At 46.6% G+C, this 72,089-nt stretch overlaps 1 protein-coding gene across 1 annotated transcript; it reads left to right on the top strand.

The window, feature by feature from the left end:
- Nucleotides 1-18,955: 18,955 nt before the first annotated feature.
- LOC137345321 (V-set domain containing T-cell activation inhibitor 1-like) lies at nt 18,956-68,718 on the top strand. Its single transcript, XM_068008819.1, has 8 exons — nt 18,956-19,158; nt 23,428-23,505; nt 26,002-26,056; nt 32,593-32,667; nt 37,209-37,535; nt 38,150-38,221; nt 66,049-66,154; nt 68,635-68,718. Exons 2-8 carry the CDS (start codon nt 23,428-23,430, stop codon nt 68,678-68,680), a joined length of 759 nt encoding a protein of 252 aa, XP_067864920.1. The 5' UTR covers nt 18,956-19,158; the 3' UTR covers nt 68,681-68,718.
- Nucleotides 68,719-72,089: the final 3,371 nt, after the last annotated feature.

Here is a 72,089-nt window from a genome sequence, read left to right as displayed (position 1 = left end):
CCACCTACTTCAGCCCTCCCTACCTCTATAACCTCCTCCATCCCCGACAACCTTCCGAGATCTCTGCACTCCTCCAATTCCAGCCTCTTGAACATCCCCCGATACCCATCGCTCCACCATTGGCGGCCCTGCCTTCAGCTGCCTGGGCCCTGAGCTCTGGAAATCCCTCCCTAAACCTCTCCGCCTCTCTCTCTCACTCTCGCTCCTCCATAAAACCTCCCTCTTTCACCAAGCCTTTGCTCTCCGATCCTTAAGATCTCATTAAGTGTTGAATCTTGTTTGATGCAAAGCAGCTTGGGATGTTAACGATGCTATGTAAATACAATAAAATAAATATATAAATACAAGTGATTGTGGGACTCCTCCCATCCCCAAACTGTGGGACTCCTGCCCCTCGCACAACTGATGTACTCTTAATTGATTTTGACAGATGATGCTGGATGATTTCCGAGTGTTTGGAACATCACTCCAATTGTCAGTGAAGAGTTTGACCGAGAATGCGGCTGAGGCGAGTTTCCTGGCCTGGAGAATAATTTTGGGTGGAGACCAACATCTCAAAAAGGCCCCACCAAGCCTGTTCCACCTCTCAGAACCTGGATTATTCTGTCCAAAGGCCCAGTGTGGTCCCGAAAGCCAAACACAGGCACAGCAAGAACCCATGTCCCAGGGCCCACTGTGGTCCCGAGAGCCAAACACAGGCACAGCAAGATCCCATGTTCCAGGGCCCACTGTGTCTCCCAGACCCAAACACAGGCACAGCAAGATTCCATGTCCGAGGGCCCACTGTGACTCCCAGACCCAAACACAGGCACAGCAAGATCCCATGTCCCAGGGCCCAGTGTGGTCCAAATGCAGGGACAGCAAGATCCTAGGCCCAGTGTTGTCCCGAGAGCCAAACACAGGCACAGCAAGATCCCATGTCCCAGGGCCCTGAGTGGTCATGAGAGCCAAACACGGGCACAGCAAGATCCCAGCTCCCTGGGTCCAGTGGGTTCCTGAGATCCAAACACGGGCACAACAAGATCACATTTGCCAGGGCCCAGTGCGTTCCTGAGATCCAAACACAGGCACAGCAAGATCCCAGGTCCCTCCCTCCCAATGTGGTTCTGATCTCCAGACACAGGAAGAGCAAGATTCCGTGCCCCAGGACTCTGTGTGGTCCTGAGATCCAAACACAGGCACAGCAAGATCCCAGCTCCCATGGCACACTGTGGTCCTGAGAGCCAAACACAGGCACAGCAAGATCCCAAGTCCCAGGGCCCACTGTGGCCCTGAGAGCCAAACATGAGCACAGCAAGATCCCAGCTCCCATGGCCCACTGTGTTCCCGAGAGCCAAACACGGGCACAGCAAGATCCCAGCTCCCAGTGTCCAGTGGGTTCCAGAGATCCAAACACGGGCACAGCAAGATCCCAGGTCCCTCCCTCCCAATGTGGACCTGATCTCCACACACAGGCAGAGCAAGATCCCATGTCCCAGGTCTCTGTGTGGTCCTGAGATCTAAACACAGGCACAGCAAGATCCCAGGTCCCTCCCTCCCAATGTGGTCCTGATTTCCACACTCAGGCTCAGCAAGATCCAGTGTCCCATGACTCTGTGTGGTCCTGAGATCCAAACACAGGCACAGCAAGATCCCAGTTCCCAGGGTGGTACTGAGACCAAAACACAGGCACTGCAAGATCCCAGGTCCCTCCCTCCCAATGTGGTCCTGATTTCCACACACATGCTCAGCAAGATCCCGTGTCCCAGGATTCTGTGTGGTCCTGAGATCCAAACACAGGCACAGCAAGATCCCAGGTTCCATGGTGGTATGAGACCCACACACAGCAACAGCATGATCCCAGGGCCCAGTGTGGTCCTGAGACCCAAACGGAGGCAGAGAAAGATCCCAGGGCTCAGTGTGGTCCTGAGACCCAAACGCAGGCACAGAAAGATCCCATGTTCCAGGCCTCAGTGTGGTCCTGAGACCCAAACACAGGCACAGAAAGTTCCCATGTTCCAGGCTACAGTGTGGCCCCGAGACCCAAAAACAGGCACAGCAAGATCCCCGGGCCCAGTATGGTCCTGTGGCCCAAACACAGGCACAGCAAGATCCCATGTCCCAGGCCCCGGTGTGCTACTGAGACCCAAACACAGGCACAGAAATATCCCTGGTCCCTCCCTCCCAGTATGGTCCCGAGACCCAAATACAGGCACAGCAAGATCCCATGTTCCAGGCCACAGTGTGGTCCTGAGACCCAAATACAGGCACAGCAAGATCCCAGCTCCCAGGGCCTACTGTGGCCCTGAGAGCCAACACAAGCACAGCAAGATCCCAGCTCCCATGTCCTGTGGGTTCCTGAGATCCAAACACGGGCACAACAAGATCACATTTCCCAGGGTCAAGTGGGTTCCTGAGATCCAAACACAGGCACAGCAAGATCCCAGGTCCCTCCCTCCCAATGTGGTCCTGATCTCCACACACAGGCAGAGCAAGATCCCATGTCCCAGGGCTCTGTGTGGTCCTGAGATCTAAACACAGGCACAGCAAGATCCCATGTCCCAGGGCCCAGTGTGGTCCAAAATCAGGGACAGCAAGATCCCAAGTCCCAGGGCTCAGTGTGGTCCCGAAAGCCAAACACAGGCACAGCAAGATCCCATGTCCCAGGGCCCTGAGTGGTCCCGAGAGCCAAACACGGGCACAGCAAGATCCCAGCTTCCAGGGTCCAGTGGGTTCCTGAGATCCAAACACGGGCACAACAAGATCACGTTTCCCAGGGCCAAGTGGGTTCCTGAGATCCAAACACAGGCACAGCAAGATCCCAGGTCCCTCCCTCCCAATGTGGTCCTGATCGCCACACACAGGCAGAGCAAGATGCCATGTCCCAGGGCTCTGTGTCGTCCTGAGATCTAAACACAGGCACAGCAAGATCCCAGGTCCCTCCCTCCCAATGTGGTCCTGATTTCCACACACAGGCTCAGCAAGATCCCGTGTCCCAGGACTCTGTGTGGTCCTGAGATCCAAACACAGGCACAGCAAGATCCCAGGTCCCAGGGTGGTATGAGACCCACACACAGCAACAGCATGATCCCAGGGTCCAGTGTGGTCCTGAGACCCGAACGGAGGCAGAGAAAGATCCCAGGGCTCAGTGTGGTCCTGAGACCCAAACGCAGGCACAGAAAGATCCCATGTTCCAGGCCCCAGTGTGGTCCTGAGACACAAACACAGGCACAGAAAGATCCCATGTTCCAATCCACCGTGTGGTCCTGAGACCCAAACAGGCACAGCAAGATTTCCGGGCCCAGTCTGGTCCTGTGACCCAAACACAGGCACAGCAAGATCCCATGTCCCAGGCCCCGGTGTGCTACTGAGACCCAAACACAGGCACAGCAAGATCCCGGGTCCCTCCCTCCCAGAGTAGTTCTGAGACCCACACACAAACACAGCAAGATCTCTTGTCCCTCCCTCCCAGTATGGTCCCGAGACCCAAATACAGGCACAGCAAGATCCCATGTTTCAGGCCACAGTGTGGTCCTGAGACCCAAATACAGGCACAGCAAGATCCCATGTCTCAGGGCCCAGTGCTGTACTGAGACACAAGCACAGGCACAGCAAGATCCCATGTCCCACGGCCCACTGTGCTCCTCAGACCCAAACTCAGGCCCAGGAAAATCCTGGGTCCCTCCCTCCCAGTGTGGCCATTTGACCCACACACAAGCACAGCAAGATCCCAGGTCCCTCCCTCCCAGTGTGATCCCGAGACCCAAATACAGGCACAGCAAGATCCCATGTTATAGGCTCAAGTGTGGTTCTGAGTCCCAAGCACAGGCACAGCAAGATCCCATGTCCCAAGGCCTAGTGTGGTCCTCAGTCCCAAACACAAGCACAGCAAGATCACATATCCTAGGCCCCAATGTGACACTGAGCCCCTCACACAGAGGCACAGCAAGAAACCAGGTCCCTCCCCACAGTGTGTTACTGAGCCCCACACAGGTACAGCAAGATCCCAGGTCCTTCCCCCCAATGTGATACTGAGCCCCACACACAGGCACAGAAAGATCACAGGTCCCAGCAAACCCCTCCCCAGTGTGGTACTGAGCCCCAAACACAGGCACAGAAAGGTCCCAGGTTCCAGACCACTCCAATACGGTACTGAGCTCCAAACACAGGCACAGCAAGATCACACATCTCCCCATTCCCAACACCAAGTGTGGGACTGAGCCCCACGAGAGACACAAGATCCCAGGTTCCCAACCCCCATTGTGGTACTGAGATCCAAACACAGGCACAGCAAGATCCCAGTTCCCAGGGTGGTACTGAGACCAAAACACAAGCACTGCAAGATCCCAGGTCCCTCCCTCCCAATGTGGTCCTGATTTCCACACACATGCTCAGCAAGATCCCGTGTCCCAGGACTCTGTGTGGTCCTGAGATCCAAACACGGGCACAGCAAGATCCCAGGTTCCAGGGTGGTATGAGACCCACACACAGCAACAGCATGATCCCAGGGCCCAGTGTGGTCCTGAGACCCAAACGGAGGCAGAGAAAGATCCCAGGGCTCAGTGTGGTCCTGAGACCCAAACGCAGGCACAGAAAGATCCCATGTTCCAGGCCCCAGTGTGCTATTGAGACCCAAACACAGGCACAGAAGGATCCCATGTTCCAGGCCACAGTGTGGCCCTGAGACCCAAAAACATGCACAGCAATATCCCCGGGCCCAGTATGGTCCTGTGACCCAAACACAGGCACAGCAAGATCCCATGTCCCAGGCCCCGGTGTGCTACTGAGACCCAAACACAGGCACAGCATGATACCGGGTCCCTACCTCCCAGAGTGGTTCTGAGACCCACACACAAACACAGAAAGATCCCTGGTCCCTCCCTCCCAGTATGGTCCCGAGACCCAAATACAGGCACAGCAAGATCCCATGTTTCAGGCCACAGTGTGGTCCTGAGACCCAAATACAGGCACAGCAAGATCCCAGCTCCCAGGGCCCACTGTGGTCCTGAGAGCCAACACGAGCACAGCAAGTTCCCAGCTCCCAGGGTCAAGTGGGTTCCTGAGATCCAAACACGGGCACAACAAGATCACATTTCCCAGGGCCAAGTGGGTTCCTGAGATCCAAACACAGGCACAGCAAGATCCCAGGACCCTCCCTCCCAATGTGGTCCTGATCTCCACACACAGGCAGAGCAAGATCCAATGTCCCAGGGCCCACTGTGACTCCCAGACCCAAACACAGGCACAGCAAGATCCCATGTCCCAGGGCCCAGTGTGGTCAAAACGCAGGGACAGCAAGATCCCAAGTCCCAGGGCCCAGTGTGGTCCCGAGAGCCAAACACAGGCACAGCAAGATCCCATGTCCCAGGGCCCTGAGTGGTCCCGAGAGCCAAACACGGGCACAGCAAGATCCCAGCTCCCAGGATCCAGTGGGTTCCTGAGATCCATACACGGGCACAACAAGATCACGTTTCACAGGGCTAAGTGGGTCCTGAGATCCAAACACAGGCACAGCAAGATCCCAGGTCCCTCCCTCCCAATGTGGTCCTGATCTCCACACACAGGCAGAGCAAGATCCCGTGACCCAGGACTCTGTGTGGTCCTGAGATCCAAACACAGGCACAGCAAGATCCCAGCTTCCAGGGTCCAGTGGGTTCCTGAGATCCAAACACGGGCACAACAAGATCCCATTTCCCAGGGCCCAGTGTGTTCCTGAGATCCAAACACAGGCACAGCAAGATCCCAGGTCCCTCCATCTCAATGTGCTCCTGATCTCCACACACAGGCAGAGCAAGATCCCATGTCCCAGGGCTCTGTGTGGTCCTGAGATCTAAGCACAGGCACAGCAAGGTCCCAGGTCCCTCCCTCCCAATGTGGTCCTGATTTCCACACACAGGCTCAGCAATATCCAGTGTCCCAGGTCTCTGTGTAGTCCTGAGATCCAAACACAGGCACAGCAAGATCCCAGGTCCCTGGGTGGTACTGAGACCAAAACACAGGCACTGCAAGATCCCAGGTCCCTCCCTCCCAATGTGGTCCTGATTTCCACACACAGGCTCAGCAAGATCCCGTGTCCCAGGACTCTGTGTGGTCCTGAGATCCAAACACAGGCACAGCAAGATCCCAGGTCCCAGGGTGGTATGAGACCCACACACAGCAACAGCATGATCCCAGGGTCCAGTGTGGTCCTGAGACCCGAACGGAGGCAGAGAAAGATCCCAGGGCTCAGTGTGGTCCTGAGACCCAAACGCAGGCACAGAAAGATCCCATGTTCCAGGCCCCAGTGTGGTCCTGAGACACAAACACAGGCACAGAAAGATCCCATGTTCCAGGCCACCGTGTGGTCCTGAGACCCAAACACAGGCACAGCAAGATTTCCGGGCACAGTATGGTCCTGAGACCCAAACACAGGCACAGCAAGATCCCATGTCCCAGGCCCCGGTGTGCTACTGAGACCCAAACACAGGCACAGCAAGATCCCGGGTCCCTCCCTCCCAGAGTAGTTCTGAGACCCACACACAAACACAGCAAGATCCCTTGTCCCTCCCTCCCAGTATGGTCCCGAGACCCAAATACAGGCACAGCAAGATCCCATGTTTCAGGCCACAGTGTGGTCCTGAGACCCAAATACAGGCACAGCAAGATCCCATGTCTCAGGGCCCAGTGCTGTACTGAGACACAAGCACAGGCACAGCAAGATCCCATGTCTCAGGGCCCACTGTGCTCCTCAGACCCAAACTCAGGCCCAGGAAAATCCTGGGTCCCTCCCTCCCAGTGTGGCCATTTGACCCACACACAAGCACAGCAAGATCCCAGGTCCCTCCCTCCCAGTGTGATCCCGAGACCCAAATACAGGCACAGCAAGATCCCATGTTATAGGCTCAAGTGTGGTTCTGAGACCCAAGCACAGGCACAGCAAGATCCCATGTCCCAAGGCCTGGTGTGGTCCTCAGTCCCAAACACAAGCACAGCAAGATCACTTATCCTAGGCCTGTGACACTGAGCCCCTCACACAGAGGCACAGCAAGAAACCAGGTCCCTCCCCACAGTGTGTTACTGAGCCCCACACAGGTACAGCAAGATCCCAGGTCCTTCCCCCAATGTGATACTGAGCCCCACATACAGGCACAGAAAGATCACAGGTCCCAGCAAAGCCCTCCCCAGTGTGGTACTGAGCCCCAAACACAGGCACAGAAAGGTCCCAGGTTCCAGACCACTCCAATACGGTACTGAGCTCCAAACACAGGCACAGCAAGATCACACATCTCCCCATTCCCAACACCAAGTGTGGGATGAGCCGCACGGAGAGACACAAGATCCCAGGTTCCCAACCCCCATTGTGGTACTGAGAACCACGCACAAGCACAGTAGGGCCCCAGGTCCCAGCCCCTGGTCGGGGTGGGAGTGTGTATGGGAGGGGTAGGCAGGATATATTGGTCCTCAATACACCTCGGGTTGGATTGTGTTGTGGCTCCTGTGCTGGATGACGGTGCAGAGATCCCTGTTGGTGACATTTGTGAGTGCGGTTGCAATCAGGGCTCAGTCGTGGTGCAGCTTTCCACAGTGCAAAATCCAGTGGACACTCACAGTACAGAGCTGACAGGTGAAGCTGCTCCTGGCCTGGCAAGGAGGAATTATCATTGCGTTCTCTATTCACGGTCATACACTTTCAATTCTATCTCTGTTTAACAGCAGGAGAATGGGATAATTCGCAGCCCGGTTAAAACTGCTGGAGGATACATTGGAGGTGAAAAGAAATCATATTCATTTGCTCGCTCTCTGCCTCACCACCCTCCCCCTCACCCTACCCCCCTCACTCCCACTCTTCTTCTCTCCCTCCCTCTCACTCTGTTGCCCCCTCTCTCTCCCACTCTCCTCTTCTCCCACTCGCTCTCTCTCTCCCTCTCCCTGTCTCACACTTGCTCCTCAGCTCTCCATTTTACCCTCTCACCGACCTTCTCTCCCTCCTTTGCCCTCAATACCCTTTTCCTGTTTCGCCCTCTACTCTTCAGCCTCCTTTCTCTTTCACCCTCGCGCCCTCTCTCTCTCCTGCTTCCTCTCCTTGTCTCTGCCTCTCTACTCTCTCTCTGTCTCACTCTTCATCTCTACTCTCTCCCTCTTTCCTTCTCTTCCTCTGTCTCACTCTCGGTCCTGGTCTCTCCCTCTCTACTCTCTTCCTCTAGCTTTCCTATGTATATGTGCTGGTTTTCTAGAACAGTAAAATTGTATATATAGGAACCAATTAGAGAACGAGCTATTTTAGATCTAGTATTGTGCAAAGAGAAAAGGGTTGATTATTAATCTTGTTGTCAAGGAGCCTTTCGGAAAGAGTGACCATAATATTATAGAATTTTACATTATGTTTGAAAGTGATGTAGTTCAATCCAAAACTAAGGTCTTAGAGTAAATTGGGAAACTACATTAAAAAGGTATTACTGCAGACAGGAAGTGGTTAGCATTTAAAGAATTAATGCATGGCTTTCAACAAATGTACAGTCCTTTGAGGCACAAAAACCCAGCAGGAGAAATGATTCATCCATGACGAACAAGAGAAATTAAAGATAGTATTAAATCAAAGGAAGAAGCTTCTAAAGTTGCCAAAAAAACGTAGTAAGCATGAGGATTGTGAGTGTTTTTGGAATTCAGCAGAGGAGGACCAAGAAACTGAAAAAGAAAGAGAAAATATAATATGAAAGTAAACCAGCGAGGAGCACAGGAACAGACTGAAAAACTTCCATAGGTATGCAAAAAGGGAAAAGATTAGCAAAGACAGCAATGGGCCCATATTCACTTCTGGCAGATGGAGTCCAATGTGGGAAAATGCAAGGTTGTCCATTTTGGCAGGAAGAATAAAAAAGAAGCATATTATGTAAATGGTGAGAGATTGCAGAGCTCTGAGATGCAGAGGGATCTGGGTGTCCTAGTGCATGAATCACAAAAGGTTAATATGCTGGTACAGCACGTAATTAGGAAAGCTAACAGAATGTTTTCGTTTATTGTGAGGGGAATTAAATGCAAAAGTAGGGAGGTTATGCTTCAGCTATCCAGGGCATTAGTGAGACCACATCTGGAGTACTGTGTACAGTACTGGTCTCCTTATTTAAGGAAGGATGTAAATACGTTGGAAGCTGTTCAGAGAAGGTTTACTAGACTAATATCTGGAATGGGCGGTCTGTCTTATGAGGAAAGATTGGACAGACTAGGCTTGTATCTGCTGGAGTTTAGAAGAGTAAGAGGCGATTTGATTGAAATATATAAGATTCTGAGGGGTCTTGACAGGGTGGATGTGGAAAGGATGTTTCCCCTTGTGGGAGAATCTCGAACGAGGTGTCACTGTTTAAAAATAAGGGGTGGTCCATTTAAGATAGGGATGAGGAGAATTTTTCTTCTCTCAGAGGGTTGGGAATCTTTGGAATTCTCTTCCTCAAAAGGCAGTGGAAGCAGAGTCTTTGAATATTTTTAAGGCAGAAGTAGATAGATTCTTGATAAGTAAGGGGGTGAAAGTTTATTGGGGTTGGTGGAAATCCATGTTGACTCTGCCCAATCCTACCATTATGTTCTAAGTATGCAGTTATCACATGCTTTATTACAGATTCTAACATTTTCTCTGTAACTAATATCAGAGTAACAGGTCTGTAGTACCCCACTTTCTCTCTTCCTACTTTCTTAAACAGTGGGGTTACATTTGCTACTTCCAATCTTTAGGAACTTCTCCAATATCTATAGAATTTTGGAAGATGACCACCAATGCATCCACTATCTCTACAGCCACCTCTTTCAACACTCTGGGAATGTAGATCATCAGGTCCAGGGGATTTAATCAACTTTCAAGCCGGTTAATTTCTCCAGTACAACATTTTTACTGATGGCAATTTCTTTCTGTTCCTCATTCTCGCTTGAGCCTTGGTTCTCTAGTACCTCTAGTTTTTTTTGTAAAAGGGAAATCATGTTTGACAATCCTGGTGGAGTTTTTTGAAGCGATAACAAGATGAATAGATCAGGGAGAGCCAATAGATGTGGAAGAGTCTGTCACTCTAGAATTAGCCATTATAGCCACTCCAGGCGCTGCTTCACAAACCACTGACCATCTTCAGGCGCTGACCCATTGTCTCTCGAGACAAGGAGGCCAACGAAGAAGGTATATTTGGATTTTCAGAACATGAACGTTCAAAAGGCGTTTGATACTGTGCCACACAACAGACATGTGAGTAAACTTGATTCTCATGGAATAAAAAGGGACATGGATATGAATTTCGTTGAGTGACAAAAAACAAAGAGTAGTGGTTAATGGATGTTGTTCGGGCTGGAGGAAGGTTTGTAGTGGAGTTCCCCAGGGATCAGTGTTGGGACCCTTGCTTTTCCTAATATATATTAATGACCGAGACCTTGGTGCACAGGGCACAATTTCAAAACTTGCAGTGATATGAAACTTGGAAGCATTGTGAACTGTGAGGAGGATAGTGTAGAATTTCAAAAGTACATAGACAAGTTGGTGAAATGGGCAGGCAGGTGGCAGATGAAGGTCAATACAGAGAAATGTGAAGTGATTCATTTTCGTAGGAAGAACATGGAGAGACAATATAAAATAAAGTGTACAATTCGAAAGGGGTGCAGGAGCAGATGGACCTGGGTATATATGTGCATAAGTCATTAAAGATGGCAGGACCGGTTGAGAGAGTTGAGACAGTATGTTAATAAAGCATACAGTATCCTGGGCTTTATTAATAGGGGCATAGAGTACAAGAGCAAGGAAGTTATGTTGAACTTGTGTAAGACACTCGTTCGACCTCAGCTGGAGAATTGTGTCCCGTTCTGGGCACCGCACTTGTTTTAGTTTTACTCACACTGTCCCAGACGTTAACACTTTCAAATCCTTACCCTACACTCTGTCTCTCTCCCCTTCTCTGTCTCTGTCTGTCTCTCTCTCTCCCTCCCTCTCGTCTCTTTCTCTCATATGGCTGTCTACCTCTCCCTCTCATGTCTCGCTCTCTCCCTCAGGTTTCTCTCTCTCTCTCATGCCTCTCTCTCTCATCTCACTCTCTTTCATGTCTCTCTCTCTCTCTCATGTCTCTCTCTCTCATGTCTCTCTCTCTCTCTTTCATGTCTCTCTCATGTCTCTCATTTCTCTCTCTCACGTTTCTCTCTCTCACGTCTATCTCTCTCTTTCATGTCTCTCTCTCTCTTTCATGTCTCTCTCTCTCATGTCTCTCTCTCTCATCTATCTCTCTCTCTCTCTCTCATGTCTCTCTCTCTCTCATGTCTCTCTCGTTCATGTCTCTCTCTCTCACTTTCATGTCTCTCTCTCTCTCTCTCTCTCTCCCTCTCATGCATCTCGCTCATGTCTCTCTCTCTCTCTCTCTCTCATGTCTCTTTCTCTTCTCTCATGTCTCTTTCTCTCATCTCTCATGTCGCTCTCTCTCTCATGTCTGTCTCTCTCTCTCTCATGTCTCTCTCTCTCTCTCTCTCTCATGTCTCTTTCTCTTCTCTCATGTCTCTTTCTCTCATCTCTCATGTCGCTCTCTCTCTCATGTCTCTCTCTCTCCCTCTCATGTCTCTCTCTCATGTCTCTCTCACTCTCTCATGTCTCTCTCTCTCTCTATCTCAATGTATACTGACCCTAACCAAAATGTATAATAAGCCTAACCCTAATGTACAGTAACCATGAACCCAAATGTACACTAACCCTAATGGATACCAACCCTAACAGTAATGTATACTAACCCTGAACCATAATGTATACTCACCCTGAACCATAATGTATAATTACCCTAACCCTAATGTATACCAACCCTAACCCTAATGTATACTGACCCTAATGTATACCAACCCTGAAACATAATGTATACTGACCTTGAACCCTAATGTATACCAACCCTAACCCTAATGTCTACCGATCCTAAACTTAATGTGTACTATACCCTGAACCCGAATGTATACTGACCCTGAACCCTACTGTATCCTGACCCTGAAGCCGAATGTATACTAACCCTGAACCCTAATGTATACTGACCCTGAACCCTAATGTATACTAAAGCTGAACCATCATGTATATTGACCCTAAGCCTAAAGTACAGTCACCCTAACCCTGATGTATACAAACACTGAACCATAATGTATACTGACCCTAAATCTAATGTATACTGACCCTGAACCCTAATGAATACAAACCCTGAACCATAATGTATACTGACCATAACCTTAAAGTATACTGTCCCTGAACCCCAATGTATATCAAAACTAACCCTAATCTAGACTAACCATAACCCTAATGTATACGATCCCTGAACAAGAATGTGCACTACCCCTAATGTCTACCAACCCTAACCCTAATTACACTAACCCTAACCCTAATCTATACTAACATAGAACATAGAACATCGAACAGTGCAGCACAGTACAGGCCCTTCGGCCCACGATGTCGTGCCGAACCTTTAACCTACTCTCAGCTCAAACTAACTACCTACCCTTTATTCTACTATCATCCATGTACCTATCCAAGAGTCGCTTAAATGCCCTTAATGTATCTACTTCTACTTCCACCCCTGGCAGCGCATTCCACGCACCCACCACTCTCTGTGTAAAGAACCTACCTCTGACATCTCCCCGAAACCTTCCTCCAATCACCTTAAAATTATGCCCCCTGGTGATAGCCCTTTCCACCCTGGGAAAAAGTCTCTGACTATCCACTCTAACTATGCCTCTCATCATCTTGTACCCCTCTATCAAGTCACCTCTCATCCTTCTTCGCTCCAATGAGAAAAGTCCTAGCTCCCTCTATCTTTCTTCGTAGGACATGCCCTCCAGTCCAGGCAGCATCCTGGCAAATCTCCTCTGCACCTTCTCGAAAGCTTCAACATCCTTCCCATAATGAGGCGACCAGAACTGAACACAATATTCCAAGTGTGGTCGAACCAGGGCCTTATAGAGCTGCAGCATAACCTCACGGCTCTTAAGCTCAATCCCCCTGTTAATGAAAGCCAACACACCATACACCTTCTTAACAACCCTATCAACTTGGGTGGCAACTTTGAGCGATCTATGGACATGGACCCCAAGATCACTCTGTTCCTCCACACTACCAAGAATCCTGTCTTTAAGCCTGTATTCCGCATTCTAATTCGACCTTCCAAAATTAATCACTTCACACTTTTTCAGGTTGAACTCCATCTGCCACTTCTCAGCCCAGCTCTGCATCCTGTCAATGTCCCGTTGCAACCTGCAACAGCCTTCCACACTACCACAACTCCAGAAACCTTCATGTCATTGGCAAACTTGCTAACCCAGCCTTCCACTTCCTCATCCAAGAAATTTATAAAAATCATAAAGAGCAGAGGTCCCAGAACAGATCCTTGTGCAACACCACTGGTCACCGAGCTCCATGCTGAATACTTTCCATCTACTACCACCCTCTGTATTCCATGGGCCAGCCAATTTTGTATCCAGACAGCCAACTTTCCCTATATTCCATGCCTCCTTACTTTCTGAATGAGACTACCATGGCGAACCTTATCAAATGCATTGCTAAAATTCATATGCACCACATCCACTGCTCTTCCTTCATCAATGTGTTTTGTAACATCTTCAAAGAATTCAATAAGGCTTGTGAGGCATGACCTGCCCCTCACAAAGCCATGCTGACTGTCTTTAATCAAACCATGTTTTTACAAGTGATCATAAATCCTGTCTCTCAGAATACTCTCCAATAATTTTCCCACTACCGGCGGAAGACTGACTGGTCTATAATTCGCAGGGTTATCCCTATTCCCTTTCTTGAACAAGGGAACAACATTTGCCACCCTCCAATCATCCGGTACTACTCCAGTGGACAGTGAAGGCGCAATGATCATCGCCAAAGGCGCAGCAATCTCTTCCCTCGCTTCCCGTAATATCCTTGGGTATATCCCGTCTGGCCCGGGGACTTATCTGTCCTCATACCATTCAAAATTTCCAGCACATCCTCCCTCTTAACCTCAACCTGTACGAGCATATCAGCCTGTTTCACGCTGTCCTCACAAACGACCAGGTTCCTCTCACTAGTGAATACTGAAGCAAAGTATTCATTTAGGACCTCCACTACCTCCTCCGACTCCAGGCACTAGTTCCCTCCACTAGACCAGATCAGCCATGCCCTCACTCTGGCCATACAGAGTCTGTATGTGTAGATGTGTGTGTGTCTCTCTCTGGCCATCTGAGTCTCTGTGTTTCTGTGTGTGTCTCTCTCACTGCCTATCTGAGTGTCTGTGTGTATGTGGTGTCTCTCTCTCTCTGAGTCTCTGTGTGTATGTGTGTTTCTCTCTCTCTGCCTATCTGAGTCTGTGTGTGTGAATGTCTCTCTTTCTGCCCATCTGAGTCTTTGTGTGGATATGTGTCTGTCTCTCTCTCTGCCTATCTGAGTCTATGTGTGTATGTGTATGTCTCTCTGTCTGCCTATCTGAGTCTCTGTGTGTATGTGTGTGTCTCTCTCTGCCTATCTGAGTCTCTGTGTGTGTGTCTCTCTCTCTCTGCCTATCTGAGTTATTGTTTGTGTGGGTGTCTCTCGCTCTGCCTATCTGACTCTCCGTGTGTATGTGTCTGTCTCTCTCTGTGCCGATCTGAGTCTGTGTGTGTGTGTGTGTGTCTGTCTCTCTCTGCCTATCTGAGTCTCTGTGTGTGTCTATCTCTCTCTCACTGCCTGTCTGAGTCTCTGTGTTTATGTGTGTGTCTGTCTCTCTCTGCCTATCTGAGTCTATGTGTATATTTGTATCTCTCTCTCTCTCTCTGCCTATCTGAGTCTCTGTGTGAATGTGTGTGCGTCTCTCTCCACCTATCTCAGTCTCTGTGTGTATGTGTTTGCCTCTCTCTCTCTACCGATCTGAGTCTCTGTGTGTATTTGTGTCTCTCTCTCTGCCTATCTTACTCTCTGTTTGTTTATGTGTGTGCCTCTCTCTGCCGATCTGAGTCTCTTTGTGTATGTGTGTGTCTTTCTCTGCCTAGCTGAGTTTGTGTGTGTATATGTGTGTGTGTCTCTCTCTGGCCATCTGAGTCTCTGTGTATATGTGTGTGTGTGTCTCTCACTGCCTATCTGAGTCTCTGTGTGTGTTTGTGTCTCTCTCTGCCTATCTGAGTCCCTGTGTGTATATGTGTGTGTGTGTCTCTCTCTGCCTATCTGAGTCTCTGTGTGTGTGTCTCTCTCTCTCTCTCTCTCTGCCGATCTTAGTCTCTGTGAGTATATGTGTGTATGTCTCTCTCTGCCTATCTGAGTCTCTGTGTGTGTTTGTGTCTCTCTCTGCCTATCTGAGTCTCTGTGTTTCTGTTTGTGTGTCTCTCTCTGCTTGTCTGTGTCTCTGTGTGTCTCTCTCTTTCCGCCTATCTGAGTCTCTGTATGTATGTGTGTGTCTCTCTCTCTCTGCCTATCTGAGTCTCTGTGTGTATGTGTGTCTCTCTCTGGCTATCTGAGTTTCTGTGTGTATATGTTTGTCTCCCTCTCTGCTTGTCTGTGTCTCCGTGTGTATGTGTGTGTCTCTCTCTGCCTATCAGAGTCTCTGTGTTTATGTATGTGTGTGTCTCTCTCTCTGCCTATCTGAGTCTCTGTGTGTCTATGTGTGTGTGTCTCTCTCTGCTTTTCTTTGTCTCTTTGTGGATCTGTGTTTGTGTCTCTCTGCTTGTCTCTGTCTGTGTTTATGTGTGTGTGTCTCTCTCTGTTTGTCTCTGTTTGTGTGTATGTGTATGTCTCTCTCTCAGCTTGACTCTGTCTGTGTGTATGTGTATGTCTCTCTCTGCTTGTCTCTGTCTGTGTGTTTTTGTGTGTCCCTGTCTCTGCCTATCAGAGTATTTGTCTATGCATATTTGTATTTGTATTTGTCTCTCTCTCCCTGCCTGTCTGAATCTCTGTGTGTATGTGTGTGTGTGTGTGTCTCTCTCTCTGCCTTTCTGAGTCTCTGTGTGTTTATGTGTGTCTCTCTCTGCCTATCTGAATCTCTGTCTGTATATGTGTGTGTGTGTCTCTCTCTGCCTATCTGAGTCTCTGTGTTTGTGTATGTGCGTCGCTCTCTGCTTATCTCTGTCTGTGTATGTGTGTGTGTCTCTCCCTCTGCTTGTCTCTGTCTGAGTGTATGTGCATCTCTCTCTGCTTGTCTCTGTCTGTGTGTATGTGTGTGTGTCTGTCTTTGCTTGCCTTTGTCTCTGTCTGTCTCTCTGCCTGTCTGTGTCTCTGTGCTTTGTATGTGTGTGTCTCTCTCTTCCTGTCTGTGTCTGTGTGTCTGTCTGTCTCTGTCTTTCTCTGCCTGTCTGTGTCCTCTCTTTCTATGTGTGCATGTTCTTTCCTATCTGCATGTGTGTGTCTTTCTGTGAGTCTGTGTATATCTCACACAGACTCTCGCAGGCACACACTCACAACTCATTCCTTCAAAGGCAGGCACACACACACACACACACACACACACACACACACACACACACACACACACACCTCATTCCCACACAGACACTGTCACACACATTCATTCACATACATATACACACACTCACACTCATTCACCTACACACACACTCAAACTCACACACAACACATTTCCACACATACAGACTCACTCACCCTTATTCACACTTATGCCCACACTCAATCTCACTCACATACACAATTCATTTCCACACACTCAAACTCTCATTTCCTCACATACTCAAACTCACTCACACACTCACAAACACACATCCACTCACACACACCCATTCACACATTTCATTCCCATACAGACAAACACACATATTCACACACATACACTCTCACACTCCACGCACACACACACACACACACAAACACACACACACACTCATTCCCCCACAAACACAGACACTCATACAGACACACAGCCACACTCGCAGACACAGACACACTCATTCACACACCTACACACGTGTATCTGTGAGTGCGTGTTTTTTGTGCGTGTTTGAGGATGTCATGAGGATGTGTGAGGGTGATGTGCATCTGTATGTGTGCTCTATAGAGCTGTGTGTGTGTGTGCATGTCTATGCTTGTGTGAGTGTTGTATCTGCGTGTGTGTATGTGTAATTGTGTGTGAATCTGTGTGTATGCCTGAGTGAGTGTGTGTGTCTGTATGTGTGATTTTTCTGTGCGTGTATGTGTGTGAGGGTGTCTGTGTCTCTGTGCATGTGTGCTCTGTCTGTGTGTGTGTGTGTGTGTGTGTTTGTGTGCAACACAGAAATATAGAAAATAGGCCCTTCGAGCCTGCTCTGCCATTCATTATGATCTTGGCTGATCATCCAACTCAGTAAGCTGTTCCCACTTTCCCCCATATCCCTTGATCCCTTTAGTCCCAAGAGCGATATCTAATTCCTTCTTGAAAACATGCAATGTTTTGGCCTCAACTGCTTTCTGTGGTAGCGAATTCCACAGGCTCACCACTCTCTGGGTGAAGAAATTTCTCCTCATCTCAGTCCTGAAAGTTTTACCCCGTATCCTTAGACTATGACCCCAGGTTCTGGACTCCCCCACCACCGGGAACATCCTTCCTGCATCTACCCTGTCAAGACCTGTTCGAATTTTATAGGTTTCTGTGAGATTCCCCCCTCACTCTTCTGAACGCCAGCGAATATAATCCTAACCGACTCAATTTCTCCTCATACGTCTGTCCCACCATCCCAAGAATCAGTCTGGTAAACCTTCGCTGCACTCCCTCTATAGCAAGAACATCCTTCCTCAGATAAGGAGACCTAAAATTCACACAATATTCCAGGTGTGGCCTCAGCAAAGTCCTGTATAATTAAAGGAAGACATCCCTGCTCCGTGACTCGAATCCTCTCACTATGAAGGCCAAGATACCATTTGCCTTATTTACCCCCTGTTGCAACTGCATGCCTACCTTCAGCGACTGGTGTACGAGAACACCCAGGTATCGCTGCATATTCCCCTCTCTGTTTATAGCCGTTCAGATAATGTTTTTGCTCCCGAAGTGGATAACCTCACATTTATCCACATTAAACTGCACCTGCCATGCATTAGCCCACTCACTCAACTTGTCCAAATAATCCTGAAGTCTCTCTGCATCCTCCTCACAACTCACCCTCCCACCCAGTTTTGTGTGAGAGGGTCTGTGTGTGTGTGTCTGTGTGTGCTCTATGGAGCTGTGTGTGTGTGTGAGTGAGGGTATCTGTGTCCATGTGCATCTGTGTGTGAGAGTGTGTTGAGGGTGTCTGTGTCCGTGTGTGTTTGTGCACTATGGAGCTGTGTGTGTGTGTGTGTGTGTGTGTGTGTGTGTGTGTGTGTGTGTGTGTGTGTGTGTGTGTGTGTGTGTGTGGAGTGATGTGATGGAGCAGGTTGTACAGGGTGTGTCTGTGTCTGTGTGTGAGGGTGTCTGTGTATGTGTGTGTGTGCTCCACAGAGCTCTGTTTGTGTATGTGTGAGGGTGTCTGTGTCTGTGTTTATCTGAGTGTGAGTGTGTCTTGAGGGCGTCTGTGTGTCTGTGACTGTGTGTGTGTGCTCTATGGGAGCTGTGTGTGTGAGTGTGTGAGGATGTTTTGAGGGCATCTGTGTGTCTGTGTGAGGGTGTCTGTGTCTGTATCTGTGTGTGAGGGAGTCTGTGTCTGTGTGCTCCATGGAGCTGTGTGTGCGTGTGTGTGTCTGTGAGAGGGAGTCTGTGTGTGAGTGTGTGAGGGTGTTTTGAGGGTCTCTGTTTCTGTGTCTGTGTGTGCTCTATGGAGCTGTGTGTGTGTGTGTGTGCAGATCTGGAAGTGAGAGCCTCTCCTTTGACAGAGAGCTGCTGCCCTTACCCACAACATACGGACTGCTGACCCACAGCAGTGTTGCCCTCAGTAATGGCAGATCGAGTGAGGCACTCAATGCCACTTTCGCAGGGTGGCATGAGGGGATGGGTAATAAAAACCACTGTGCCCTCGCAGCGGCACCCACATCATGTGCATGAATGAAAATGATGATGTGAAGAGGAGGAAAGTCCCTCCCTCATTCTCTTTCGCAATCATTTCCGCTCAATACCGACAAGATTAACAACCAGGCTGCTGGTAATTATTATCAGAGATATTCCAGCGATTGCCTGAACGGATTGTGCCCCACGAGAGTGAGAAGTGACCCCAAAGTTTGAGGGCAGAGAGAGAGAAGTATTCGCTTGGAGATTGGAACTCCTTCGCAGATCACAGCCCGGGATCTTCCTGCACACCAAATACAAGGTAGGTGCCTGATGCCCTGAGGTGGGTACAGGCTCAGGAAAGGCCCAGGCTGCACGCTTGGCCTAGTCTGAACTGCTCGTGGGAGGGAGAGCAGGAATTTAGCCAGAACTCTTCTCTCCTGTGTCCCGCAATGACACTGATTCCCTTCGCCCTTCATCTCCTCCCCGTGCTCACAGACCCTCCCAGTCCAGCAACACCTCCATTCGAAAATGCTGATCCCAGTCTTCAAATCCCCACATGGCCTGCTCGGCCCATCCCTAACTCTGTGCCCTCCTCCACCGCTACAACCTTCCCTATCTCTGCAACCTCCTCCACCCCTACAAACTTCACTAACTCTGTAACCTCCTCCACCCCGACAACCATCCCTATCTCTGTAACCTCCTCCACCCCTATAACCTTCCCGAACTCTGAAACCTCCTGCACTCCGACAACCGTCCCTAACTCTGCAACCTCCTCCAGCCCGACAACCGTCCCTAACTCTGTAACCTCCACCACCCCGACAACCTTCCCTATCTCTGTAATCGCCTCCAGAACCAACAACACTCCCTATCTCTGTAACCTCCTCCACCCCTGCAACCTTCCCTATCTCTGTAACCTCCTCCACCCCGACATCCCTCGCTATCACTGTAATCTCCTCCAGTCCCTACAACACTCCCTATCTCTGTAACCTCCCCACCCCTACAACCCTCCCTATCTCTTTAACCTCCCCCACCCCTCCAACCCTCCCTATCTCTGTAACCACCTCCAGCTCGTACAACCCTCCCTATCTCTGTCACCTCCTCCACCCCGACAACCCTCGCTCTCACTGCAACCTCCTCCATTCCCTACAACACTCCCTATCTCTGCAACCTCCTCCACCCCTACAACCTTCCCTATCTCTGTAAACGCCTCCAGCCCCTACAACCATCCCTATCTCTGAAACCACCTCCAACCCCTACAACCCTTCCTATCTCTGTATCCTCCTCCACCCAGACAACCCTGGCTCTCTCTGGAACCTCCCCCAGTCCCTACAGCACTCCCTATCTCTGTAACCTCCTCCACCCCTACAACCTCCCTACCTCAGTAAACGCCTCCAGCCCGACAACCCTCGCTATCACAGTAACCTCCTCCACTCCGACAACCCTCCCTTTCTCTGTAACCTACTCCAGTCCCGACAACACTCCCTAACTCTCTAACCTCCTCCACCACCAAGGACTTCCCCAAATCTGTAACCTCCTCCAGCCCTACAACCTTCCCTATCTCTGTAACCTCCTCCAGCCCCTACAACCCTCCCTATCTCTGTAACCTCCTCCAGTCCCTACAGCACTCCCTATCTCTGTAACCTCCACCACCCCTACAGCCTTACCCATCTCTGTAACCTCCTCCACCCCTACAACCTTCCCTATCTCTGTAATCTCCTCCAGCCCCTACAACCCTCCATTTCTCTGTAACCTCCACCAGCCCCGACAGACTTCCCTATCTCTGTAACCTCCAACACCCCTACAGCCTTCCGCATCTCTGCAACCTACTCCACCCCTACACCCTTCCCTATCTCTGTAACGTCCTCCAGCCCCTACAACCCGACCTGTCTCTGTAAACTCCTCCACCCCTACAGCCTTCCCCATCTCTGTAACCTCCTCCACCACTACAACCTTCCCTATCTCTGTGAAAGCCTCCAGCCCCTACAACCATCATTATCTCAGAAACCACCTCCAGCCCCGACAACCCTCCCTATCTCTGTAACCTCCTCCACCCAGACAACCCTGGCTCTCTCGGTAACCTCCTCCAGTCCCTACAGCACTCCCTATCTCTGTAACCTCCTCCACCCCTGCAACCTTCCCTATCTCAGTAAACGCCTCCAGCCGGACAACCCTCGCTGTCACTGGAACCTCCTCCACTCCGACAACCCTCCCTATCTCTGTAACATCCTCCATCACCACAGACTTCCCCATCTCTGTAACCTCCTCCAGCCCCACAACCTTCCCTATCTCTGTAACCTCCTCCAGTCCCCACAGCACTCCCTATCTTTTTAGTTTAGAGATACAGCACTGAAACAGGCCCTTCGGCCCACCGAGTCTGTGCCGACCATCAACCACCCTTTTATACTAATCCTACACTAATCCCATATTTCTACCACATCCCCACCTGTCCCTATATTTCCCTCCCACCTACCTATACTCGGGGCAATTTATAATGGCCAATTAACCTATCAACCTGCAAGTCTTTGGCATGTGGGAGGAAACCAGAGCACCCGGAGGAAACCCACGCAGACACAGGGAGAACTTGCAAACTCCACACAGGCAGTACCCAGAATTGAACCCGGGTTGCTGGAGCAGTGAGGCTGCGGTGCTAACCACTGCGGTACTGTGCCGCCCCGACAAACCTCGCTATCACTCTCACCTCCTCCACCCCGACAACACTCCCTATCTCTGTAACGTCCTCCACCCCGACAACCCTCGCTATCACTGTAACCTCCTCCAGCCCTACAAACTTCCCTATCTCTGTAACCTCCTCCACCCCGACAGCCTTCCCCATCTCTTTAAACTCCACCACCCCTACAACCTTCCCTATCTCTGTAACCTCCTCCAGCCCCTACAACCCTACCTATCTCTGTAAACTCCTCCACCCCTACAGCCTTCCCCATCTCTGTAACCTCCTCCACCCCTACAACCCTCCCGATCTCTGTAACCCCCTCCACCCCGACAAACCTCGCTATCACTCTCACCTCCTCCACCCCAACAACACTCCCTATCTCTGTAACGTCCTCCACCCCGACAACCCTCGCCATCACTGTAACCTCCTCCAGCCCTACAATCTTCCCTATCTCTGTTACCTCCTCCAGCCCCTACAGCCCTCCCAATCTCTGTAACCTCCTCCTTCCCTGCAACCCTCACAATCTCTGTAAACCCCTCCACCGCTACAGCCTTCCACATCTCTGTAACCTCCTCCACCACTACAACCTTCCCTATCTCTGTGAAAGCCTCCAGCCCCTACAACCATCATTATCTCTGAAACCACCTCCAGCCCCGACAACCCTCCCTATCTCTGTCACCTCCTCCACAAAGACAACCCTGGCTCGCTCGGTAACCTCCTCCAGTCCCGACAGCACTCCCTATCTCTGTAACCTCCTCCACCCCTGCAACCCTCACAATCTCTGTAAACTCCTCCACCGCTACAGCCTTCCCCATCTCTGTCACCTCCTCCACCCCTACAACCCTCCCTATCTCTGTAACCTCCTCCAGTTCTACAACCTTCCCTATCTCTGTAACCTCCTCCACCCCTACAACGTTCCCTATCTCTGTAACCAGCTCCACACCCACAACCTTCCCTATCTCTGTCACCTCCTCCACCCCTACAACCTTCCCTATCACTGTAACGTCCACCAACCCGGCACCCTCCCTATGTCTGTAACCTCCTCCAGCCCTCCAGCCTTCCCTATCACTGTCACCACCTACAGCCCCTGCAACCCTCACTATCTCTGTAACCGCCTCCAGCCCCTACAACCCACGCTATCTCTGTAAACTCCTCCACCACTACAACCTTCCCTATCTCTGTAACCTCCTACACCCCTTCAACCTTCCCTATTTCTGTGACCTCCTCCAGCCCCGACAACCTTCCCTATCTCTGTAACCTCCTCCACCCCGAAAACCCTCCCTGTCTTTGTGACCTCCTCCAACCCTACAACCTTCCCTATCTCTGTAACCGCCTTCTGCCCCTACAACCCTTACTATCTCTGTAACCGCGTCCACCCCGACAGCCTTACCTGTCTCTGTGACCTCCTCCACCCCTGCAAACCTCATTATCTCTGTAACCTCCTCCAACCCTGCAACCCACCCTATCTCTGTAACTTCCTCCACCTACTTCAGCTCTCCCTACCTCTATAACCTCCTCCAGCCCCTACAACCTTCCGAGATCTCCGCACTCCTCCAATTCCGGCCTCTTGAACATCCCCCGATTCCCATCGCTCCACCATTAGCGGCCCTGCCTTCATCTGCCTGGGCCCTGAGCTCTGGAACTCCCTCCCTAAACCTCTCTGCCACTCGCTCTCGCTCTCGCTCCTCCATAAAACCTCCCTCTTTCACCAAGCCTTTGCTCGCCTATCATTAAGATCTCCTTAAGTGTCTCAGTGTTGAATCTTGTTTGATGCAAAGCAGCTTGGGATGTTAACGATGCTATGTAAATACAATAAAATAAATATATAAATGCAAGTTATTGTGGACTCCCCCCATCCCCAAACAGTGGGACTCCTGCCCCCCGCCAAACTGATGAACTCTTAATTGATTTTGACAGATGATGCTGGATGATTTCCGAGTGTTTGGAAAAGCTCTCCAATTGTCAGTGAAGATTTCGACCGAGAATGTGGCTGAGGTGAGTTTCCTGGCCAGGAGAATGATTTTGGGTGGGGACCAACATCTCATTGCAGGTAGGCCCCACCAAGCCTGTTCCACCTCTCAGAACCTGGATTATACTGTCCAAAGGCCCAGTATGGTCCCGAAAGCCAAACACAGGCACAGCAAGATCCCATGTCCCAGGGCCCACTGTGGCCCCGAGAGCGAAACACAGGCACTGCATGATCCCATGTTCCAGGGCCCACTGTGTCTCCCAGACCCAAACACAGGCACAGCAAGATCCCATGTCCGAGGGCCCACTGTGTCTCCCAGACCCAAACACAGGCACAGCAAGATCCCATGCCCCAGGGCCCATTGTGGTCCCGAGAACCAAACACAAGCACAGCAAGATCCCATGTCCCAGGGCCCTGAGTGGTCCCGAGAGCCAAACACAGGCACAGCAAGATCCCAGCTCCCAGGGCCCACTGTGGTCCAGAGAGCCAAACACGGGCATGCAAGATCCCAGCTCCCAGGGTCCACTGTGGTCCTAAGAGCCAGACACAGGCACAGCAAGATCCCATGTCCCAGAGCCCACTGTGGTCCAGAGAGCCAAACACAGGCACAGCAAGATCCTGTGTCCCAAGGCCCACTGTGGTCCCGAGAGCCAAACACAGGCAAAGTAAGATCCCAGCTCCCAGGGCCAATGTGATCCAGAGAGCCAAACACAGGCACAGCATGATCCCAGCTCCCAGGGCCCACTGTGGTCTCGAGAGCCAAAAACGGGCACAGCAAGATCCCAGCTCCAAGGGCCCACTTTGGTCCCAAGAGCCAAACACAGGCACAGCAAGATCCCATGACCCAGGGCCCTGAGTGATCCCGAGAGCCAAACACAGGCATAGCAAGATCCCAGCTCCCAGGGCCCACTGTGGTCCCGAGAGCCAAACGCAGGTACAGCAAGATCCCAGCTCCCAGGGTCCACTGTGGTCCCAAGAGCCAAACACAGGCACAGCAAGATCCCAGATCCCAGGGCCCAGTCTGGTCCAAACACAGGCACAGCAAGATCCCATGTCCCTGGGCCAACTGTGGTCCCGAGAGCCAAACACAGGCACTGCAAGATCCCATGTCCCAAGGCCCACTGAGGTCCTGAGAGCCAAACACAGGCACAGTAAGATCCCAGCTCCCAGGGCCAATGTGGTCCAGAGAGCCAAACACAGGCACAGCATGATCCCAGCTCCCAGGGCCCACTGTGGTCTCGCGAGCCAAACACGGGCACAGCAAGATCCCAGCTCCAAGGGCACACTGTGGTACCGAGAGCCAAACACAGGCACAGCAAGATCCCAGATCCCAGGGTCCACTGTGTTCCTGAGATCTAAACACAGGCACAGCAAGATCCCAGCTCCCAGGGCCCAATGTGGTCCCGAGAGCCAAACACAGGCACAGCAAGATCCCAGCTCCCAGGGCCCACTGTGGTCCCATGAGCCAAACACAGGCACAGCAAGATCCCATGTTCCAGGCCCCAGTGTGGTCCTGCGACACACACACAGGCACAGCAACATCCCTGGGCCCAGTATGGTCATGAGACCCAAACACAGGCACAGCAAGATCCCATGTCCCAGGCCCCGGTGTGCTACTGAGACCCAAACATGGGCACAGCAAGACCCCGGGTCCCTCCCTCCCAGAGTGGTTCTGAGACCCACACAGAAGCACAGCAAGATGCCTAGTCCCTCACTCCCAGTATGGTCCTGAGACCCAAATACAGGCACAGCAAGATCCCATGTTCCAGGCCACAGTGTGGTCCTGAGACCCAAACACAGGCACAGCAAGATCCCATGTCTCAGGGCCCAGTGCTGTACTGAGACCTAAGCACAGGCACAGCAAGATCCCATGTCCCAAGGCCCACTGTGCTCCTCAGATCCAAACACAGGCACAGGAAAATCCCGGGTCCCTCCCTCCTAGTGTGGTTCCATGACCCACACACAAGCACAGCAAGATCCCAGGTCCCTCCCTCCCAGTGTGATCCCGAGACACAAACACAGGCACAGCAAGATCCCAGGTTACAGACCACTCCAATATGGTGCTGAGCTCCAAACACAGGCACAGCAAGATCACACATCTCCCCCTTCACGCCCCCCAGTGTGGGACTGAGCCCCACACACAGACACAAGATCCCAGGTTCCCAACCCCCATTGTGGTACTGAGACCCAGGCACAGTAGGATCCCAGGTCCCAGCCCCTGGTGGGGTTGGGAGTGTGTGTGGTGATGGGTAGGCAGGATATATTGGTCCTCAGTACACCTCGGGTTGGATTGGGTTGTAGTTCCTGTGCTGGATGACGGTGCAGAGATCCCTGTTGGTGACATTTGGGAGTGCGGTTGCAATCAGGGCTCAGTCGTGGTGCAGCCTTCCACAGTGCAATATCCAGTGGACACTCGCAGTAAGGAGCTGACAGGTGAAGCTGCTCCTGGCCTGGCAAGGAGGAATTATCATCGTGTTCTCAATTCACGGTCAGAAACTTTCAATTCTGTCTCTGTTTAACAGCAGGAGAATGGGATAATTTGCAGCCCGGAAAAAACTGCTGGTGGATACATTGGAGGTAAAAAGAAATCATATTCACTTGCTCCCTCTCTGCCTCACCACCCTCCCCCTCACCCTACCCCCCTCACTCCCACTCTTCTTCTCTCCCTCCCTCTCACTCTCTCGCCCCCTCTCTCTCTCATCTCCCACTCGCTCTCTCTCTCCCTCTCTCTGGCTCACTCTTCATCTCTGCTCTCTCCCTCTATCCTTCTCTCCCTCTGTCTCACTCTCTCTCTCCTGGTCTCTCCCTCTCTTCTATCTTCCTATAGCTTTCCTATGTATATGTGATGGTTTTCCAGAACAGTAAAATAGTATGTTGAGGAACCAATTGGAGATCGAGCTATTTTAGATCTAGTATTGTGCACAGAGAAAAGGGTTGATTATTAATCTTGTTGTCAAGGAGCCTTTCGGAAAGAGTGACCATAATATTATAGAATTTTACATTATGTTTGAAAGTGATGTAGTTCAATCCAAAACTAGGGTCTGAAAGTAAATTGGGAAACTACATTAAAAAGGTATTACTGTAGACAGGAAGTGGTTAGCATTTAAAGAATTAATACATGGCTTTCAACAAATTTACAGTCCTTTGAGGCACAAAAACCCAGCAGGAGAAATGATTCAACGATGACGAACAAGAGAAATTAAAGATAGTATTAAATCAAAGGAAGAAGCTTCTAAAGTTGCCAAAAAAACATAGTAAGCCTGAGGATTGTGAGTGTTTTGAAATTCAGCAGAGGAGGACCAAGAAACTGATAAAGAAAGAGAACATATAATCTGAACGTAAACTAGCGAGGAGCATAAGAACAGACTGAAAAGCTTCCTAAGGTATGCAAAAAGGGAAAAGATTAACAAAGACAGCAATGGACCCATATTCACTTCTGGCAGATGGAGTATAATGTGGAAAAATGCAAAGTTGTCCATTTTGGCAGGAAGAATAAAAAAAGAAGCATTAATCTAAATGGTGAGAGATTGCAGAACTCTGAGATGCAGAGGGATCTGGGTGTCCTAGTGCATGAATCACAAAAGTTTAGCCTGCTGGTGCAGCACGTAATTAGGAAAGCTAATAGAATATTATCATTTATCGTGAGGGGAATTGAATGCAAAAGTAGGGAGGTTATGCTTCAGCTACACAGGGCATTAGTGAGACCACATCTGGAGTACTGTGTACAGTACTGGTTTCCTTATTTAAGGAGGGATTGAAATGCATTGGAAGCAGTTCAGAGAAGGTTTACTAGACTAATATCTGGAATGGGCGGGCTGTCTTATGAGGAAAGATTGGACAGACTAGGCTTGTATCTGCTGGATTTGAGAAGAGTAAGAGGCGACTTGATTGAAACATATAAGATTCTGAGGGGTCTTGACAGGGTGGATGTGGAAAGGATGTTTCCCCTTGTGGGAGAATCTCGAACGAGGTGTCACTGTTTAAAAATAAGCGGTGGTCCATTTAAGATAGGGATGAGGAGAATTTTTTTTCTCTCAGAGGGTTGGGAATCTTTGGAATTCTCTTCCTCAAAAGGCAGTGGAAGCAGAGTCTTTGAATATTTTTTAAGGCAGAGGTAGATAGATTCTTGATAAGTAAGGGGTGAAAGGTTATTGGGGTTGGTGGAAATCCATGTTGACTCTGCCCAATCCTACCATGATGTTCTAAGTATGCAGTTATCACATGCTTTATTACAGATTCTAACATTTTCTCTGGAACTAATATCAAAGTAACAGGTCTGTCGTACCCCACTTTCTCTCTCCCTACGTTCTTAAATAGTGGGGTTACTATTGCTACTTCCAATCTTTAGGAACTGCTCCAGTATCTGAAGAATTTTGGAAAATGACCACCAATGCATCCACTATCTCTACAGCCACCTATTTCAACACTCTGGGAATGTAGATCATCAGGTCCAGGGGATTTTATCAACTTTCAATCCGATTAATTTCTCCAGTACAACATTTTTACTGATAGTAATTTCTTTCAGTTCCTCATTCTCGCTTGAGCCTTGGTTCTCTAGTATCTCTAGCTTTTTTTGTAAAAGGGAAATTATGTTTGACAAACCTGTTGGAGTTTTTTGAAGGTATAACTAGCAGAATAGATCAGGGGGAGGCAGTAGATGTGGAAGAGTCTGTCACTCTGGAATTAGCCTTTATAACCACTCCAGGCGCTGCTTCACAAACCACTGACCATCTTCAGGCGCTGACCCATTGTCTCTCGAGACAAGGGGGCGAAAGAAGAAGGTATATTTGGATTTTCAGAAGACTTTTGATAAGGTCCCACACAGGAAGTTAGTAAATAAAATTAGAGTGCATGGGATTCGGGGTGATATACTGGTATGGATTGAGAATTGGTTAATGGACAGGAAACAGAGAGTAAGAATAAACGGGTCATTCTCAGGTTGGCAGGCTGTGACTAGTGAGGTACTGCAAGGATCAGTGCTTGGGCCCCAGCTATTCACAATCCATATCAATGAATTGGAGGTGGGGAACAAATGTAATATTTCCAAGTTTGCTGATGACACAAAACTAGTTGGGAATGTGAGTTGTGAGGAGGATGAAATGAGGCTTCAGAGAGATTTCGATAGTCTAAGTGAATTTTTTATCAAATTCATTCATGGGATGTGAGCCTCTCTGGCCAGACCAGCATTTATTGCCCATCCCTAATTGCCCTTCAGAAGGTGGTGGTGGACTGCCTTCTTGAACCGCTGCAGTCAATGAGGGGTAGGTACACCCACAGTGCTGTTAGGAAGGGAGTTCCAGGATTTTGACCAGGAAACATTGAAGGAACGGCGATATAGTTCCAAGTCAGGATGGTGTGTGACTTGGAGGGGAACTTGCAGGTGGTGGTGTTCCCATGTGTCTGTTGCCCTTGTCCTTCTAGTTGGTAGAGGTCACCGGTTTGGAAGGTGATGTCTAAGGAGCCTTGGTGCATTTCTGCAGTGCATCTTGTAGATGGTATACACTGCTGCCACTGTGTGTCAGTGGTGGAGGGAGTGAATGTTTGTAGATGGGGTGCCAATCAAGCGCGCTGCTTTGTCCTGGATGGTCTTGAGCTTCTTGAGTTTTGTTGGAGATGCACCAATCCAGGCAAGTGGAGAGTATTCCATCACACTCCTGACTTGTACCTTGTAGATGGTGGACAGGCTTTGGGGAGTAAGGAGGTGAGTTACTCGCCTCAGGATTCCCATCCTCTGACCTGCTCTTGTAGTCACTGTATTTATATGGCTACTTCACTTCAGTTTCTGGTCAATGGTAGCCCCTTGGATGTTGACAGTGGGGGTTTCAGCGATGGTAATACCATTGAATGTCAAGGGGAGATGGTTAGAGTCTGTCTTGTTGGAGATGGTCATTGCCTGGCACTTGTGTGGCGCGAATGTTACTTGCCACTTATCAGCCCAAGCCTGGATATTGTCCAAGTCTTGCTGCATTTCTGCATGGACTGCTTCAGTATCTGAGGAGTCACGAATGGTGCTGAACATTGTGCAATCATCAGTGACAATCGCCATTTCTGACGTTGTGATTGAAGGAAGGTCAGTGATGAAGCAGCTGAAGATGGTTGGGCCGAGAGTAAGAATAATTAACTGGGGGAAAGCCAAATTCAATGGGGTAAGAATGGAGCTGGGACAAATAAATTGGAATCAATGGTTGGCAGGCAAAACAGTAGCTGAACAATGGGTTACCTTCAAACAAGAGATAGTTCGGCTGCAGTCAAGGTATAGTCCCATTAAGGGGAAAGGTTGGGCAAAGAACTCCAGAGCTCCTTGGATGACAAAAGAGATGGTGTCCTGCAGACCCCCACCTGCCAAGACTGAGGCAAACATTATTTTGACACATGAACATTAAAACTTGAAATTGTGGCTGGGAAGAAAAGTTGACCTTTCACAAGGAATTGCCAAGCCCCTGACTGGAAAGACATTTGCATGCTGGCAGACAGTGTTGCAACAAGGGACCCCAGTCCTTGCTTCCCCATTACAGAGAAGAAGAGCTCAGACCAGTTCAGTCACATGACTAACTCCTGGACTGAAAAGATCTCTCTCCTGTCTGCTCACATTTCTTTCTCACGGAACTGAAGACCCATTGAAGTCACAGGAACCCCAAGAGAGAAAAGTCTCCTACAGTGAACAAGGTTTAAGAAGAATACTGGGCCCCAATGAAAAGCAAGACGACATCCAATCAAGGACCACAGCGAGCTTGAAGCACAGTAAAAACCCCTCTTCAGAGATTGCCTCAAACATTTTTTACATAATTTTTCTTCTCTTTTTTGCCCCTATTTTCATGTGTGTATCGCGTATGCATGCTGGCGTGTGGTGGGGTATGTATCTATAAACAATTCCCATATTAGAGTTTAAGTTTAAGGTTTAATGCATTTCACTTTTCTTCTTTAAACCAAAGAAAGCCTGTTTATGATCATTTCTTTACCTTTTCATTGGAAAGTGGTGAACAAGGATCCACCAAGGGGGCGCTCAAAACACACTGTGTTTGAAATGAAACCCTGTTACAGTCAGACCAGGTGAAGACAGTAAAATACCCCTGGACACCTTTCTCACCTGGTCATAACAATAGAGATTAAGATGAAGAAAAAGCGTGCTTATTGCAGATGCCGGGTCGATAAGACAAAAGAGAACCAGGCTGAATATAGAAGCTTCAGAGGGGAAGTGAAGAAACATATGAGAGAAGCAAAGAGAGAGTATGAGAAGAGACTGGCAGCTAACATAAATGGGAATGCAGAAGTCTTCATAGGCATATTAATAGTAAAAGGGAGGGTGGAATCGATTAGGGACCACAAAGGGGATTTATGCATGGAGGTAGGTATCTGTCTTTATCAAGTAAGAAGATGCAACCCAGGCCACGGTGAAAGAGGAAGTAAGTCAGACACTAGAATAATTTAAAATTGATTAGGAGGAGGTATTGGATAGACTGTGTACTTAAATTTGATTAAGCACCAGGTGAGATGCATCAAGGATGCTGAGGGAAGTGAGAGTGGAAATTGCGGAGGTACTGACCGTAATTTTTCAGTCTTCCTTAGACTCGGGGGTGGAGCCAGAGGACTGGAGAATTGCAAACCTTACACTCTTGTTCAAAAAATGGTGTAAAGATAAGCCCAGCAACTACAGGCCAGTCAGTTTAACTTCAGTGGTGGGGAAGCTTCTGGAAACAACAGTTAGGGACAAAATTAATAGTCACTTGGGTGAATGTGGGTTCATTAAGCAAAGCCAGCAATGGATTTCTTCAGTGAAAGTCATGCTAACTAACTTGCTGGAGTGTTTTGAGGAGGTAACAAAGAGGGTTGATGAGGACGATGCTGTTGATGTGGTGCACATGAACTTTCAAAAGGCGTTTGATACAGTGTCACACAACAGACTTGTGAGTAAACTTGTATCTCATGGAATAAAAAGGACATGGATATGAATTTCGTTGAGTGACAGAAAACAAAGAGTAGTGGTGAATGGATGTTGTTCGGGCTGGAGGAAGGTTTGTAGTGGAGTTCCCCCGGGATCAGTGTTGGGACCCTTGCTTTTTCTGATAAATATTAATGACCTAGACCTTGGTGTACAGGGCACAATTTCAAAACTTGCAGTGATATGAAACTTGGAAGCATTGTGAACTGTGAGGAGGATAGTGTAGAACTTCAAAAGGACATAGACAAGTTGGTGAAATGGGCAGACAGGTGGCAGATGAAGGTCAATACAGAGAAATGTGAGGTGATTCATTTCGGTTGGAAGAACATGGAGAGACAATACAAAATAAAGGGTACAATTCTAAAGGGGTTCAGGAGCAGAGGGACCTGTTTGTATATGTGCATAAGTCATTAAAGTTGGCAGGACAGGTTGAGAGAGCGGTTAATAAAGCATACAGTATTCTGGGCTTTATTAATAGGGGCATAGAGGACAATAGCAAGGAAGTTATGTAGAACTTGTGTTCGACGCTAGTTCGGTCTCAGCTGGAGAATTGTGTCCAGTTCTGGGCGCTGCACTTGAGGAAGGACGTGAGGGCATTGGAGAGAGTACAGAAAAGATTCACGAGAATATTTCCAGGGATGAGGAATTTCGTTTCTGAAGATAATTTTGAGAAGTTAGGGCTGTTTTTCTTGGAGAAGAGAAGGCTGAGAGGTGACTTGATAGAGGTATTCAAAATCATGAGGGGTCAGGACAGAGTAGATAGAGAGAAACTGTGGAAGGATCGAGAACAAGAGGGCACAGATTTAAACTGTTTGGTAAAAGAAGCAATGGCAACACGAGGAAAAATGTTTTTATGCAGCGATTGTTTGAGGTCTGGAATGTACTGCCTGAGAGTGTGGAAGCAGGTTTGATTGAGGAATTCAGTAAGGAATTGGATTGTTGTCTGAAACTGAAGAATGGGAAGGGCTGCAGGGAGAAGGAGGAGGAGTGGCAGGAGGTAAATAGCTCGTTCGGAGAGCCAGTACTGACAGGATGGGTTGAATGACCTCCTTCGGTGTGTAACAATTCTGTGATTCAAAGATTCTCCATTTCTCTGTATCTCTCTCTCTCACCTTCGATCATTGATCCAACCCATGTGCCTGCCATAATACAGTTAGTTTTTTCTCTATTTAAGGAAATAATGGATCATGGAACATCAAATCCATCATCGCGTGTCTCATAATAATGGCTAAAATCGCACAGGCATCAGGTAGGATCAAACAACGGTATAACTGGGATTCAAGCAGTGAGCTACCTTATGATATAACCGGTGGTATATCAGTGAGATAAAGCAGTGAGATAACTTGTGATATCACCAGTGATATATCAGTGAGATAAAGCAGTGAGATAACTTGTGATATAACCAGTGATATATCAGTGAGATAAAGCAGTGAGATAACTTGTGATATAACCAGTGATATATTAGAATTTTTAGAATTAGAACATTACAGCGCAGTACAGGCCCTTCGGCCCTCGATGTTGCGCCGACCTGTGAAACCATCTGACCTACACTATTCCATTTTCATCCATATGTCTATCCAATGACCACTTAAATGCCCTTAAAGTTGGCGAATCCACTCCTGCTGCAGGCAGGGCGTTCCACGCCCTTACTACTCTCTGAGTAAAGAAACTACCTCTCACATCTGTCCTATATCTATCACCCCTCAACTTAAAGCTATGTCCCCTCGTGTTTGCCATCACCATCCGACGAATAAGACGCTCACTATCCACCCTATCTAACCCTCTGATTATCTTATATGTCTCTATTAAGTCACCTCTCCTCCTCCTTCTCTCCAACGAAAACAACCTCAAGTCCCTCAGCCTTTCCTCGTAAGACCTTCCCTCCATACCAGGCAACATCCTAGTAAATCTCCTCTGCACGCTTTCCATAGGTTCCACATCCTTCCCATAATGCGGTGACCAGAACTGCACGCAATACTCCAGGTGCGGTCTCGACAGAGTTTTGGCAGCTGCAGCATGACCTCGTGGCTCCGAAACTCGATCCCCCTACTAATAAAAGCTAACACACCACATGCCTTCTTAACAGCCCTATTAACCTGGGTAGCAACCTTCAGGGATTTATGCACTTGGCCACCAAGATCTCTCTGTTCATCTACACTGCCAAGAATCTTCCCATTAGCCCAGTACTCTGCATTCCTGTTACTCCTTCCAAAGTGAATCACCTCGCACTTTTCCGCATTAAACTCCATTTGCCATCTCTCAGCCCAGCTCTGCAGCCTATCTATGTACCTCTGTACCCCACAACATCCTTCGGCACTATCCACAACTCCACCGACCTTAGTGTCTTCTGCAAATTTACTAACCCACCCTTCTACACCCTCTTCCAGGTCATTTATAAAGATGATAAACGGCAGTGGCCCCAAAACAGATCCTTGCGGTACACCACGAGTAACTAAACTCCAGGATGAACATTTGCCATCAACCACCACCTTCTTTCAGCTAGCCAATTTCTGATCCAAAGCTCTAAATCACCTTCAACCCCATACTTCCGTATTTTCTGCAATAGCCTACCGTGGGGAACCTTATCAAACGCCTTTCTGAAATCCATATACACCACATTAACTTCTTTACCCTCATCCACCTGTTTGGTCACCTTCTCGAAAAACTCAATAAGGTTTGTGAGGCACGACCTACCCGTCACAAAACCGTGCTGACTATCGATAATGAACTTATTCTTTTCAAGATGATTATAAATCCTGTCTCTTATAACTTTCTCCAACATTTTACCCACAACCGAAGTAAGGCTCACAGGTCTATAATTACCAGGGCTGTCTCTAGCCCCTTCTTGAACAAGGGGACAACATTTGCTATCCTCCAGTCTTCCGGCACTATTCCTGTCGACAATGATGACATAAAGATCAAGGACAAAGGCTCTGCAATCTCCTCCCTTGCTTCCCAGAGAAGCCTAGGGTAAATCCCATCTGGCCCAGGGGACTTATCTATTTTCACACTTTCCAAAATTGATAACACCTCCTCCTTGTGAACCTCAATCCGATCTCGCCTAGTGGCCTGAATCTCAGTATTCTCCTCAGCAAAATTTTCTTTCTCTACTGTAAATACTGACGCAAAATATTCATTTAACACTTCCCCTATCTCCTCTGATTCCACACACAACTTACCACTACTATCCTTGATTGGCCCTAAGCTAACTCTAGTCATTCTTTTATTCCTGATATACCTAAAGAAAGCTTTCGGGTTTTCCCTGATTCGATCCGCCAATGACTTCTCGTGTCCTCTCCTTGCTCTTCTTAGCTCTCCCTTTAGATCCTTCCTACCTAGCTTGTAGCTCTCAAGCGCCCTAACTGAGCCTTCACGTCTCATCCTAACATAGGCCTTCTTCTTCCTCTTGACAAGCGCTTCAACTTCTTTAGTAAACCACGGCTCCCTCGCTCGACAACTTCCTCCCTGCCTGACAGGTACATACTTATCAAGGACACGCAGTAGCTGCTCCTTGAATAAGCTCCATATTTCGATTGTTCCCATCCCCTGCAGTTTCCTTCCCCATCCTACGCATCCTAAATCTTGCCTAATCACATCATAATTTCCTTTCCCCCGGCTATAATTTTTGCCTTGCGGTATATACCTGTCCCTGCCCATCGCGAAGGAAAACCTAACCGAACTGTGATCACTATCACCAAAGTGCTCACCTACATCTAAATCTAACACCTGGCCGGGTTCATTTCCCAGTACCAAATCCAATGTGGCATCGCCCCTGGTTGGCCTGTCTACATACTGTGTCAGAAAACCCTCCTGCACAAACTGGACAAAAACTGACCCATCTAAAGTACTCGAACTATAGTATTTCCTGTCGATATTTGGAAAGTTAAAGTCCCTCGTAACAACTAGCCTGTTACTCTCGCTCCTGTCGAGAATCATCTTCGCTATCCTTTCCTCTACATCTCTGGAACTATTTGGAGGTCTATAAAAGACTCCCAACAGGGTAACCTCACCTCGCCTGTTTCTAACCTCGGCCCATACTACCTCTGTAGACGAGTCCTCAAACGTCCTTTCTGTCGCTGTAATACTCTCCTTGATTAACAATGCCACCCCTTCCCCTCTTTACCAGCTTCTCTGTTCTTACTGAAATATCTAAATCCTGGAACCTGCAACATCCATTCCTGCCCCTGCTCTCCCCATGTCTCCGAAATGGCCACTACATCGAGATCCCAGGTACCAACCCATATCAGTGAGATAAAGCAGTGAGATAACTTGTGATATAACCAGTGATATATCAGTGAGATCAAGCAGTGAGATACATAGTTGTGACAATTCTGGTCTCCATATCCCTTGGTTAGACCACACTTGGAGCATTGTGCACATTTCTGATCTACGCATCCCTTGGTTAGACGACACGTGGAGCACTGTGCACAGTTTTGCTCTCCATTTCCCTTGGTTGGACCACAGTTGGAGCACTGTGCACAATTCCAGTCTCCTTATACATTGGTTGGACCACACTTGGAGCACTGTGCACAGTTATGATCTCCATATGTCTTGGTTGGACCACACTTGGAGCACTGTGCTCTGTTCTGGTCTCCATATCCCTCGGTTAGACCACACTTGGAGTACTGTTCACAGTTCTGGTCTCCATATCCCTTGGTTAGACCACTCTTCAAGCACTGTGCACTGTTCCAGTCTCCATATACCTTGGTTAGACCACACGTGGAGCACTGTGCACAGTTCTAGTCTCCATATCCCTTGTTAAGACCACAAGTGGAGCATTGTGCACGGTTCCAGTCTCTATATCCCTAGCATCGACCACACTTGAAGCACTGTGTCCAGTTCTGGTCTCCATATCCCAAGGTTGATCACACTTGGAGCACTGTGCACAGTTCTAGTCTCCAAATCCCTTGCTTCGACCTCACTTGGAGCACTGTGCACAGTTCCAATCTCTATATCCCTTGGTTCGACCGCACTTGGAGCACTGTGCACAGTTCCAGTCTCCATATCCCTTGGTTAGACCACACGTGGAGCTCCGTGTACAGTTCTGATCTCCATATCCCTTGGTTAGACCACACTTGGAGCACTGTACACAGTTTCGGTCTCCATATCCCTTGGTTGGACCACACATGGAGCACTGTGCACAGTTCTAGTCTCCATATTATAAAAAGGATATAGAGACCCTCGTGAAGATGCAAACAAGGATGATCCCAGAACTGAGAGGTTACATATAACTATCAGGAAATACTGAACAGGCTGGGGCTGTTTTCTATAGAAGTGAGAACGCTTGAACCGTGGCCTAATAGAGGTCTTTAAAATCATGGAAGTTTCGATGGGCCCGATGTAGAGAAGACGTTTCCACTTGTGGGTGAGATCAGAACTCGGGACTGTCAATATAAGATAGTTAGAAATGCAGTCAGGGAATTCAGGAGAAACATCTTTCCCCACAGAGTGGTGAGAATGTGTAACTCGCTCCCACAGGGATTGGGTGAAGTTAATAGTGTGGATGTATTTAAGGGGGAAGCTGGAGAGAGAAAGCAATAGAAGGATATGGTGATGGGGAGAGATGAAGAGGGGTTTGTGTGGGGTATAGACATGGATCTGTTGGGCCGAATGGACTGTTTCTGTGCTGAAATCCTGTGTCACGCTGTCATCTCACACATGTCGGAATTATTGACCTGGTCAATGGCTGTTGATGGGTGGTTGATGGTCGGCACAGACTCGGTGGGCTGAAGGGCCGGTTTCAGTGCTGTATCTCTAATCTAATCTAATCTGTTCGGATTTGCTTTGTAGGACATAATATAAGTGCCAGGGTTGGAGGTGATGTACTTCTTCCCTGTAAGAGTGATCCCAATGGAATTGCTAAGGGTTCCATATACTGGCAAAAATTGGAAACGAATATGGTGGTATGGTATTGGAACAAAGGCAAGGAAGATTCCCAGTATCAGGACCTGCAGTACAGGAATCGAACCCTCATCGCCAACAGTGAAGTCATCAGAGGAAATCTGTCACTGCTGATACAAAGGCTGCAATTGAATGACAGTGGAGAATACGAATGTATTGTCTCGAAGAAAGGGAGTATGACTGCCGAAAGATTTATTGTCAGACTGGCAGTAAACAGTGAGTGCTAAAGTCATCTCTGTCCGCCATACATTACACTCATATATCTCTCTGTCTGTCTGTCTGTCTGTCTGTCTCTCTCTCCTTTATGTCTCTCTCTCTCACATGTCTCTCTCTCACATCCCTCTCTCTCTCTCACTCTCATGCCTCTCTCTCTCTCATGTCTCTCTCTCCCATCTCTATCTCTCTCTCTTTCATGTCTCTCTCTCTCTTTCATGTCTCTCTCTCTCTCACTCATGTCTCTCTCTCTCTCATCTCTCTCTCTCTCATCTCTCTCACATCTCTCTCATCTCTCTCCATCTCTCTCTCATCTCTCTCATGTCACTCCCTTTCATGTTCCTGTCTCTCTTTCATGTCTCTCTCTCTCTGTCTTTCCTTCATGTCTCTCTCTCTCTCTCTCTTTCATGTCTCTCTCTCTCTTACATGTCTCTCTCTCTCATGTCTCTCCCTCTCTTTAATGTCTCTCTCTCTCATGTCTCTCGCTCTCTCTCATGTCTGTCTCTCTCTCTCATGTCACACTCTGTCCGATTTTCTCTTTGTCGGGTCCTCTCTCTGATCCTGACCCATTGTCGATGCAAAACATCGATTTGCTCTGTTTGATTTGTGTTTAACAGATTCTAAGATGGAGACTGAAGTGAATACCAAACCAGACAGCTTTGATAACTATACCAAGCCTAATAATACAGGTGAGAGACCATGAGATCATAACCCTGAACCCTAATGTATACTCGCATTTACCCTATTGTATACTGACCCTACCCCTAATGTATACAAAACCTAAACCTAATGTATACTGACCCTGAACGCTAATGTATACTGACCCTAACCCTAATGTATGCTAACCCTAACCCTAATGTGTACTGACGCTAACCCTAATGGAGACTGACCCTAACCCTAATGGAGACTGACCCTAACTCTAATGTATACTGACCCTGAACGCTAATGTATACTGACCCTAACCCTAATGTACACTGACCCTTAATCTAATGTTTACTAACCCTAAACCTAATGGATACTTACTCTGAACCGTAATGTATACTGTCACTAAACGTAATGTATACTGAACCTAACCCTAACGTGTTGTGACACTACACCTAGTGTATACTAACCCCAACCCTAATGTATACTGACCCTGAACCCTAATGTATACTGACCCTAACCCTAATATGCACTAAACCTGACCCTAATGTATACTAACCCTGAACTCTAATGTATACTGACCCGATCTCTCATGTATACTAACCCTAAACCTAATGTATCCAAACCCTGAACCCTAATGAATACTGACCCTAAAGCTAATGTATACTTACCCTAACCCTAATGTATACTGACCGTAACTCTATTGTATACTGACCCTGAACCATAATGTGTAGTGACCCTAACCCTAATCTATACTAACCCTAACCCTAATGTGTACTGGTCCTCGCCCTAATGCATACCAACCCTAACTCAAATGTGTACTGACCCTAACTCTAATGTTTACTAACCCTAAACATAATGTATGCTGACCTAACCCTAATGTATACTGACCTAAACCTAATGTATATTCACCCTAACCCTAATGTATACTAGCCCTGAACCCAAATGTGCACTAACTCTAATGCCTAGCAACCCTAACCCTACTGTACACTAACCCTGGACCCGAATGTACACGAACCCTGAACTCAAATGTACACTAACCCTAATGTATACTAACCCAGAACCCTAATGTAAACGAACCCTGAACCATAATGTACACTAACCGTAATGCTAATGTATACCAACCCTCACCCCAATGTACACTAACCCTAACCCTAATGTATACTAACCCTGAATCATAATGTATACTGATGGGGAACCCGAAGGTATACCATCCCTAACCCGAATGCATACTGAACCTAACCCTAATGTATACCAACACAGAACCAAAATGTATAATGACCCTGAACCCTAATGTATACCAACCCTAACGCTAATGTATACTGCACCAGAAACATAATGTATACTGACCATGAAGCCTAAGGTATAATGACCCTTAAGCATAATGTATACTGACCCTAACACTAATGTATACCAACCCTAAACCTAACGTCTACTGACCCTAACCCTAATGTATACTAACCCTGAACGATAATGTAAACTGACCCTTACCCTAATGTATAATAACCCTAATCCTAATGTACAGTAACCCTGAATGCAAATGGACACTAACCCTAATGTATACTAACCCTAACCCTAATGTATCCTGACCCTAACTCTAATGTATACTAACCCTGAACCTTAATGTATACGAACCCTGAACCCTAATGTATACTGAACCAGAACCCTACTGTATACTGACCCTGAACCCTAATGTATATTAAACCTGAACCCGAATGTATACTGACCCTGAACCTAATGTATACTGACCCTAACACTAATGTATACTGACCCTATCCCGACTGTATACTAACCCTGAACCCGAATGTATACTGCATCAGAAACATAATGTATACTGACCATGAAGCCTAAGGTATAATGACCCTTAAGCATAATGTATACTGACGCTAACACTAATGTATACCAACCCTAAACCTAACGTCTACTGACCCTAACCCTAATGTATACTAACCCTGAACGATAATGTAAACTGACCCTTACCCTAATGTATAATAACCCTAATCCTAATGTACAGTAACCCTGAACGCAAATGGACACTAACCCGAATGTATACTAACCCTAACCCTAATGTTTACTGACCCTTATCCTGATGTATACTAACCCTAATTCAAATCAATACTGACCCTGAACTCTAATGTATACTAACCCAGAACCCTCATGTATGCTGACCCTGAACCCGAATGTATACTGACCCTAACCCGAATGTAAACTAACTCTGAACCCTAATGTATACTGACCCTAACCCTAATGTATATTGACCCTGAACCCTAATGTATACTGACCCTAACCCTAATGTATACTGACCCTATCCCTAATGTATTTTGACCCTGAACCCGAATGCTTACTAACCCTGAACCCAAATGTATGCTGACCCTGAACCCGAATGGAGAGTGACCCTGAACCCTAATGTATACTGACCCTGAACCCTAATGTACACTGACCTGAACCCTAATGTATACTAATCATAACCCTAATGTATACTAACCCTGAACCCTAATGTATCCTGACCCTAACCCTAATGTATACTGACCCGATTGTGTACTGAGCCAAACCCTCATGTATACTGACCCTAACTCTATTGTGTATTGACCCTAACCCTAATGTATACTGACCCTAACCCTAATGTGTACTAACCCTGAACTCTAATGTATACTGACCCTAACTCTAATGTAGACTAACCCTAAACCTAATATATACTAACCCTGAACCCGAATGAATACTGACCCTAAAGCTAATGTATACTGACCCTAACCCGAATGTATACTGACCCTAACGCTAATGTATACTTACCCTAACCCGACTGCATACTAACCCTGACCCCGAATGTATACTGCACCAGAAACATAATGTATCCTGACCATGAAGCCTAAGGTATAATGACCCTTAAGCATAATGTATACTGACCCTAACACTAATGTATACCAACCCTAAACCTAACGTCTACTGACCCTAACCCGAATGTATACTAACCCAGAACGATAATGTAAACTGACCCTTACCCTAATGTATAATAACCCTAATCCTAATGTACAGTAACCCTGAACGCAAATGGACACTAACCCTAATGTATACTAACCCTAACCCTAATGTATCCTGACCCTAACTCTAATGTATACTAACCCTGAACCTTAATGTATACGAACCCTGAACCCTAATGTATACTGAACCAGAAACCTACTGTATACTGACCCTGAACCCTAATGTATATTAAACCTGAACCCTAATGTATACTGACCCTGAACCTAATGTATACTGACCCTAACACTAATGTATACTGACCCTATCCCGACTGTATACTAACCCTGAACCCGAATGTATACTGCACCAGAAACATAATGTATACTGACCATGAAGCCTAAGGTATAATGACCCTTAAGCATAATGTATACTGACCCTAACACTAATGTATACCAACCTAAACCTAACGTCTACTGACCCTAACCTTAATGTATACTAACCCTGAACGATAATGTAAACTGACCCTAACCCTAATGTATAATAACCCTAATCCTAATGTACAGTAACCCTGAACGCAAATGGACACTAACCCTAATGTATACTAACCCTAACCCTAATGTATCCTGACCCTAACCCTAATGTATACTGACCCTATCCCTAATGTATTTTGACCCTGAACCCGAATGCTTACTAACCCTGAACCCAAATGTATGCTGACCCTGAACCCGAATGGAGAGTGACCCTGAACCCTAATGTATACTGACCCTGAACCCTAATGTACACTGACCTGAACCCTAATGTATACTAATCATAACCCTAATGTATACTAACCCTGAACCCTAATGTATCCTGACCCTAACCCTAAAGTATACTGACCCTATTGTGTACTGAGCCAAACCCTCATGTATACTGACCCTAACTCTATTGTGTATTGACCATAACCCTAATGTATACTGACCCTAACCCTAATGTGTACTAACCCTGGACTCTAATGTATACTGACCCTGAACCCTAATGTACACTGACCTGAACCCTAATGTACACTGACCTGAACCCTAATGTATACTAATCATAACCCTAATGTATACTAACCCTGAACCCTAATGTATCCTGACGCTAACCCTAAAGTATACTGACCCTATTGTGTACTGAGCCAAACCCTCATGTATACTGACCCTAACTCTATTGTGTATTGACCATAACCCTAATGTATACTGACCCTAACCCTAATGTGTACTAACCCTGGACTCTAATGTATACTGACCCTAACTCTAATGTATACTAACCCTAAACCTAATATATACTAACCCTGAACCCGAATGAATACTGACCCTAAAGCTAATGTATACTGACCCTAACCCGAATGTATACTGACCCTAACGCTAATGTATACTTACCCTAACCCTAATGTATACTGACTCTAACCCTAATGTGTAAGGACCCTAACCCTAATGTATACTAACCCTAACCCTATTGCGTACGAAGCTTAAACCTAATGTATACTAACCCTGAACCGTAATGTATACTGACCCTAACTCTAATGCATACTAAACCTAAACCTAATGTATACTAACTCTGAACCCTAATGAATACTGACCCTAAAGCCAATGTATACCGACCTTAACCCTAATGTATACTCAACCCGATCCAAAATCAATGCTGACCCTAACCCTAATGCATTCTGCCCCTACCTCTAATGTATACTGACCCTAACTCTAATGTGTACTGACCCTAACCCTAATCTATACTAACCCTAACCCTAATGTGTACTGGTCCTAGCCCTAATGTATACCAACCGCAACTCAAATGTGTACTGACCCTAACTCTAATGTATACTAACAAGAAACGTAATGTATGCTGACCTAACCCTAATGTATACTGACCTAACCCTAATGTATATAACCCTAACCCGAATGTATACTAGCCCTGAACCCAAATGTACACTAACTCTAATGCCTAGCAACCCTAACCCTACTGTACACTAACCCTGGACCCTAATGTACACGAACCCTGAACCCAAATGTACTAACCCTAATGTATACTAACCCTGAACCGTAATGTAAACTAACCCTGAAACATAATGTACACTAACCGTAATGCTAATGTACACCAACCCACACCCCAATGTACACTACCCTAACCCTAATGTATACTAACCCTGAAACATAATGTATACTGACGCTGAACCCTAAGGTATACCATCCCTAACCCTAACGTATACTGAACCTAACCCTAATGGATACTAACACTGAACCATAATGTATAATGACCCTGAACCCTAATGTATATCAACCCTAACCCTAATGTATATGACACCAGAAACATAATGTATACTGACCCTGAAGCCTATGGTATAATGACCCTGAAGCATAATGTATACTAACCCTGAACCCTAATGTATACTGACCCTAACCCTAATGTATATTGACCCTGAACCCTAATGTATACTGACCCTAACCCTAATGTATACTGACCCTATCCCTAATGTATTTTGACCCTGAACCCGAATGCTTACTAACCCTGAACCCAAATGTATGCTGACCCTGAACCCGAATGGATAGTGACCCTGAACCCTAATGTATACTAACCCTGAACCCTAATGTATCCTGACCCTAATCCTAATGTATACTGACCCTATTGTGTACTGAGCCAAACCCTCATGTATACTGACCCTAACTCTATTGTGTATTGACCCTAACCCTAATGTATACTGACCCTAACCCTAATGTGTACTAACCCTGAACTCTAATGTATACTGACCCTAACTCTAATGTATACTAACCCTGAACCCTAATGAATACTGACCCTAAAGCTAATGTATACTGACCCTAACCCGAATGTATACTGACCCTAACGCTGATGTATACTTACCCTAACCCTAATGTGTAAGGACCCTAACCCTAATGTATACTAACCCTAACCCTATTGCGTATGATGCTTAAACCTAATGTATACTAACCCTGAACCGTAATGTATACTGACCCTAACTCTAATGCATACTAAACCTAAACCTAATGTATACTAACTCTGAACCCTAATGAATACTGACCCTAAAGCCAATGTATACCGACCTTAACCCTAATGTATACTCTACCCGATCCCATATCAATGCTGACCCTAACCCTAATGCATACTGCCCCTAACTCTAATGTATACTGACCCTAACTCTAATATATACTGACCCTAACCCTAATCTATACTAACCCTAACCCTAATGTGTACTGGTCCTAGCCCTAATGTATACCAACCGCAACTCAAATGTGTACTGACCCTAACTCTAATGTATACTAACAAGAAACGTAATGTATGCTGACCGAACCCTAATGTATACTGACCTAACCCTAATGTATATAACCCTAACCCGAATGTATACTAGCCCTGAACCCAAATGTACACTAACTCTAATGCCTAGCAACCCTAACCCTGCTGTACACTAACCCTGGACCCTAATGTACACTAACCCTGAACCCAAATATACACTAACCCTAATGTATACTAATCCTGAACCGTAATGTAAACTAACCCTGAACCATAATGTACACTAACCGCAATGCTAATGTACACCAACCCTCACCCCAATGTACACTACCCTAACCCTAATGTATACTAACCCTGAAACATAATGTATACTGACGCTGAACCCTAAGGTATACCATCCCTAACCCGAACGTATACTGAACCTAACCCTAATGTATACTAACACTGAACCATAATGTATAATGACCCTGAACCCGAATGTATATCAACCCTAACCCTAATGTATCCGACACCAGAAACATAATGTATACTGACCCTGAAGCCTATGGTATAATGACCCTGAAGCATAATGTATACTGACCCTAACTCTATTGTGTATTGACCCTAACCCTAATGTACACTGACCCTAACCCTAATGTGTACTAACCCTGAATCCTAATGTAAACTGACCCTAACTCTAATGTATAGATTAGATTAGATTAAAGATACAGCACTGAAACAGGCCCTTCGGCCCACCGAGTCTGTGCCGAACATCAACCACCCATTTATACTAATCCTACACTAATCCCATATTCCTGCCAAACATCCCCGCCTGTCCCTATATTTCCCTACCACCTACCTATACTAGTGACAATTTATAATGGCCAATTTACCTATCAACCTGCAAGTCTTTTGGCTTGTGGAAGGAAACCGGAGCACCCGGAGAAAACCCACGCAGACACAGGGAGAACTTGCAAACTCCACACAGGCAGTACCCGGAATCGAACCCGGGTCACTGGAGCTGTGAGGCTGCGGTGCGAACCACTGCGCCACTGTGCCGCCCATACTGTCCCTGAACCCTAATGTATACTGACCCTAACCCTAATCTATACTAACCCTAACCCGAATGTGTACTGGTCCTAGCCCTAATACATACCAACCCTAACTCAAATGTGTACTGACCCTAACTCTAATGTATACTAACCCGAAACATAATGTATGCTGACCTAACCCTAATGTATACTAACACTGAACCATAATTTATACTGACCCTGAACCCTAATGTATATTAACCCTAACCCTAATGTACACGAACCCTGAACCCAAATGTACACTAACCCTAATGGATACTAACCCAAACCCTAATGTATACTGACCCTAACCCTAATGTATACTAACCCTGAACCATAATGTAAACTGACCCTTACCCGAATGTATAATAACCCTAATCCTAATGTACAGTAACCCTGAACGCAAATGTACACTTACCCTAATGTATACCAACCCTAATGTATACGAACCCTGAACCCTAATGAATACTGACACGAAATCTAATGTATACTTACCCTAACCCTAGTGTATACTGACCGTAACTCTATTGTATACTGACCCTGAACCATAATGTGTAGTGACCCTAACCATAATCTATACTAACCCGAACCCTAATGTGTACTGGTCCTAGCCCTAATGCATACCAACCCTAACTCAAATGTGTACTGACCCTAACTCTAATGTATACTAACCCTAAACGTAATGTATGCTGACCTAACCCTAATGTATACTGACCTAACCCTAATGTATATTAACCCTAACCCTAATGTATACTAGCCCTGAACCCAAATGTACACTAACTCGAATGCCTAGCAACCCTAACCCTAATGTACACTAACCCTGAACCCAAATGTACACTAACCCTAATGTATACTAACCCGGAACCCTAATGTAAACTAACCCTGAACCATAATGTACACTAACCGTAATGCTAATGTACACCAACCCTCACCCCAATGTACACTAACCCTAACCCTAATGTATACTAACCCTGAATCATAATGTATACTGACGTTGAACCCGAAGGTATACCATCCCTAACCCTAACGTATACTGAACCTAACCCTAATGTATACTAACACTGAAACATAATGAATAATGACCCTGTACCCTAATGTATACCAACCCTAACCCTAATGTATACTACACCAGAAACATAATGTATACTAACCCTGAAGCCTAAGGTATAATAACCCTGAAGCATAATGTACACGGACCCTAACCCTAATGTATACCAACCCTAAACCTAACGTATACTGACCCTAACCCTAATGTATACTAACCCTGAATCATAATGTATACTGACGCTGAACCCTAAGGTATACCATCCCTAACCCTAACGTATACTGAACCTAACCCTAATGTATACTAACACTGAACCATAATGTATAATGACCCTGAACCCTAATGTATATCAACCCTAACCCTAATGTATACTACACCAGAACCATAATGTATACTGACCCTGAATCCTAAGGTATAATGACCCTGAAGCATAATGTACACTGACCCTAACCCTAATGTATACCAACCCTAAACCTAACGTATACTGAACCTAACACTAATGTATACTAACCCTGAACCATAATGTAAACTGACCCTTGCCCTAATGTATAATAACCCTAATCCCAATGTACAGTAACCCTAATGTATACGAACCCGAACCCTAATGTATACTAACCCTGAACCTTAATGTATACGAACCCTGAACCCTAATGTATACTGACCCAGAACCCTACTGTATACTGACAATGAACCCTAATGTATATTAAACCTGGACCCTAATGTATACTGACCCTGAACCTAATGTATACTGACCCTAACACTAATGTATACTGACCCAATCCCTACTGTATACTGGCCCTGAACCGTAATGTATACTGACCCTAATCCGAATGTATACTAACCCTGAACCCGAATGTATACTAACCCTAACTCTAATGTTTACTGACCCTAATCCTGATGTATACGAACAATAATTGAAATCTATACTGACCCTGAACCCTAATGTATACTAACCCAGAACCCTCATGGATGCTGACCCTGAACCCGAATGTATACTGACCCTAACCCAAATGTATACTGACCCTAACCCTAATGTAAACTAACCCTGAACCCTAATGTATATTAACACTAACCAGAATGTATACTGACCCTAACCCTAATGTATACTAACCCTGAACCCTAATGTATACTAACCCTGAACCCTAATGTATGCTGACCCTAACCCTAATGTATACTGACCCGATCCCTAATGTATTTTGACCCTGAACCCGAAAGTATACTGACCCTGAACCCGAATGTATACTGACACTGACCCGAATGCTTACTAACCCTGAACCCGAATGTATGCTGACCCTGAACCCGAATGTTTAGCGACCCTGAACCCTAATGTATACTGACCCTGAACCCTAATGTATGCTGACCTGAACCCTAATGTATACTAATCATAACCCTAATGTATACTAACCCTGAACCCTAATGTATCCTGACCCTAACCCTAATGTATACTGACCCTATTGTGTACTGACCCAAACCCTAATGTATACTGACCCTAACTCTATTGTGTATTGACCCTAACCCTAATGTATACTGACCCTAACCCTAATGTGTACTAACCCTGAACCCGAATGTATACTGACCCTAACTCCAATGTATACTAACCCTAAACCAAATATAGACTAACCCTGAACCTTAATGAATACTGACCCAAAACTAATGTATACTGACCCTAACCCTAATGTATACTGACCCTAACGCTAATGTATACTTACCCTAACCCTAATGTATACTGACCCTAACCCTAATGTGTAAGGACTCTAACCCTAATGTATACTAACCCTAACCCTATTGTGTACTAAGCCTAACCCTAATGTTTACTAAGCCTGAACCCTAATGTATACTGACCCTAACTCTAATGTATACTAAACCTAAACCTAATGTATACTAACTCTGAACCCTAATGAATACTGACCCTAAAGCCAATGTATACTGACCTTAACCCTAATGTATACTGACCCGAACCCTAATCAATACTGACCCTAACCCTAAAGCAGACTGCCCCTAACTCTGATGTATACTGACCCTGAACCCTAATGTATACTGACCCTAACCCTAATCTATACTAACCCTAACCCTAATGTGTACTGGTCCTAGCCCAAATGCATACCAACCCTAATTCAAATGTGTACTGACCCTAACTCTAATGTTTACTAACCCGAAATGTAATGTATGCTGACGTAACCCTAACGTATACTAACCTAAAACTAATGTATATAACCCTAACCCTTATGTATACTCGCCCTGAACCCAAATGTACACTAACTCTAATGCCTAGCAACCCTAACCCTACTGTACACTAACCCTGGACCCTAATGTACACTAACCCTAATGTATACTAACCCTGAACCCTAATGTAAACTAACTCTGAACCATAATGTACACTAACCGTAATGCTAATGTACACCAACCCTCACCCCAATGTACGCTAACCCTAACCCGAATGTATACTAACCCTGAATCATAATGTATACTGACGCTGAACCCTAAGGTATACCATCCCTAACCCTAACGTATACTGAACCTAACCCTAATGTATACTAACACTGAACCATAATGTATAATGACCCTGAACCCTAATGTATATCAACCCTAACCCTAATGTATACTACACCAGAACCATAATGTATACTGACCCTGAATCCTAAGGTATAATGACCCTGAAGCATAATGTACACTGACCCTAACCCTAATGTATACCAACCCTAAACCTAACGTATACTGAACCTAACACTAATGTATACTAACCCTGAACCATAATGTAAACTGACCCTTGCCCTAATGTATAATAACCCTAATCCCAATGTACAGTAACCCTAATGTATACGAACCCGAACCCTAATGTATACTAACCCTGAACCTTAATGTATACGAACCCTGAACCCTAATGTATACTGACCCAGAACCCTACTGTATACTGACAATGAACCCTAATGTATATTAAACCTGGACCCTAATGTATACTGACCCTGAACCTAATGTATACTGACCCTAACACTAATGTATACTGACCCAATCCCTACTGTATACTGGCCCTGAACCGTAATGTATACTGACCCTAATCCGAATGTATACTAACCCTGAACCCGAATGTATACTAACCCTAACTCTAATGTTTACTGACCCTAATCCTGATGTATACGAACAATAATTGAAATCTATACTGACCCTGAACCCTAATGTATACTAACCCAGAACCCTCATGGATGCTGACCCTGAACCCGAATGTATACTGACCCTAACCCAAATGTATACTGACCCTAACCCTAATGTAAACTAACCCTGAACCCTAATGTATATTAACACTAACCAGAATGTATACTGACCCTAACCCTAATGTATACTAACCCTGAACCCTAATGTATACTAACCCTGAACCCTAATGTATGCTGACCCTAACCCTAATGTATACTGACCCGATCCCTAATGTATTTTGACCCTGAACCCGAAAGTATACTGACCCTGAACCCGAATGTATACTGACACTGACCCGAATGCTTACTAACCCTGAACCCGAATGTATGCTGACCCTGAACCCGAATGTTTAGCGACCCTGAACCCTAATGTATACTGACCCTGAACCCTAATGTATGCTGACCTGAACCCTAATGTATACTAATCATAACCCTAATGTATACTAACCCTGAACCCTAATGTATCCTGACCCTAACCCTAATGTATACTGACCCTATTGTGTACTGACCCAAACCCTAATGTATACTGACCCTAACTCTATTGTGTATTGACCCTAACCCTAATGTATACTGACCCTAACCCTAATGTGTACTAACCCTGAACCCGAATGTATACTGACCCTAACTCCAATGTATACTAACCCTAAACCAAATATAGACTAACCCTGAACCTTAATGAATACTGACCCAAAACTAATGTATACTGACCCTAACCCTAATGTATACTGACCCTAACGCTAATGTATACTTACCCTAACCCTAATGTATACTGACCCTAACCCTAATGTGTAAGGACTCTAACCCTAATGTATACTAACCCTAACCCTATTGTGTACTAAGCCTAACCCTAATGTTTACTAAGCCTGAACCCTAATGTATACTGACCCTAACTCTAATGTATACTAAACCTAAACCTAATGTATACTAACTCTGAACCCTAATGAATACTGACCCTAAAGCCAATGTATACTGACCTTAACCCTAATGTATACTGACCCGAACCCTAATCAATACTGACCCTAACCCTAAAGCAGACTGCCCCTAACTCTGATGTATACTGACCCTGAACCCTAATGTATACTGACCCTAACCCTAATCTATACTAACCCTAACCCTAATGTGTACTGGTCCTAGCCCAAATGCATACCAACCCTAATTCAAATGTGTACTGACCCTAACTCTAATGTTTACTAACCCGAAATGTAATGTATGCTGACGTAACCCTAACGTATACTAACCTAAAACTAATGTATATAACCCTAACCCTTATGTATACTCGCCCTGAACCCAAATGTACACTAACTCTAATGCCTAGCAACCCTAACCCTACTGTACACTAACCCTGGACCCTAATGTACACTAACCCTAATGTATACTAACCCTGAACCCTAATGTAAACTAACTCTGAACCATAATGTACACTAACCGTAATGCTAATGTACACCAACCCTCACCCCAATGTACGCTAACCCTAACCCGAATGTATACTAACCCTGAATCATAATGTATACTGACGCTGAACCCTAAGGTATACCATCCCTAACCCTAACGTATACCGAACCTAACCCTAATATATACTAACACTGAACCATAATGTATAATGACCCTGAACCCTAATGTATATCAACCCTAACCCTAATGTATACTACACCAGAACCATAATGTATACTGACCCTGAAGCCTATGGTATAATGACCCTGAAGCATAATGTATACTGACCCTAACCCTAATGTAAACCAACCCTAAACGTAACGTATACTGACCCTAACCCTAATGTATACGAACACTGAACCATAATGTATACTGACCCTGAACCCTAATGTATATTAACCCTAAACCTAATGTACACTAACCCTGAACCCAAATGTACACTAACCCTAATGGATACTAACCCAAACCCTAATGTATACTGACCCTAACCCTAATGTATACTAACCCTGAACAATAACGTAAACTGACACTTAACCTAATGTATAATAACCCTAATCCTAATGTACAGTAACCCTGAACGCAAATGTACACTAACCATAATGTATACCAACCCTAATTGATACTACCCCTGAACCATAATGTATACTGACCCTGAACCCTAATGTATACTAACCCTGAACCAAAATGTTTACTGACCCTAACCCTAATGTATACCAACCCTAACCCGAATGTACACGAACCCAGAACACAAATGTACACCATCCCTAAAGTATACCAACCCGAACCCTAATATATGCAGACCCTGAACCCTAATGTATACTAACCCGAACACTAATGTATACTAATCCTGAACCCTAATGTATACTGACCCTAACTCTATCGTATACTGACCCTGAACCGTAATGTATACTGACCATAACCCTAATGTGTACTGACCCTAACTCGAATGGATACTAGCCCTAAACCTAATGTATACTCACGTTGAACCCTTATGAATACTAAACATAACCCTAATGTGTAAGGACCCTAACCTTAATTGATACTGACTCTAATGTATACTGACCCTAATGCTAATGTAGACTAAACCGAACCCTACTGTATACTAACCCTCACCCTAATGAATACTTACCCTGAACCCTAATGTATACTAACCCTGAGCACTCATTTATACTGACGCTAACCCTAACATACTAACAGTGAACCCTAATGTATACTGACCCGAACCCTAATGTATACGAACTCTGACCCTAATATATCCCTACCCTAACCCTAATGTATACCAACCCTGAACCTTAATGTATACTAACCCTGAACCCTCATGTAAACTGACCCAGAGCCCGACTGCATACTGACCCTGAACCCTAATATATACTTACCCTGAACCCTAATGTATACTAACCCTTAACCCTAATGTTTCCTGACGCTATCCCTAATGTATACTGACCCAGAACCCTAATGTATACTGACCCTGAACCCGAATGTATACTGTCCCTAACCCTAATGTATACCAACCCTGAACCCGAATGTAGACTGACCCTAATCCTAATGTATACTAACGCTGAACCCTAATGTATACTGACCCTGAACCCCAGTGTATACTGACCCTAACCCTAATGTTTCCTGACCCTATCCCTAATGTATACTGACCCTGAACCCTAATGTATACTGACCCTGAACCCGAATGTATACTGTCCCTATCCCTAATGTATACTAACCCTGAACCCTAATGTATTCGAACCCTGAACCCTAATGTATACTGACCCTAACCCTAATGCATACTTACCCTGAACCCTAATGTATTCTAACCCTGAACCCCAGTGTATACTGACCCTAACCCTAATGTTTCCTGACACTATCCCTAATGTATACTGACCATGAACCCTAATGTATACTGACCCTGAACCCGAATGTATACTGTCCCTATCCCTAATGTATACTAACCCTGAACCCTAATGTATACGAACCCTGAACCCTAATGTATACTGACCCTAACCCGAATGCATACTTACCCTGAACCCTAATGTATTCTAACCCTGAACCCCAGTGCATACTGACCCTAACCCTAATGTTTCCTGACACTATCCCTAATGTATACTGACCCTGAACCCTAATGTATACTGACCCTGAACCCGAATGTATACTGTCCCTATCCCTAATGTATACTAACCCTGAAACCTAATGTATACGAACCCTGAACCCTAATGTATACTGACCCGAACCCTAATGTATACTGACCCTGAACCCTAATGTATACTAACCCTGAACCCTAATGTAGACTAACCCTGAACGCTGATGTATACTCACCCTGAACCCTGATGTATCCTGACACTAAACCTAATATATACTGACCCTGAAACTTAATGTATACTTACCCTGAACGCTAATGTATACTCACCCTGAACGCTGATGTATCCTGACCCTCAACCCGATTGTACACTGACCCTGAACCCTAATGTATACTGACCCTGAACCCTAATGTATACTAACCCTGAACCCTAATGTATACTGGCCCTAACCCTAATGTATACTAACCCTGAAACCTAATGTATACTAACCCTAATCTTACTGTATCCTGACGGTAACTCTAATGTATACAAACCCTGAACCTTAATGTAAACGAACCCAGAATCCAAATGTATACTGACCCGGAACCCTAATGTATATTAACCCTGAACCCTAATGTATACTAACCCTGAACCTAATGTATACTGACCCTAACACTAATGTATACTGACCCTATGCCTACTATACACTGACCCTGAGCCCGAATGTATACTGACCCTGAACCCTAATGTAGACTGACCCTAAACCTAATGTATACTAACCCTGAACCCGAATGTATACTGACCCTAACCCTAATGTTTACTGACCCTAATCCTGATGTATACTAACACTAATTCAAATCTATACTAACCCTGAACCCTTATGTATACTGACCCTAACCCGAATGTATACTGACCCTGAACCCTAATGTATACTGACCCTAACCCTAATGTATACTGACCCTAACCCTAATGTATAATAACCCTGAACCCTAATGCATACTAACCCTGAACCCTACTGTATACTGACCCAAACGCTAATGTATACTGACCCTGAACCCCAGTGTATACTGACCCTAACCCTAATGTTTACTGACCCTATCCCTAATGTATACTGTCCCTGAACCCTAATGTATACTAACCCTAACCCTAATGTCTACTGACCCTGAACACGACTGTATACTAACCTTGATCCCTAATGTATACTGACGCTGAACCCTAATGTACACTAACCCTGAACCCTAATGTATACTAACCCCGAACCCTAATGTATACTGACCCTAACCCTAATGTATAGTAACCCTGAATCCTAATGCATACGAACCCTGAACCCTACTGTATACTGACCCTAACCCTAATGTTTACTGACCCTGAACCCCAGTGTATACTGACCCTAACCCTAATATTTACTGACCCTGAACCCCAGTGTATACTGACCATAACCCTAATGTTTACTGACCCTATCCCTAATGTATACTGACCCTGAACCCTAATGTATACTGACCCTGAACCCTAATGTTTACTGTCCCTAACCCTAAAGTATACTGACCCTGAACCCTAATGTATACTAACCCTGAACCCTAATGTATACTGACCCTGAACCCTAAAGTATACTAACCGTGAACTCTAATGTATACCGACCATATACCTAATGTATACTCACCCTGAACCCTAATTTATACTAACCTTGAACGTTGATGTATACTCTCCCTGAACCTTGATGTATCCTTACTCTAACCCTAGTGTATACCATCCCTGATCCTTAATGTATACTAACCCTGAACCCTGACGTATACTGACACTGAACCCTACTGTATACTGGCCCTGAAGCCTAATGTATACGGACCCTGAACCCTAATGTATACTGACCCTAACCCTAATGTATACTAACCCTGAACCCGATTGCATACTGACCCTAATGCAAATGTTTTTTGACCCTAATCCTAATGTATTCTGACCCTGAACCCTAATGTATACTGACCCTGAACCCTAATATATACTGACCCTGAACCCTAATGTATACAAACCCTAACACTGCTGTGCAAGGACACAAAACCTAATGTATACTAACCCTAACCCAAATGTATACTAATCCTGAACCCGAATGTATACTGACCCTAACCCTAATGTATACTGACCCTAATGTGTACTGACCCTAACCCTAATGTATACTGACCCTAACTCTATCGTATACTGACCCTGAACCGTAATGTTTACTGACTCTAACCCTAATGTATACTCACCCTAACTCTAATGTCCACTAACCCTAAACCTAATGTATACTGACGCTGAACCCTAATGTATACTAACCTTAACCCTAATGTGTAAGGACCCAATCCTTAATTATCCTGACTCTTATGTATACAGACCCCAATGCCAATGTATACTAAGCCTAATCCTAATGTATACTAACCCTCACACCAATGTATACTAACCCTGAACCCTAATGTATACTGACCCTAACCCTGATGTACACTGACCCTAATCCGAATATATACTAACACTGAATCGTACTGTATACTGACCCTAACCCTAATGTATAAGAACCCTGAACCTTCATGTATCCCTACCCTAACCCTAATGTATACTAACCCTGAACCTTAATGTATACTAACCCTGTACCCTAATGTACACTGACCCAGAACCAGACTGTATACTGACCCTGAACCCTAATGTATCCCTACCCTAGCCCTAATGTATAGTAACACTGAATCCTAATGTATACTAACCCTGAACCCTAACGTATACTGACTCTAGCCCTAATGTATACTGACCCTAACCCTAATGTATACTAACCCTGAACCCTAATGTCTACTGACCCTGAGCCTAATGTATACTGACTCTAACCCTAATGTATTCTGACCCTAACCCTAATGTATACTGACCCTGAACCCGAATGTATACTGACCCTGAACCCTAATGTATACTGCCCCGAACCCTAATGTATACTAACCCTGAAACCGAATGTATACTGACCCTAAATCTAATGTTTACTGTCCCTAATCCTAATGTATACTAACCCTGAACCCTAATGTATACTAACCCTGAACCTTAACGTAGACTGAGCCTGAACCATAATGTATACTCACCCTTATCCTAATGTATATTGACCCTGAACCCTAATGTATACTGACCCCAACCCTAATGTCTACCAACACTGAACACTAATGTATACTAACCCTGAACCCAAATGTACACTCACCCTGAACACTGATGTATCCTGACCCTCAACCCTACGGTATACTGACCCTGAACCCTAATGTATACTGACCCTGAACCCTAATGTATACTGACCATAACCCTAATGTATACTAACCCTGAACCCTAATGTAGACTAACCCTAACCCTAATGTATCCTGACCCTAACCCTAATGTATACTAAACCTGAACCTTAACATATACGAACCCTGAAACCTAATGTATACTGACCCAGACCCCTACTGCATACTGACGCTGAACCCTAATGTATACTGACCCTGAACCTAATGTATACTATCCCTAATACTAATGTATACTGAACCTAAGCCTACTGCATACTGACCCTGAACCCGAAAGTATACTGACCCTGAACACTAATGTATACTGACCCTAACCCTAATGTATACTAACCCTGAACCCGAATGTATGTTGACCCTAGCCCTAATGTTTACTGACCCCATTCCTGAAGTATACTTACCCTAATTCAAATCTATACTGACCCTGACCCCGAATGTATACTAACCCTGAACCCTAATATATGCTGATCCTGAACAATAATGTATACTAACCCTAACCCTAATGTACACTAACCCTGAACCCTAATGTATACTGACCCTAACCATAATGTTTACTAACTCTGAACCCTAATGTATACTAACCCTAACCCCAATGTATCCTGACCCTAACCCTAATGTATACTAACCCTGAACGTTCATGTATACAAACCCTGAACCCTAATTTATACTGACCCAGAACCCTACTGTATGCTGACACTGAACCCTAATGTATATTAACCCTGAACCCTAATGTATACTAACCCTGAACCCTAATGTATACTGACCCTGAACCTAATGTATACTGACCCTAACACTAATGTATACTGACCATATCCGGACAGTATACTGGCCCTGAACCCGAATGTATACTGGCCCAAACCCTAATGTATACTAACCCTGAACCCGAATATATACTGACCCTAACCCTCATGTTTACTGACCCTACTCCTGATGTATACTAATCCTTATTCAAATCTATACTGACCCTGAACCCTAATGTATACTAACCCAGAACCCTAATGTATGCTGACCCTGAACCCGAATGTATACTGACAATAACCCTAATGTATACTGAACCTAACCCTAATGTAAACTCACCCTGAACCCTAATTTCTACTAACACTGACCCGAATGTATACTGACCCTAACCTAATGTATACTAACCCTGAACCCTAATGTATACTGACCCTGAGCCCTAATGTATACTGACCCTAACCCTAATGTATATTGACCCTGAACCCTAATGTATACTGACCCTATCCCTAAAGTATTTTGACCCTGAACCCGAATGTATACTGACCCTAACCCTAATGTATATTGACCCTGAACCCTAATGTATACTGACCCTATCCCTAAAGTATTTTGACCCTGAACCCGAATGTATACTGACCCTGAACCCGAATGTATACTGACCCTGACCCGAATGCTTACTAACCCTGAACCCGAATGTATGCTGACCCTGAACCCGAATGTTTAGTGACCCTGAACCCTAATGTATACTGACCCTGAACCCGAATGTATACTGACCCTAACCCTAATGTATACTAACCCTGAACCCGAATGTGTACTAACCCTGAACCCTAATGTATACTGACCCTGACCCGAATGCTTACTAACCCCGAACCCGATTGTATACTGACCCTGACCCGAATGTCTACTGACCCTGAACCCTAATGTATGCTAACCCTAACCTTAGTGTATACTAACCCGATCCTTTCTGTATACTAACCCTAACCTTAGTATATAGTAACCCTAATCCTGACACTAACTGACACTATACTGACACTAACCCTATTGTATACGAACCCTAATGTGCCCTAATCTAATGTACCCTAACCTTAATGCACCCTAACTCGAACACTGACCCCTACTGCCCAAAATATGGAATATAAATTGGGGTAAGTTGAACATTTATTGAAATAATATTAGCACAGACAGGACTAGAGACATCATTAAAATGTAATCAGTAAAATAATTCGTTTGTTAAACGCCATAACGATGGCAGAGTAGGCGATGTGTGACAGCTGCAGAATGTGGGAGCTGGTGGATACCAGTGTGATCCAGGGCAAACACGCCTGTTGTAAGTAGCTGCAGCTTGAGGAGCTTTGGCTCAGATTCATTGAACTGGAGGTCGAGCTCCAGATACTGCGACACATCAGGGAGGGGGAAAGTTACCTGGTCACTTTGTACCAGGAGATAGTCACACCCCTTAGGATAGGGTCTTCTGATTTGTTCAGTGGTCAGGAACAGGAGAGTGTGACTGCGAGTGAGGCAGGTAAGGGTATCGAGAAGTCAGAAGTGGAGGACCCTCAGCCCTTGCAGTTGTCAAAGAAGTTCGAGGTTCTTGCAGCTTGTATGGACAAGAGCAAGGGGTGCAGGGTGAATGTGTGAACTCACCAAGGCACCATGGTACAGGAAGCCATTCCAGTTGGGGGAGTAAATAGGAATGTAGTGGTAATAGGGGGCAGTATAGTCAGGGGTATAGACATTGTTCTGTGCAGCCTAAAGCGAGACTCCAGAAGGCTGTGTTGCCTGCCCGCTTTCTGGATTCGGGACATCTGCTCCGAGCTGGAGAGAAACTAGCAGTGGGAGGGGGAGGATCCAGTTGTCATGGTCCACGTGGGTACCAATGACATAGCTAGGACTGGGAAAAGGGTTCTATTTAGGGAGTATGAGCAGCTAGGGGCTAAGTTAAAAAGCAGAACCTCAAAGGTAATATTCTCTGAATTCTTACCTGAGCCACAAGCAAATTGGAGTCGGGTGAATACGATTAGAGAGTAAAATGCGTGGCTGCAAGATTGGTGTCGGAGAAAAGGGTTTCAATTCATGGGGCACTGGCAGCAGTATTGGGGAAAGTGGGAGCTGTTCCATTGGGATGGTCTTCACTCGAACTGTGCTGGGACCAGTGTTCTGGTGAGTCATATAACTAGGGCTTTATGCGAGGGCTGTAAAATAAAAAGTGGAACGAAGGATCAAGCAAGGGATGATATGATAAATTAAGGAGAGAGGAAAAGGCAAGAGAGATCGGTAGAATTAAGGGAATTGATAACCTGTGTGTGGCAGGAAGGGTCAGAGCGTACAAACTTACACGTGCACCAGCAGATCAGGTTAGAGGTTGTGAAAATAATAAAAAGACAGAATTAAAGGCACTCTATCAGAATGCACACAGCATTCGCAAAAAGATGGATGAATGACGGCACAAATGGAAGTAAACAGGTATGATCTAATTGCCATTACAGAGACATGGCTGCAGGGTGACAAGACTGGGAACTGAAAGTCCAAGGGTATTCAACATTTAGGAAGGACAGGCAAAAGAGAAAAGGAGGTGGGCTAGCACTGCTAATAAAGGATCAGATCAGTATATTACTGAGAGAGAATCTTAGATCGAAGGAGCAAGAGGTAGAATCAGTTTGGGTGGAGGTAAGAGACAGCAAAGGGCAGAAAACTTTGGCTGGAGTTGTAATAGGCCTGCAAAGAGTTGTGGTAACGTAAGATATGATATACATCAGGAAATTAAAGGTGCATGAAACAAGGGTAATACTGTATTCACGGGGCACTTCAATCTGCATATCGACAGGGAAAACCTAATTAGCACTAATGCTGTGGAGGATGAATTCCTGGAATGTATACGAGATGGTTTCCCAGAACAGTATGTTGAGTAACAACCAGAGAATGAGTTATTTTAGATCTGGTATTGTGCAATGAGATAGGGCTAATTAATAATCTGGTTGTAAAGGCACCTTTAGGGAAGAGTGACCATAATGTAATAGAATTGTATTTTCGGCTTGCAAGTGATGTAATTCAATCCAAAACTATGATCTTAAATCTAAACAAAGGAAACGACAAAGGTATGAGGGGCAAATTGGCTGCGGTAGATTGGGAAATTATATTAAAAATGTGATGTTAGACAGGCAATGGCTAGCATTTAAAGAATTAATACATGGTTTACAACGGATTCCATTCCTTTGAGGCACAAAAACCCAGCAGGAAAGTTAACAACAGAGGTTAAAGATTATATTAGATCAAAGGAAGAGGCATATAAAGTTGCTAAACTGTAGTAAGTCTGAGGATTGGGAGCCTTTTAGACTTCAGCAAAGGAGGACCAAGAAACCGATAGAGAATATAGAATAACAAAAACATAAAAACGGACCATAAAAGCTTCTGTAGGTGTGCAAAAAGGAAACGATTAGCAAAGATAACTGTGGGCCCTTACAAGCAGAGTAAGGAGAATTTATCATGGTGAACAAGGAAGTGGCTGAGAAACTAAACAAATATTTCTGTCTGTCTTCACAGTGGAAGATGCAAAAATGCTCCCAGAAATGCTAGAGAAACAAGGGACTAGTGCGAGGGAGGAACTGAAGGAGCTTAGCAGAAGTAAAAAAAAATCGTACAGGGGAAATTAATGAGACTGAAAGTTAATAAATCCCCTGCACCTGATGATCTACACTGCACTTGGTTCTGGTGTCCATATCTCTTGGTTAGACCACACTTGGAGCACTGCACACAGTTCTGGTCTCCATATCCCTTGGTTAGACCACACTTGGAGCACTGTACACAGTTCCAGTATCCATATCCCTTGGTTAAACCACACTTGCAGCACTGTTCACAGTTCTGGTCTCCATATCCTTTGGTTAGACCACACTTGGAGCACGGTGCACAGTTGTAGTCTCCTCATACCTTAGTTAGATCACATATGGAGAACTGTGCACAGTTCCACTCTCCATATCCCTTGGTTTGACCACACTTGGAGCACTGTACACAGTTCCGGTCTCCATATCCCTATGTTAAACCACACTTGGAGCACTGTACACAGATCTGGTCTCCTTAACCCTTAGTTAGACCACACTTGGAGCACTGGGCACAGTTCCAGTCTCCATATCCCTTGGTTAGACAACACTTGGACCACTGTGCACAGTTCCGATCTCCATATCCCTTGGTTAAACCACACTTGGAGCACTGTGCACATTTCCGATCTCCATATCCCTTAGTTAGACCACACCTGGAGCACTGTGCACATTTCTGATCTCCATATCCCTTGGTTAGACCACACTTGGAGCACTGTGCACTGTTCCGGTCTCCATATCCCTTGGTGAGACCACACTTGGAGCACTGTGTACAGTTGAGGTCCCCATATCCCTTGGTTCGGCCTCACGTCGAGCATTGTGCACAGTACTGGTCTCCATATCCTTTGGTTAGACCACACTTGGAGCACTGTGCACAGTTCGAGTCTCCATATCCCTTGTTTCGAACATACTTGGAGCATTGTGTACCATTCTGATCTCTTTTTTCCTTGGTTAGACCACACGTGGAGCACTGTTCACAGTTCTGGTCTCCATATCTCTTGGTTAGATCATACTTGCAGCACTGTGCACAGTTCTGGTCTCCATATCCTTTGGTTATACCACACCTGAAGCACTGTGCACAGTTCCAATCTCCATATCCCTTGGTTAGACCACATTTGGAGCACTGTGCACAGTTCTGGTCTCCAAATCCTTTGGTTGGACCACATTTGGAGCACTGTGCACTGTTCTGGTCTCCAAATCCTTTGGTTAGACCCACACTTAGAGCACTGTACACAGTTCCAGTCTCCATATTCCTTGGTTAGACCACATTTGGAGCACTGTGCACAGTTCTGGTCTCCAAATCCTTTGGTTAGACCCACACTTGGAGCACTGTACACAGTTCCGGTCTCCTTAACCCTTAGTTAGACCACACTTGGAGTTCTGGGCACAGTTCCAGTCTCCATATCCCTTGGTTAGACCACACTTGGACCACTGTGCACAGTTCTGATCTCCATATCCCTTGGTTAAACCACACGTGGAGCACTGTACACAGTTCCGGTCTCCATATCCCTTAGTTAGACCACACCTGGAGCACTGTGCACATTTCTGGTCTCCATATCCCTTGGTTAGACCACACCTGGAGCACTGTGCACGGTTTAAGTCTCCATATCCCTTGGTGAGACCATCCTTGGAGCTCTGTGTACAGTTCTGGTCCCCATATCCCTTGGTTAGGCCACACTTGGAGCATTGTGCACAGTTCTGGTCTCCATATCCCTTGGTTAGACCACACTTGGAGCACTGTGCACAGTTCGAGTCTCCATATCCCTTGTTTAGAACACACTTGGAGCATTGTGAACCAGTCTGTTCTCTGTTATCCTTGGTTAGACCACACGTGGAGCACTGTTCACAGTTCTGGTCTCCATATCCGTTGGTTATCCCACACCTGGAGCACTGTGCACAGTTCCAATCTCCATATCTCTTGGTTAGACCACACTTGGAGCATTGTGTACCATTCTGATCTCTGTTTTCCTTGGTTAGACCACACGTGGAGCACTGTACACCGTTACAGTCTCCATAACCATTAGTTAGCCCATACTTGGAGCACTGCACACAGTTCCAGTCTCCATATCCCTTGGTTAGACCACACTTGGAGCACGGTGCACAGTTGTGTTCTCCTCATACCTTGGTTAAACCACACCTGGAGCACTGTACACAGTTACAGTCTCCATAACCATTAATTAGACCACACTTGGAGCACTGCACACAGTTCCCGTCTCCATATCCCTTGGTTAGACCACACTTGGAGCACGGTGCACAGTTCCGATCTCCATATCCCTTGGTTCAACCACACTTGGAGCACTGTACACAGTTCCAGTCTCCATATCCCTTAGTTAGATCACATCTGGAGCAATGTGCGCAGTTCTGGTCTCCATATCCCTTGGTTAGACCACGCTTGGAGCACTGTGCACGGTTCCCGTCTCCATATCCCTTGGTTAGACCATACTTGGAGCATTGTGCACCGTTCTGGTCTCCATATCCCTTAGTTAGACCACACTTGGAGCACTGTGCACAGTTCGAGTCTCCATATCCCTTGTTTCGACCACACTTGGAGCATTGTGCACAGTTCTGGTCTCCATATCCCTCAGTTAGATCTCACTTGGAACACTGTGCACTGTTCCGGTCTCCATATCCCTTGGTTAGACCACATTTGGAGCACTGTGCACAGTTCTGGTCTCCATATCCTTTGGTTGGACCCACACTTGGAGCACTGTGTACAGTTCTGGTCTCCATATCCCTTGGTTAGACCACACCTGGAGCAGTGTGCACAGTTCCAATCTCCATATCCCTTGGTTAGACCACATTTGGAGCACTGTGCACAGTTCTGGTCTCCATATCCTTTGGTTGGACCCACACTTGGAGCACTGTGTACAGTTCTGGTCTCCATATCCCTTGGTTAGACCACACCTGGAGCAGTGTGCACAGTTCCAATCTCCATATCCCTTAGTTAGACCACACTTGGAGCACTATGCACAGTTCGAGTCTCCATATCCCTTGTTTCGACCACACTTGGAGCATTGTGCACAGTTCTGGTCTCCATATCCCTCAGTTAGATCTCACTTGGAACACTGTGCACTGTTCCGGTCTCCATATCCCTTGTTTAGACCACACTTGGAGTATTGTGTACCATTCTGGTCTCCGTTTTCCTTTGTTAGACCACACGTGGAGCACTGTTCACAGTTCTGGTCTCCATATCCTTTGGTTAGACCACACCTGGAGCAGTGTGCACAGTTCCAATCTCCATATCCCTTGGTTAGACCACATTTGGAGCACTGTGCACAGTTCTGGTCTCCATATCCTTTGGTTGGACCCACACTTGGAGCACTGTGTACAGTTCTGGTCTCCATATCCCTTGGTTAGACCAACCTTGGAGCACTGTCCACCGTTTTGGTCTCCATATCCCTTCGTTAGACCACACTTGGAGCACTGTGTACAGTTCAGTCTGCATATCCCTTGGTTATACCTCGCTTGGAGCTCTATGCAAAGTTCCAGTCTCCATATCCCCTGATTAGACCTCACTTGGAGCATTTTGCACAGTCCCGGTCTCCATATCCCTGGGTTACACCACAGTTGGAGCACTGTGCACAGTTCCAGTCTCAATATACCTTTGTTCGATCACACTTGGAGCACTATGCACAGTTCCAGTCTCCATATCCCTTGATTGGACCACATGTGGAGCACTGTGCACAGTCCCGGTCTCCATTACCCTGGGTTATACCACAGTTGGAGCACTGTGCACAGTTCCAGTCTCCATATCCCTTTGTTAGATCACACTTGGAGCACTGTGCACAGTTGTGGTCTCCATATCCCTTGGTTAGACCCACACCTGGAGCACTGTGCACAGTTCCAGTCTCCATATCCCTTGGTGAGACCACACTTGGAGCCCTGTGTACAGTTCAGGTCTCCATATCCCTTGGTTAGACCAACACTTGGAGCACTATGCACAGTTCCAGTCTCCATATCCCTTGGTGAGACCACACTTGGAGCCCTGTGTACAGTTCCGGTCTCCATATCCCTTGGTTAGACCACACTTGGAGCACTGTGCACAGTTCTGGTCTCCATATTCCTTGGTTAGACCAACACTTGGAGCACTATGCACAGTTCCGGTCTCCATATCCCTTGGTTAGACCAACCTTGGAGCACTGTGCACTGTTCCGGTCTCCATATCCTTTGGTTAGACCACACTTGGCGCACTGTGCACTGTTGTAGTCTCCGCATACCTTGGTTATATCACACATGGAGAACTGTGCACAGTTCCAGTCTCCATATCCCTTGGTTTGACTACACTTGGAGCACTGTGTACAGTTCAGTCTCCATATCCCTTGGTTATACCACGCTTGGAGCTCTATGCAAAGTTCCAGTCTCCATATCCCCTGATTAGACCACACTTGGAGCATTTTGCACAGTCCCGGTCTCCATATCCCTGGGTTACACCACAGTTGGAGCACTGTGCACAGTTCCAGTCTCCATATCCCTTTGTTAGATCACACTTGGAGCACTATGCACAGTTCCAGTCTCCATATCCCTTGATTGGACCACACTTGGAGCACTGTGCACAGTCCCGGTCTCCATATCCCTGGGTTATACCACAGTTGGAGCACTGTGCACAGTTCCAGTCTCCATATGCCTTTGTTAGATCACACTTGGAGCACTGTGCACAGTTCTGGTCTCCATATCCCTTGGTTAGACCCACACTTGGAGCCCTGTGTACAGTTCCGGTCTCCACATCCCTTGGTTAGACCACACTTGGAGCACTGTGACTTAGTTGAATGATGGCAGAACTGGGAAGTTACGGCGATCAGGAAAGACTGAACGGACTTGGACTCTTTTCTGTAGAAAAGGGCAGACTGAGGGATGACCTGACAGATGTCTTTAAAATCATGGAAATTTCGATGGGACCGATGTATGGAAGATGTTTGTGAGATCAGATCGCGGGACCGTCAATATAAGATAGTAATAAATCCAGACAGGGAATTCAGTAGAAACATCTTTCCCCCCAGAGTGGTGAGAATGTGCAACTCTCTCCCACAGGGATTGGGTGAAGTTAATAGTGTGGATGTATTTAAGGGGGAAGCTGGAGAAACACATGAGAGAGAAAGGAATAGAAGAATATGACTCTCAATCTCTCTGTCTGTCTCTCCTTTCCGGGATCTTACTCTCTGTCTGTCTGTGTGTCTGTCTGTCTCTCTTTCCTGATATATCTCTGTCTCTCTCTTTTCCTTGTTCAATCCAACAGGACAATATTAAACTGGCCCAGTTCTGAGACATCAGAATAGACTGTTCATATTAAGATGTGTTCTCTTTCACAGATGGGGAACAACAGGTCGAACATCATTCCAGCATCATTGGAATTGTCATATCCGTTCCCATCGCTTTTGTTTTTTCTCTTTGCCTCTGGAAAATCTCGAAAAGTCAGTGAGTATAAATTTAATTTAATCTCTCTTTGACCCTCTGTATCTAATCCCTTTGTTTTTAGGACTTGCATAAAGCAATATATCATCACTGTGTCTAACCTGCTTTCTTTCGGCAACCAAAACCTGAGGAGCAGCCCCTTCAAATACTCAAAGAGGGGCTGCAACCTCGCACACTCCATATCTACATGGAACACGGACTCGTCCAGGCCACAGAAAGTACAGGCGGCCAGGGAGTCCGTGAACCTGCTTAAAGGTCTGTTGCACGGGACTGCCCTGTGCAACACCCTCCACCCCAGGTCCCCAATGTAAAGGGAGAGGACTCCCACGTAGAGAGACCTCCATCGGGGTTTCCCCTTGCCGCCAGATGGCAACGCGGACCACCAGGGCATGTCCGGCTGGCTGACGAGTGTGAGGAAGTGGAGAGTGTGCAGGAGCAGCCCGTACAGGAACCCATCCACGCCGGTTGGAATGGCACGGAGGACATTTCCAAGAGGCAGCTCGGTTTGTGCGGGATCGGCTCCCGAGGAGGGTTTCAGGTCCTCGTTCCGAAGTGCACGTTCCAGAGGCTGTTCTCCCGAAGACCGAGCAGGACTGGGGTGAGCCCGGTCATTACCTCCCCCAGATGGTGCAGGTGGGGAAGGAGGAGCTCACCAGGAATGAAGGGCGGAACGTTGCAGAAAATGACCCTTTGCACCGTGGCCTCCAGGGGGTCCACTGGAAGAAAGGTCCCGCCCATGGTGAGCCCCTTGTTCAGAGCCAGGGTCACCGCCCGCTCGGTCTTCAGGAAAAACACTGCCTTCCCGTACATTTTAGAGGCTGCAAAAATGGCCGAAGGGCTGAAAATCTTGGCCATTGCCTTTACACATGCCTCTATTGACATATTGGGGTGGACGTAGCTCTTGACCCCATGCTTCGATGATATTAAAGCAAATGGTGATGGGGCAACAGGTGCAGCTGCAGCAGCCACAGCATACATGCGAGAAGACCCCGCCACCAGTGAAGAGCGGCTTGCCATGGGGTCGCAGAGCCACACCCACTGCCAAGAAACAAAGCACAATACAATTTCTTTCTTTAAAAAACTGAAGCAATTTGATGGGAGGGTGGGACCAGAGGAGGATAGGGGTGAAAAGGAGAGGAGAGGATAGGTGGCCGAGGGTTGGAAGGGAGAGAACAACTGCGAGGATGTTGCTGTACGATCGGTGGTTGGAGCACCGTGCTGCAGAGTCCACCATCCTGTCTTCCAGTTAGGGGAGGGCTCTTCACTCGGGTCGGCTGGAGCCGCCCGGTTCTCTCCTATTACTGCTGTTGTTAAAGAGTTTCTCAGCAGGGCAGCTCCAGTCGTCCCGAGCCACACAGTTGGGGGTGGGGAGGGAGCCCCCTTTGTGCAGGATGGCAGATAAACACACGAGCAAATACAAGGGCTCCCAATAGAATTTGGCAGCCCCACCCCTGGATCTTCCGGTGTCTTCTCCCTCCCCCAACAGTCCAAACAACAAACAGTTCTCTGGTGCTCCAACACCCACCTCTCCAAAATGACTTGCAGGTCTTCTCTGTTCTTGTAAAAATAGCAACAGTTCCACAGTTGAAGCTGGAAGTTGCCGCTCTCTCCACTCTCCTGTCCAGTTCCAGCTCCACAGCCTGCTCGAGCGCAGTTGTTCTCCCTGACTGCACACAGGAAGTGCTCCCAACTCTCCAGCCAATCCCGTGTGTACTTGTCCTGGGAGTGTTTGGGACAGAGTAGAGGGAGCTTTACTCTGTATCTAACATGACTGACCCTCTGACAGTGCAGCTCACCCTCGGTACTGTCCCTGTGACAGTGCAGCTCAGCCTCAGTACTGACCCTCCGACAGTACAGCGCACCCTCAGCACTGACCCTCTGACAGTTCAGCTCACCCTCAGTTCTGACCCTCTGACAGTGCAGTGCTCCCTCAGTGCTGACCCTCTGACAGTGCAGCACTCCATCAGTACTGACCATCTGACAGTGCAGCACTCCCTCAGTACTGACCCTCCGACAGTGCAGCGCTCCCTCAGTACTGACCCTCTGACAGTGCGGTACTCCCTCAGTACTGACCTTCCGACAGTGCGGCATTCCCACAGTACGGAACCTCCGACAGTGCAGCATTCCCTCAGTACTGACCCTCTGACAGTGCACTGCTCCCTCAGTGCTGACACTCTGACAGTGCAGCACTCCCTCAGTGGTCTAAGGAGATTATCCCCCATGTTCTGCCGTCTCTGTAAGTACGTGAAGTACCTCAAGCATGGAGCTGTTCTGATAATTGAGGAATTTGATCACTTGCGGGATGGATTGCGTCCCCGCATCCACAGGCGAATGTCCTGTGGGCTTTGTTACTTATCTGGTGCCAGGTTGCACAATGTCCTCACTATTCTGTAGCCACCTGACTACGCGGGGAGATTTAATATCTTTTCAGTTTATTATATAGAAAGATTGACTCTCTCCCGATATCTCTCCGTCTCTGACAGGTTGTGCGATGGAGTTAGAAGCAGGAGACAATCCTCGACAGTTTAAACTGATCAATAAATGGAGGAACTCTCCGGGATTGTTAATGTCTCTGTGTTCTTGAATGATGGATTTCACAGGAGGAATGTTTATGGAATATTAAACAGGTCACATGTCCCGGACACTTCGGTCAGTCACATCATGTACACTCTCCCCTATCACAGTCTCTAAACCCCCATTCAATCTCCCACAGCCCATGTTCAATCTCCCCATCACAGTCTCTACACCCCCATTCAATCTCCCACAGCCCATGTAAACTCTCCCCGATCACAGTCTCGACACCCGTATTCAATCTCCCACAGCCCATGTACACTCTCCCCCATCAGAGTCTCGACACCCCCATTCAATCTCCCACAGCCCATGTACACTCTCCCCTATCATAGTCTCTGCAACCCCATTAGTCCCTTCCACAACCCATGTACACTCTCCCTCATCACAGTCTCTGCACCGCCATTCAATCCCCTTCCAAAGCCCATGTGCACTGTCCCTTAGCTCTTTCTCAACCCACACTTCCGCAGGGAGATATCTGTACACTGACTGGTGTCTCTCAGTCCCCTCTCTCAGGGTGATATCTGTACACTGACTGGTGTCGCTCAGTCCCCTCTCTCAGGGTGATATGTGTACACTGACTGGTGTCTCTCAGCCCCTCCCTCAGGGTGATATCTGTACACTGACTGGTGTCTCTCAGTCCCTCTCTCTCAGGGAGATATCTGTACACTGACTTGTGTCTCTCAGTACCCTCTCTCTGGGTGATATGTGTACACTGACTGGTGTCACTCAGTCCCCTCTCACAGGGTGAAATGTGTACACTGACTGGTGTCTCTCAGTCCCCTCTCTCAGGGTGATATCTGTACACTGACTGGTGTCTCTCAGTCCCTCTCTCTCAGGGAGATATCTGTACACTGACTTGTGTCTTTCAGTCCCCTCTCTCAGTGTGATATCTGTATACTGACTGGTGTCTCTCAGTCCCCTCGATCAGGGTGATATCTGTACACTGACTGGTGTCTCTCAGTCCCCTCTCTCAGGGTGATATCTGTACACTGACTGTTGTCTCTCACTCCTTCTCTGAGGGTGATATGTGTACATTGACTGGTGTCTTTCAGTCCCTCTCTCTCAGGGTGATATGTGTACACAGACAGGTGTCTCTCAGTCCCTCTCTCTCAGGGAGATATCAGTACACTGACTGGTGTCTCTCAGTCCCTCTCTCTCAGGGTGAGATCTGTACACTGACTGGTGTCTCTCAGTCCCCTCTCACAGGGTGATACCTGTACTCTGACTGGTGTCTCTCAGTCCCCTCTCTCAGGGTGATATGTGTACACTGACTGGTGTCTATCAGTCCCTTCTCTCAGGGTGATATGTGTACACTTACTGGTGTCTCTCAGTCCCTCTCTGACAGTGATATCTGTCCAGTGACTGGTGTCTCGCAGTCCCTCTCTCTCAGGGTGATATGTGTACACAGACTGGTGTCTTTCAGTCCCTCTCTCTCAGGGTGATATCTGTACACTGACTGGTGTCTCTCAGTCCCACTCTCTCAGGGTGATATCTGTACACTGACTGGTGTCTCAGTCCCTCTCTCTCAGGGTGAGATCTGTACACTGACTGGTGTCTCTCAGTCCCCTCTCACAGGGTGATACCTGTACTCTGACTGGTGTCTCTCAGTCCCCTCTCTCAGGGTGATATGTGTACACTGACTGGTGTCTATCAGTCCCTTCTCTCAGGGTGATATGTGTACACTTACTGGTGTCTCTCAGTCCCTCTCTGACAGTGATATCTGTCCAGTGACTGGTGTCTCGCAGTCCCTCTCTCTCAGGGTGATATGTGTACACAGACTGGTGTCTTTCAGTCCCTCTCTCTCAGGGTGATATCTGTACACTGACTGGTGTCTCTCAGTCCCACTCTCTCAGGGTGATATCTGTACACTGACTGGTGTCTCAGTCCCTCTCTCTCAGGGTGAGATCTGTACACTGACTGGTGTCTCTCAGTCCCCTCTCACAGGGTGATACCTGTACTCTGACTGGTGTCTCTCAGTCCCCTCTCTCAGGGTGATATGTGTACACTGACTGGTGTCTATCAGTCCCTTCTCTCAGGGTGATATGTGTACACTTACTGGTGTCTCTCAGTCCCTCTCTGACAGTGATATCTGTCCAGTGACTGGTGTCTCGCAGTCCCTCTCTCTCAGGGTGATATGTGTACACAGACTGGTGTCTTTCAGTCCCTCTCTCTCAGGGTGATATCTGTACACTGACTGGTGTCTCTCAGTCCCACTCTCTCAGGGTGATATCTGTACACTGACTGGTGTCTCAGTCCCTCTCTCTCAGGCAGATATCTGTACACTGACTTGTGTCTCTCAGTCCCCTCTCACAGGGAGATATCTGTACACTGACTGGTGTCTCTCAGTCCCCTCTCTCAGGGTGATATCGGTACACTGACTGGTGTCTCTCAGTCCCCTCTTTCAGGGTGATATCTGTGCACTGACTGGTGTCTCTCTTAATCCCTCTCTCTCAGGGTGATATCTGTACACTGACTGGTGTCCCTCTGTCCCTCTCTCTCAGGGAGATATCTGTACACTGATTGGTGTCTCTCAGTCCCCTCTCTCAGGGTGATATCTGGACACTGACTGGTGTCTCTCAGTCCCTCTCTCTCAGGGTGATGTGTGTACACTGACTAGTGTCTTTCAGTCCCTCTCTCTCAGGGTGTAATGTGTACACTGACGGTTGTATCTCAGTCTCTCTCTCAGGGTGATATCTGCACACTGACTGGTGTGTCTCAGGGCGATATCTGTACACTGACTGGTGTCTCTCAGTCCCTCTCTCTCACGGTGATATCTGTCCACTGACTTGTGTCATTCAGTCCCTCTCTCTGAGGGTGATATCTGTACACTGGTGTCTGTCAGTCCCCTCTTTCAGGGAGATATCTGCACAGTGACTAGTGTCTCTAAGCACCCTCTGATGGAGATATCTGTACATTAACTGTTGTCTCTCAGTCCCTCTCTGTCATGGTGATATCTGTCCACTGACTTGTGTCTCTCAGTCCCTCTCTCTGAGGGTGATATCTGTACACTGCTTGGTATCTCTCAGTCCCTCTCTCTGAGGGTGATATCTGTACACTTTTGTCTGTCAGTCCCCTCTCTCCGGGAGATATCTGTGCACTGACTGGTGTCTCTGAGTACCCTCTCATGGAGATATCTTTACACTGCCTGGTATCTCTCAGTACCCACTCTCTTAGGGTGATCTGTACTCTAACTGGCATCTCTCAGTCATTGTCTCTCAGGGAGATACCAGTTCTGAGGGACAGGATAAACTGCCAGTTCGAAAGGCACTGATTAATTAGGGATAGTTATTGTGGATTTGTTAGTGGAAAGTCATGTCTTACCAACTTGAGGTTTTTGAGGAAGTAACAAGGAGGGTTGATGAGGGTT

This window comes from Heterodontus francisci, chromosome 28 (assembly GCF_036365525.1).
Source record: "Heterodontus francisci isolate sHetFra1 chromosome 28, sHetFra1.hap1, whole genome shotgun sequence".
In the NCBI taxonomy this organism is placed as follows: Eukaryota; Metazoa; Chordata; class Chondrichthyes; order Heterodontiformes; family Heterodontidae; genus Heterodontus; species Heterodontus francisci.
Note: the sequence above shows the minus strand (reverse complement) of the source record. Positions and strands in the feature narration are given on the sequence as shown.

Excerpts from the sequence above, each read along its gene's own strand:
- LOC137345321 (XM_068008819.1), top strand. The coding sequence starts at position 23,428 with ATGATGCTGGATGATTTCCGAGTGTTTGGAAAAGCTCTCCAATTGTCA. Across the intron at positions 26,057-32,592 it reads TGCTGGTGGATACATTGGAG|GAAATAATGGATCATGGAAC; the intron begins GTAAAAAGAAAT and ends TCTCTATTTAAG. Across the intron at positions 66,155-68,634 it reads TGGAAAATCTCGAAAAGTCA|GTTGTGCGATGGAGTTAGAA; the intron begins GTGAGTATAAAT and ends CGTCTCTGACAG.